We start from the raw sequence: 72,089 nt of genomic DNA on the forward strand, positions 1-72,089 counted from the left end.
ATGAGACAAGAAAGTACAAATACAACAAAGTACCATTTTATGCACCATTTAATCAACAAAATAATTGTTTTGAAAGATGAAACCCAATATTTGTGAGGCTGTGGGAAAATATATATGTTGGAAGTGGTGATCCTAATAACAGCAGCCAGCATTTACTGTGCCCGCCTTCCTCAGAACACTTCTGTAGAGTGTTTTCCCCACTTCATAACTGAGGCAACTGTGACTCAGAGAGGTAGGGTCACTCGCCCACACTCGCATAGCTAGTATAAGCAGAACCAGCCTTATAAAGCTTTGTTGAAGTCCAAACCCTGTGTTCTTAACCAAAACTCTACACTGCCTTCCACAGCAACACATAACAAGGGCAAGGAAAAACTTCTTACCCTCTGACTAATGTATTCCAAGCCCAGAAATTTAGCCTGAGAAAATAATTTCAAAGAAAAAAGTCTCTCTATCTATATCTATACCTATCTATGTGCACACGGATGTTTATTAATTCAACAAAAGGCTATTGATGGCTCATTATCTACAAGGAAAAAATTATAAGCAAATTACAATATATGAATGCAAACATTAAAATGATCAATGAAAGAATATAATCGAATATGGAAAAATATTTACGAAATAATGTTAAATGAACAAAAATTGACCACACTATTGGATATCATCTATGTAGAAACAATTGGTCACAGGATGAGATTCAAGAGCTAAATTTAGTCAGAAAGGTTATGTGATTTGGGATGGGGATTGGGGGAAATTTCTAATAAGAACGTTTCAGCGGGGACCTCTGCCGCTTGACTTTGGTGAAAGCAGGCTGTACATTTTCGTACCGATTGCCTATGAAAGCCAACTTTGCAAAAGTGGTCTACGAGCCCCAAGGTCGGTGGGTAAGAACTTTAGTCGCTGAGAGAAGACCTCCCTCCCCACTGCCCCGCCCGGCCGGCCATCCTCCCTCCAGTGACCTGATGCTTTTCTTACCCGGGTTCCTGGGAGCAGCCAGTGCTTTTTGGACGGGAAGTGAGGCGAGGGCAGAGCGCACAGGCGGGCAGGCGCAGGCGACCAGTGGAGTCGCGCTTGCCAAGTGCAGCTGCTGTGGAAGCTCGCTCAGCCCGGAGAAAGTAATCGTTTTCATTTACACAGTCACTACACTGATCCCTTTTTCGCCGGAGTTGAATCTCTGGGTGTCATGGGCTATGGGGGCTTTCGGCTTCCATTCACGCCACCTCTTCGCCATCCAAGCCCATCTAGCGGCCACGGCTGGCGCCCAGAGCACTGAGGCTGGGTTCCGGGGGTGGGACTGCGGGAGCAGGGTGGGAGTTGTGTGGCCGGGGGTGGGAGGCTGGGGACCTTTTTACAGCCTGTGTTCATTTGAATTTTTAGGCCCTCTCCAATTATGCCACTAACTATTTAAGAGATTGCAATACTAAAAAAGTTTTTAATCACTAATCCATTTTTGAAGGGACTTTTAAAAATTAATTTTCTTCCTGAATACTTCTCAGTGGATACAAACTTGTGAGCCCTGGCGTGCTCCTGGGGCGCTGGCGTTGTCGGTTTCTCTAACGCCGGTCTCACCAGGCTTTCTTCTCTGATGGTGAAATTGTTCTTGCTTTTTATAGGGAGCAGTTTGATGATAGTAGGCCACTAGATTTATGAAATATTTCCCCAACTCCTGGGTTAGGCAATTGGAATTTCTTTTGCTTTTTTTTTTTTTTGGAATTTTTTATTGGAAAACTCTGCAACAGGGCCGCCCGGTGGCGGAGCGGTTAAGTTCGCCCTCTGCTTCTGCGGCCTAGGGTTTCCCCCATTAGAATCCTGGGCGCTGACATGGCAGCGCTCGTCAGGTCACGAAGAGGCGGTGTCCCGCATAGCACAAGCAGAGGCGCTCACAACTAGAATATACAACCATGTGCTGGGGGGCTTTGGAGAGAAGAAGAAGAAAAAACGAGAAGATTGGCAACAGATGTTAGCTCACGGCCAGTCTTTAAAAAAAATGCTTTAAAAAAATAAAAAGACGGGGGCTGGCCCCATGGCCCAGTGGTTAAGTTCCCGCGCTCCACTGCAGGCGCCCCAGTGTTTCGTTGGTTCGAATCCTGGGCGAGGACATGGCACTGCTCATCAAACCACGCTGAGGCGACATCCCGCATGCCACAACTAGAAGGACCCACAACGAATGTATGTACAAGTATGTACTGGGGGGCTTTGGGGAGAAAAGGGAAAAAAAATAAAATCTTTAAAAGAAAAAAAAGACAACTCTGCCAGTAAGTGGACAGTTGTTCTCATTTGACCTCAATGGGTGCAACTTGATAGCTGGTGAGGACATTCTAATGTCCGAACGAAGCACAGAATGAAATGGACTGTGTGACTTGTCTAGGATGTTTTCAAGCTGCACATCTCATGTGTATGTGTGTGCGTGCATACGTGCGCAAAAGGGAGAGAGAAGGACCAATAATGCAGAGCCAAGCACACGTCTTACATGGAGCATTTGAGTGCCCTGCTGCACACCAGGCCCCTAGAGGAGAAGGTTATTCAGGTTTTTAATGGCTTTTGAGGTAACTTTTGTATATGGTATAAGGTTCTTTAGTATGTGGATATACAATTTTCCCCGCACCCTTTGTTGAAGAGACTGTCCTTTCCTTATTGAATGGTCTTGGCACCCTTGTTGAAAATCATTTGACTGTATATGCAATCCATGAACTACTTCTATAACTATTGTCAGATAAATTATGCCAATAAACTAAAAAAAGAAGAAAACTAAAACAAATCACACTTTGAAAACTTCAGATTCAAAGGAGAAGAGAGTTGGTCAAATTCATGCTCTAATCTTGCCTTGCTTTTTTTTTTTTTTTTTTTTGGTGAGGAAGATTCACCCTGAGCTAACATCCATTGCCAATCCTCCTCTTTTTTCGCTTGAGGAAGATTAGCCCTGAGCCAACATCCATGCCAATCTTCCTCTATTTCTCATGTGGGATGTCTCCATAGCATAGCTGATGAGGGGAGTATGTCCGTGCCTGGGATCCGAACCCGCAAACCTGGGCTGCCAAAACTGAGCACGTGGAACTCCAAATGCTTGGCCACGCGGCAGGCCCCTAGCCTTGCTTTTTAAAGTACGACACTGCCAGATTCCAGTGATATTGTGTGTTCGTAGACTGCTTACCATTCACCCAGAGAAAGGGAGATCGTTTTCTCTTTTAAAAAGGACAGCTTAAAACAGAAAGGAGAATCCGTTTAAATGGATGAAAAAAAAAATCCCTGGTTGATACCTAATGATTTTATCTGCCAAATTTTTATCCAGAAATATTGCATGATGATATATTAAATTAAATGCTGAATACATCAGAGTGCCCAAGAAATAGAGTTATTTTTCTTGATAACTTTCTGATGAAGTTTAACAAGAAACCCATTTTTTTGTGTATTTCCATCTTGTCTGTTGAAAATTTTATGAAAACGTTCATAATTCCATTTTCCTCTCAAATTTAAAGAGTTTAGCAGACTGAATTCAGTGTTTGATTAAATAATTATGTATACACCAAAGTGATATCACAGCCGCTTATCAGCTGTGTCATTATGCTCCGTTTATTTAACCTCTTTGTGTCTTAGTTTCCTCATCTGCAAAATAGCAATAATCATAATTCATGCGTACTGCTCAGCACAGTATTTGGCACATCCTAAGCTCTCAGAAAACTTTAGCTGTTACCATTACCCGCGTATATCATTGTTAATGCACTATTCTAGGTGCAGTGGGGGATCAAGAAAATAGGAGGTCCGCTTTGGCTGCCTGGGGTTCAGCGGTTCGGATCCTGAGTGCAGATCCTGGGAGTGGACCTACACACAGCTCATCAAGCCATGCTGTGGCAGACGTCCCACATATAAAATAGAGGAAAGATGGGCACAGATGTTAGCTCAGGGCCAATCTTCCTCAAAAAAAAAAAAAAAGAAAGAAAGAAAGAAAAAGAAAATAGGAGACCCAGCCAGAAACTTCAGGTGCTTGTTGTGCAGGTGAAGGATACAAGAATTGCATCTATGCAAACGTTTCGGTGGGATGCCATAAGTATGAAGGTTCTTGTCAAATTGGTGATCCATACCTCAGGCCCATGGGGATTTAGGGAAGGGAGGCAACAGCTGGGTAGGCGGGACTGAGAAAGGGAAGAGCAGCGAAAGGAGGGGGAAAACGCAAGAGAGAAGCAGGCAGCCCTGAATGATTCAGCGAGATGAGGAAGGGCACAGGAACAGCACGAGCAAGGGTGTAGGGTCAGAAATGAGCATGGCATGTTCTGGGGGCTCTCTGTGAGGCAGTGTCTCAGAGCCATCATTTTTCCTTGCTAGGGCAGCAGCTGGAAAAGACTAGGCAATTAGACTGAATGTGTGCTGACCCCTGGGACTTTCTCTAAATGCTTATACAAAGCACAACACAGTGAAAACAACAGGAAAAAAATTAAAATAAAAAAAAGACAAAAAAAAAAGACAAAGAGGAAAAAAAGACTTTCCTGGCATTTTGCTTTTTCCTACAATAAATATATAATCCTGATAACCTGAAGTTCCCTGCAAATGTGATTTTATTTAACTGAGATGTTGGTGTATAATATTATAAGGCTTATTTGTTATGTGGAAGAAGAAGTTACACTTATGCAGAGGTCCCTGAAATGTTGTGGGGCGCTATTAATATAGTTATTAAAAATACTATTTGAATTTTGCCTGTGGGTTGAGGCTTTTTCGTGGTTCCCAGGGCAGGAAATCATAAGAAAAAGTAGGGCGAGGTGAATGGACCTGGATTTCTGGCCTTGGCCTTGCTTGTTACTCTTGGACTGCGACCTCACGACTTGTGAAGATGACTTCCTCATCTTTTCATGTCCCACATGTTTACTATAGCTGTTAACTAGCCTCCTTACTTTCTGTTTGGAATAAATGGATTGAATATTCTCTTAAATAGAGTATTAAGAGGAGTTATGAGGCTATAGAATATGTTCACCTAATGGAAGAACAGATTCGGCCATGGGGATGCCTGAAGTCCAAGCTGCTGTGTTAAATAAACAGCAGAAGAACCATTGTAGCACCCTGCAATATTTCTGCCTGACTCCGAGGTTTTGACATGGTAAGTGGGCCCATGGAATCCATTGGACATCCTTGGAAATTCCTTCTGGTTAAAATAAAGAGATAGAACCATCCTGAGTGTTTTTGAGGTGCTGGGGCTGGGACTTAGGCCAAGGGCAGTGATAGTAAGACGTCTTCCCTGTGCTGACTTTCTCTCTTTCTTCATGAATATTTCAATCCTGGAGAGACCCCTTAAGGTGATCAGTTGAGTTAAATGAAAGTAGAGATGAGAAGAAAAGAGAAAGAGCAGCCCCATTGCTTTTTCTTGTGATGGGGACTATGGAAGGAGATATTAGGAGCTGATTTGTTTGTTAACCTGAGTTCTGTTTTTCCTTTCTTTTCTTTTGTAAAGCCAGGCTGGCCAGGACCTCCACCTTGTGCCCCACTGGCTACCTCCCATAGACACTACTCAGTTGCCAGTGTCCACTCACCCCCCCAGCTCCCCACTCCAGCAACAGCTCGGGGCCCAGCCACGGACATGGATTTCTTCCTCTTCTGGGTTGCCACAGCCTCCTCGTCCACTCCTGACTTCAAAAGATCTTTTGCTTCATTTCCTTGTCTCCCTCCTTCAGGGGGAACTGGTCAGAGACTATTCCTTGATCTCTACCCTAAATCAAGATTCTTGGGCCAAGAATAGAAAATCGTGTTCCAACTCTGTAGTTCTCAGAGAGGCCCTAGTTTGTCTGGGGGCTGTGCTTCAGAAGGGTCCAGGTGTATCAATTATGCTGCCCATGCCTGTATGCCGCCTCTTCAATCACTTGTGTCCTCTTGCTTGTGAAGCGCAACAGAGTGCGCTTTCAGAAGGAGTCTTTTGTATTCCTAGAGTCTAAAAATATTTGCATGTAAATGTTGGGAATCCAGTCTCCTTAAGGTCTACACTTTGCATGGGGAGGCATACAGACCCATGGGGTGCATTTGAAAATTAAATTTACACCATTGCACCTTGGGCCCCTGCCCCTCAGCGTTGCAGTGCCATCTGAGGAGGGGAGAATGTGACATTGATCAAGGCAAAGCATAAATAACCACATTTCAAAATGAATACTAATTGCATAATGACAGTTTCCAAACTATTAGCCTACTTTACAAAAAAAGTTAATTCAACACAAGCCCAGAGCTGGCTGTTGCTTATGTGTTGTGCTGCCAGTTGGCAGGCACAGCTTTGCAAGGGGATTGGGGGAAACGAGGGTTATTGTAGTGGAAGCACACTCGGCCTTTTGTGAGGAGGGTACAAACTGCATCACTCTCTCAAACCCCTGCTGTTCAGCGTTCAAGAGTGGACACCAGGATACTGCGTGCCTTCAGGGGAAGTTGCTTACTTTTCCTAGAGGTAAAATGGCCCAGTGCCGGGGCTTGGGGAGGAGCCTTGAGTTTGTAGCCCCTTGAAGCAAAGCGTTCTGGGCAGATGGAGGTGATAAGCACTGAGGAGCTGAACCTGGGCTGCTGTGCGCTGCCCGTAGCTGGGAAATCCTGGGCCTAGGGGAGGGCATGGACACACAGAGGCTGGCCGTCTCTGGGATGAACTATGCATGCTGCCTCGGGCAGGCCACTCCACTGCTCTGGGCCTGTGTCCCGTCATCTGGAAAGTGAAGGGAGTGGACTGGATGACTGTGAAAGCCCCTTCCAGTTCAGAGAGAATACCATGATCCCTTCCTCTAAGCTGAGCGTCCTCCAGAAAAAGAAAGGCACTTTGCTTGGGAGAGCGGCATAACATGATGGGACTAGTTCTCTGTCGTCGCCATCCTTTTACTGCAGGACTTAGGAAGGTTTGTCTCAATTGCCAAATTAACGTGATTTTGTGTGAAAATACCTCGAAGGAAAATGAAAAAGTGCCTGCTAAGAAGCGGAGCTGTCTGACACAAGGGTTCATTCTTTTCAGGAGAGCCTATTGTCTTGACTAATTGGAAGGAAGCATTAGGAAAGCCTCCGATGAATCCCCAAACAAAATAATTTCAAGCAGCATTCTTAGGAAGAATGGTACGTGATGAGGGTTATGTTATGATGTCATTCGCCTCCAGCAAGTGTCCCTTGGCTACGGGATTCAAATTAGACAAAGTTGGATTTACCAATCAGGAAATTCAGGGAGGGACTCTATTATTTCATATCATTATTTTACTTTCAGGTTTTCAGCAATTCCTAGAGTCACACCAGCACCAAATGACTGAGTGGGGAAACAGTATATCCATATGTGCTCAGAGCATGCCCACTTTTAGGTAGAACACTCCATGATCAGAATTCAGGCAAAGTCTGATTGTTCTTTTGAAAACAACTCAGATCAAATGCCATTCCCCTATTTTTTATACATTTATGGTAACTCTTCTCTTTAAAAAGTCACTTTTCACACCGATTTCAAGGGAGACCCTTGTCTACTCAGCTAAAGAATTATTTCTAGTCTTTTCCTGCCTTGCCTTTTTTTCCTAAGTATTTGTGGTCCAAATGATGGCTGGGATTTTGATTCTCAGGCACTTCCAAGTTAGATCTCCAAGGTTCTGACTAGATTTGTTTGAAACAAGATCCAAGTTACATAAACCTAGTTTTAAGCAAAAAAGCTTTATTTCCCCTAAAAGACTTCATATCTTCTCTGCTTAAGTTGGCCATGAAAGTTACTATAGTGAAAGCTCCCTTTCACATGTTCTTCGATGTGAAACAACTTTAGAAGGAAGGAGCACATCCGGAATTATTACTGTCAAATGCTGAAGGCCCTGGATTCCTCCTGAGATTGTGTTTTTAACTTTTCAGTGAAAACTGCCATCTATAAAGACCATCTCTCTCTTTTGGGGATAGCCAGTTTCTAACAACGCTTTATAAATCAAAATAATTTCCTTATATTAAAATAATTAGTGGCTGGTTCCGTGGCCGAGTGGTTAAGTTCGCACGCTCTGCTGCGGTGGCCCAGGGTTCGGATCCTGGTCACGGACGTGGCACCTCTCATCAGGCCACGTTGAGACGGCGTCCCACATCCCACAACTAGAAGGACATGCAACTAAGATATACAACTGTGTACGGGGGTGGGGGGCGGTTTGGGGAGATAAAGCAGGAAACAAAAAAAAAAGATTGGCAACAGTTGTTAGCCCAGGTGCCAATCTTAAAAAAAAAATTAATTTCTGATTTATGCCTTAGGGAGATTTGAAATGCACTCTAAGAGGAACACTTTTTGTGGGATTATTTTAAAAGACTCTCCCTTTTAGAACCTGGACTGAGGGGGACCTATTATCTGCAGCCATGTTTTGTGTATTTCCTCTGCCTCCATCCCACCACCTCTCCTTAAATCATCTGGCACCTGGAAGAAATACATATGATTTTTTAAATAGTATATATGTCTCTTGAAAACTCCATTCACTTATGGGAAAGGCTGTTCACATTTTTGCTTCTTCCAAGCAGCCTGAGATGAAAAAAATGTTCGATATTTGTGTATGTCAGACTGGATATGAGAGCTAACTGCAGGATTTGTGCAGTGGGCACTCTTTGACTTTGGGTCTTGGGTGGCAAGGCTGGATGGCGTCCTGGAACTTTTATTTATTTGTACAGCCCCTGTCATTTCAAGAGAACTTAGAGCATCGAGGAACCTGTTTAACACGAAGAAAAGGAGTCATCAATGGGAAATAAGAATGGCTGGATTTTAAAGTCACCCAGTGAGGATAGCAAGGGGAACACACAGGTGTATTCCTGGCTCTTCCTCACTCCCAACAGGGATGGGGGCCTCTGGGGTCGCAATAACCTCCTCGCTGCAGAAGTCCACATTATATATGACCACTTTGCTGGTGTTTGGCATCTATATATGTGAAGGGAGGGAAGAAAGGAATGAAAAATATTGGACAACACTGCAAAAATCATATGCTTTCCAAGGAAAATAGAACCTCCTTTCAAACTAGGAGCATATAGCTGCTGCCGCGATACCTTCTCCCACCCTCAACCCACCTCCTGTGAGAGGAAATTTGTGTCACTGTGAACCTTTATCTGAAGTCCTTGCTGCTGTCTCATAGCATGACTGCTTTCATAAAATTATCATACATTGGGGCTGGCCCCATAGCCGAGTGGTTAGGTTCACGCACTCCACTTCAGCGGCCCAGGGTTTCGCCAGTTCAGGTCCTGGGTGTGCACACGTCACTGCTTATCAGGCCTCGCTGAGGCGGCGTCCCACACAGCACAATCAGAAGGACCTACAACTAGAATATACAACTATGTCCTGGGGGCCTTGGGGTAGAAGAAGAAAAAGAAAAAAAAAAGATTGGGAAAGGTGCCAGTCTTAAAAAAAAAATTACCAAACATTACTAGAGATTGGTCAAAAGTAAAGGTTCTACTGAAAAGAAAGTTATGGTTTAAAAAATAGTGGACTTTCACGATCTCCTGGATGTTGAAGGTGACAAAATACACTGGAAGGTGTGATTGTCTGCTTCTGCGCTGGGGAAGCCACAATAATAGGCTCTCTTGGGCTGGTGGTGAGAAATGGAGACGAGGCCCTTTCTGATCTTAATGGAGCCCCCTCTTGTGTCTTCTTTGAACCAAAATGCTTCCCATTCCCCTATGACCTCCACAAAATGGAGGGCAGTGAACAGAATTTGGAGAGTACTGATGGATGTTTAGCTGCCACTTTCCCTTACAGCCCTGTGAGTACCTTCTTAGGACAGTCCATGGCTGTCAAGCTCCTTGGCATGAATGGAACATGGCCCCACCCGGAAACATACTATTTTCTACTAGAGATTCACCCCTTCCTATCTTGCACAACAGGGCCTGGTGGGGATGAGGACGGCAGCAGGGAGGTGTGGAAGGAGAATGTGTGGCCAGTGTAAACCTCTACGGGCACTTGGAGAACTCTGTGCTGTGTATGGCCCATTGACGGTGACCCAGGGCTATTACCTTATGAAAGGAGGCCCCTTAGACCTTCTGTTTGAATGGCATTCCCTAAGCAATTCCCATCCACATTCTACTTATCCCAACTGGCATCCAAAACCAATATATTGCTAATTTGCATCTTTATTGATAATACAATGTGCCTTACAAAAACAATAGGAACTGATTTTGTTCATTTATTCAGTTCATTTAACAGGTATTTGATGAATAACTCTTGATGTTGTGCCACGCACAATTCATATCTGGCAGAAAAATACTTTGGAAAAACTGTCACAAAGACCATACTTCAGAAAATGGGACCTGCGTAAGGACCGTTGATGACAGGGTCCCATGCCATACCTATAGGGGCCACAGGAAACGGAGGTGCAGGTGCTGGGGGTGGCACAGGCATCACGGGTGGCTCGGGTACCACAAGTGGTGGGGGTGGCCCTGGTGGCACTAGTGGCCATGGCACTAGAGGAACATATCTCCAAGCAGCCTCTAGAACAGGGACTACAGGATAGAGCCCATCAAAGGTGACTCCCACAGGGGGACCCATGGCGATGGGGACCAGATTTCTTAACTGCTGTGCCCTCTGGTGTCTTCTCCACTTGGCCCTTCTGTTCTGAAACCAAACCTTCAATCAGAGGGAAAAAGGGAATTGGTTTAGTATATAATAAACAGTTAATGTCATAGTAAAAAACGCATAACATGCAACTCTACCACTGAGATTTTAAACTGCAGCAGGAGAAGCTATTTCCTTATTCCTAAAACATCTTGGGAAAGTCAGCAGCACACCTCCTCCCTCAGCTAACTCTTAGTAAGCCAAGCCCAGTCCAGACATTGGCACATTCCTTTGTCTCTGTCCTCCCCATTTTTAGTCTTCCTTGATGTTTTTTTCCAGGTCTTGGATGCAGGTCTAACTGATGAATTGCACCAGGTCCCTGCTGTTAATGCTCATGCGTGATAACAGGGTAAAAAGACGCTGGATCATCAGCTGTCCAGCTGCCTCCATCCTCTTCTCACCAGGAATACTGTTACCCTGGTTGTGGGGGAGCTGAGCACGGTATAAAGGTGGGCCCGATTAAAGTCATACTGAGGAGAACCACCCCCTATTTGAAAAGCCCATCTTCAGTCTGAAGTAACCAATCCACAGGAACACGTTGCATTTTTAGACAAGATTTCCTCCGATGTTGCTTAAGTGATCACTCTTTGTCTGAAACCTCCTGAGAATTAAACAGGTGGTATATCAAGGGAGACTTGGTCATGGGGTCCCAGGGACTTTGTAGCTTGTCTTGCTGGGACTTGAGAGTTGCTGAAGCAGTGGACACTGCCTTGATATTTTAGCCTTTAGTATTAAGGAAAGTTTAGCCTAACTGAATCCAAATTCACTAAACTCAAAATCCTTTGCCCAGATAAGAGACTGGACATCCCATTGTCATCACTGGCAATTTTGCATGCTCCAGTCTGCCCTACCCTCTAAAGCTTCCTGGGCTCAGGACAAGGGCAGCTCATTTGGCTCTAGCTAGTTTCAGGATCCTGGACAGGAGCCACTGTCACCCAGCGTCTGGGGTGCCCTAGGTCCTGCCAGCTCCACTCCTTCACCAGGAGACCCCAATCCCATCACTCATTCCTAAGGCAGGAAGGTTCAATCACGCATTTTAGGAAGATGTTCAACAACAACGTGGGATAAGGGGGCACAAAAAAAAGCTCCTCCCTAAGTGTTTGCCAACTATTAACAAACAGATAAAAAAGCGGGCAGACTTTGCTGTCCTCTTAGTATACTAGTTAATGGGGTTTGTATTATATTTAATCCTTTTGGAAGTTCCCAAACTGCAAATTTTAAGTGAGACAAAGGGCCTTTTCTCTCTCCAGTCTTATGACTTGGGGTCCTTCTGCTGCATAAATATACAGTCTGAAGAAAATCTCCCTAAACATAACCAAAGCCAATATCTGGCAAATTTTGGTATGGGCTGATAATAGGTCCATATTCCTAGTACGTACTGGTTTCATAAAACAGGTCTACTATATTTCCAAACTGGAGAGGGGGAGCGCCTACTAAGTTTCTTGGGGAAATTCATGCTACAGAGTTTAGAAATATATGAGAACATTGCCTTTTCCCCTATTTGTGTTTTCTGGTTCATTTCCCCTTCAGAAATACATTGAGAAGACTATGTAAACCCAGGGAGGAGGAAAAGCAACTCAGCAAACCTTGTTTTTCTTTTCCTCTGAGCTTACCTTGCATGCCTGAGGAGGTGGAGGACCCGTTCTCCCCTCTACCTGAGACCAGGCCTGACTGTTGGTCCAGCCTATGGCATTAGGAGGCCAGCATTCAGTGGTCTGCTTTGCTGGGCTGCTTTTCTGCACATCACCCACAGATGTGCAGCACGTTTCCGTCACCGCACTCACGCATGCACTCTGCAGCAAAACTACTAAGCCATCTGAGACATATATATACAAATGTATTTTTTTGAGGGGGGTGAATACTTCTTTGAATTAACTATGGTTTTCTACAATCTGAAATAGTCACTTTCTGACTCCATGCCCTACAAACCAGTAATCACTGGCTGAGTAAATGAAAAAGTATTTTAAATTAACACAGGTCAGAACTTGGCCTGAAGTGAGACCATCCTCACAGCCAATCAAATTCCAGAAAACTGACTCTTTCAGAATAATACCACCGAAAAGGAACTAAAAATTCTTAGATGTTAAAAATTCCGCAAGGGACTATCCACTGATGCACTTGGTAGTTCCAAAAAGTTGAATTTATGCAGCATCTGCAACACATATATTTGACTGTATACAATTCTTCTCTAACATTACACCCCTTCTTAGGTCAGTGGCACTTTATTCAAAATTGTTCCTTCTCTTTTGTGGTTTCATTTTTCAGGACAATTTTCCAAAGCTTGCAAACTTTTCCCCATTACCATCATAAGTGCAATATTTTGGCTATGTTTTCAGGCTGACATCAAAGTCTTCCAAAGAATTAAAATTTCAGGTTGTACTCTCTACACTGCTTTACAAAACACTTAAATACAACGACACTTGGACTTTTAAGCTCCCCCCGTCAGTCTCAGTGTAACTAAACATACATTACTTACTCATGTACTGTGTTCTGTGTGTGAATTACTTCCTCCTCCCAATGCCTGAATATTTATAAATTCACTCATTTAGCCAAGAGTTTATGCCTGGCTTTAAATATTTTGAATAATTTAGTACAGTTGCACTGTTTTATAACCTAGCTCTTCAGTGAATTAATTTGAACACTCCCCAGGTGAGACTGAGCTCCAACATGATTCCACATAGAAACATTCCTTTAGGGAGGAGACTAACATCCTTCCTAAAGGATGCCAGTGTTAGAAGGAGGTGAACTTTATTTATTGGAAAAAAATGTCTCAGAGTGAGTGTGTGTGTGTGTGTGTGCGCGGTGAGGGGAGAAGTGTGTGTTCTCTGTTTTTTCCCTTTTAGGAAATCACATTTCCTCTGGTCATGGGCAACTTCCATAAGCTTGAACTTACTTATTCCATTTTCCACCCCTGAAGAGCCCATTGTTCAAAACTTATTTGCTAAACATGGAAAAGACAACAAAACACACCAACCTGAGAATGTCCAGGACAAAACCTAATGCCTGTTTAGCACGGCTGCCCTGCCAATTAGCCTTTTAAGATTTACTGACCTGCACTCGGCCTTCATTCAGATTCAGCCGTCCTGCAATCTCCTCTCTGAGGGGGGAAAATTGTAAATATTTAGTATTTGGAGTTGTGGATAAAATGAAATATATTATGCACATTATTTCTATCCTCCCTTCTAGGGCAGTTTTCTGCGGTACAACGTGGGGCTTGCTTTAGGGAGAGTTTGCCCATCAACAACTCTGTTAAATAAGATAGAAAAAGGCAATATATGTGAAAGTTCCTGGTAGGGGGTCTGTTTGTTGGATATGACTCAATCAATTTTTCTGTTTGTGGAACAGCAGAGAACAATCCTGGAAATCTTTTCTTGAGAGGTTCCTCGGTGAAAATAAATAAAAGGCCAAAACACCTTTAAAACGGTGTTTTGAAGCATATTTCTCTTTACTGTAAAAGGGGGAAGTGAACTCTCAAGGAGAAACTGCAAACCGCGTCGGCGAAGCGCTCAAGGGAAATTCGTTTTTGCCCTTTGGCGGGCGAAGGCTCAATCCAGCGGGACCAGAAAGGGCGTCCCCAACACTCGCACTGACTTGTTTTGGTCCCCGCTTTCCTGCCGGGCCAGAATAGGCCTGTTCCTTCGTCTACACTACGGGGATCTGGACCACAAAGGCTCCAAGTAAGGAAAGCGAGGGGAAGGGGTCGCTGGCTTTTAAACGCTCAAAAAACTGCCGCCTGAAAACAGTGCTCCAGGTTGCATGGCCGAGACTAGGGGGAGGCAGACGAGGCTCTCGCCTCGTGCGCAAAATTTAAAGTACGCGAAAGAGCTGAGTAATCATGATAAAAATTTTAATACACTATTCAAAATATAAAAATTAATGCAAAAAACCCATGATGAACAAATTATCAAAATTTTAAATTAATTTACGTTTTTATTAATTTAACTTAAATTAAATTAGTTAATTTAATTTTGGGATCAATCAGACCCTGCCTTATTTGCTTCACCCTAGTCCCACTCCTGTCTCACAGTCCCGCAGGCTCTGTAGGCATTGCCCCAACCCCAGAGAGCAAGAGCGGACCCCGGCGGCCTTGAGCCCCGCCGAAGTGGCATTTGGCTCAGGAGAGCAGGTAAAGGGTCCCGGGAAAGAGCCTAAGGCGCCCCGGGAGGAGCCCGAGCCCCTTGGAGAAAATTGGCCGCCTGCAGAGCGAGCCACTTACCGAGCGAGCACGTCGGGGTACGGAGTGCGATGGAAGATGAGCTCGAGCTCGTACAGCTGCAGCTGGGTGAAGACGGTGCGGTAGCGGCGCCGGTTCCTCTCCAGGATCTGTGGCCCCTCCGCCGGCGGGGGAGGCTCCTCCCGCTGCAGCGGCGGCTCCACGCGGCCGCCACGCCCTCCCTCAGGAGTTTCGCGGTCCAAGAGGCTGCGCCCTCTCGCACCAAGATCGCCTGCTGCGTCTGCCCCGTTCCCAGTTTCGGACAGCGTCTCCTCCTCGTCTCCTCGTGTTTTAATCACCCCGGTCAAGGTAGGCTTCACATCTGGGAAAGGAGGAAAGCAAAAGAGAGAGACCGGGGCGCTAGAGCCCACGGGGCTCGGGCTGGAGGGAGCGAAGGGCTGCGATAGAAGAGCAGCGGCGACGACAGCGCGGCGTCCCTTCCACCCACCCCTCCCAGGAAAACGTCCTCTCCAGGATTTGCCGAAGCGCTTGTCCCCGTCTAGGTACTGACCGCGCAGTTCTTCCTCCCTCTCGTGGGCTCCCAGGCTGCGGTAGCCGGCGTCATAGTGGCTGCACCCAGGACGAGGCTCCATGCTGTCGATGAATCCTCGCGCTTCCACAGTCTCTGTGCTGCGCTCGGTGGCGATCCCCGGCTGGGGTTGGAGCTGGAGCTGGCCCGGCGGGGGTGCTCTTCTGCCGCTGGCACCTCTTCCGGCGCGGAGTCTGAGCCTCGTGCACCTTATATAGGGGGTATGTTGCCCCCAGCAGGGTCAAAGCGTAGGCGCTCGCGTCGGTTAGACGCCCTCTGTTAGCGTTCACATTACCTCCGGTTGGTGTCGGTGGGACCTGATGGGGGCGCTGTCGTGACCAGGGCGTATGAGTAAAACAGGGCGAGTGTGTGCGACAGTGGTGCTTGTAGTGGGCATGCTTGTGTGGGGAACAGTGACTCCCACTTGTTGCTTAACTGACCATTTCCAACTCGGACTAAGTGTCTGATTGGAGGAAGGGGTTGTGCTGGATTGTGAAAACCGTTTTGGGGGCGGGGGACAAGACCTCACGCTAGCTCCTGGAGCTCGCGGGGAAGTTTTTGGAGAACGTTCCTCCGCCCCACGCTCGATGTTCCGCAGCCCGCGAGTGGTGTGGTGCCCCTTGCTTCCCCAGAGGAAAAGACGGAGAGATAGGGCAGCGGGAAGCGCGGAGCCCTCAGCAGCCCAAGCACGCTAAAGCGAAGTGGTTAGTCTATCCTAGATTCGGCTCTGAGCGCGACTACCCTCTCCTAGAAGTTGGCGACTAATGGATAGGACTGTCTGGCTCTGTTTCATTCGCGCCCAAAGTCCGCATATCGGGCTAGCGATTAAGACGAAATGATTAGTTTGGAGGCTGCGTGCACTGGGTTTTTGAAATCAGATCCCGCCGTGCATTCCTGGAGCGAGAGTTTGTGGTTGGGTTTGCAGAGCAGTCCGTGTGCTCAGATGCACGCTGCAAGAAACCCCACGTGCCTTTTGAGAAAACTCCAAGAACTTCAGATTTTTAGTAATGAGCCCACGTTAGAGTGCAAGTGTAGAGACTTGCCAAGTGCGTAGTGCATGCAAGAATGCCTGTGCTGCAAGGAGCCCTTCCTTCGGTTCCTGCCGCATGCAACATTTGCTCTGCTGGGTTGCTGCGCTTCTTTCTGCACCCTGCTCCGCAGGCGCCTAAAGCGCGCCTAATTCCCGGGCCAGTACTGCAGCAGGAGCCGAAAGCGCGCCTTATTCCCGGGCCAGTACTGCAGCAGGAGCCGAAAGCGCGCCTTATTCCCGGGCCAGTACTGTAGACCTGGGAAGAGTTCCCGCCTTCCCTGCTCCCACTGCCCCTCCTCCCCTTCCCCTTATCTAGAATTATCTTCGTGAGCCGTTTTCCCTCACTACTGTGTCGAATGAAAAAGGACCAGGCTACAGTGGAAGGCTCTATGGTTCTTCGTTCAAGAAGCGTTTGCAGGTGCTCCAGGATTTGTTAATGCCCTTCATATTCTAAGAATAACTTCTAATAATGGGCCCTCTGCTTGGCACCGTACATAATTTATCCTACTCTTACCTTTGCAACCACCATTATTATCATACCCATTTTCTACACAGAAAACTGAGCCCCAGGGAAGCCAGGCAACTTGCCCTCGGTCGTACAAGCTAGTTTGACTACAAAGTCTGTGCACTTTTCACCGTATTGCTGCTGTCTTATTTTAAAGGAGTAAATAACGGTGCGCTTTTGTCTGGATTCCTGGCGAACAATTTTGGCCTGGGATGAGTTACTGCACAAGAGATCCATACATGTTTAATCATGGAGTGCAGTAGCCTACTTAGTACATTGGTAACAGCTTAGGTGTGTTCTGTCACATTTTAGGATTCCATGGTTTACTCCAATGTTTTCTTTTTCTTTTTTTAAGACTGGCACCTGAGCTAACATCTGTAGCCAATCTTCTTTTTTTTCCTCTTCTCCCCAAAGCCCCCCAGTACATAGTCATATATTCTAGTTGTGGGTCCTTCTGGTTGTCCTATGTGGGACGCTGCCTTGGCATGGCTTGATGAGTGGTGCCATGTCTGCGCCCAGGATCCCAACTGGTGAAACTCCGGCCCCCAGGAGAACTTAACCACTTGGCCTCTGGGCGGCCCCTACTCCAATGTTTTCTGAACCTCAGCCATTCCTGTGCCCCCTGCAAGTTTTGCCATAAACGGGTACCAGCCATAGTAGTATTTACTTAACATGTTTACTTAAATTAATTCGCTTTTCGAAAACCTTAAATATGGAATTGAACCTCATCCTAGGCAAAATGAGCTATGAATTCAAGGGTTTCATATACCAGTTTTATGTGAAGTAGAGAGTGGCAATAATTGAGAGCAGGGACCCTTAAGCCAGACTGCTGGTGTCTGAATCCCGGTTTTGCTTGCCACTTGCTAGCTGGCTAACCTGGTGAGTTGCTTATTCTCCTTGTGCCTTAGTTTTCTCATTTGTAAAATGGGAATGACTAAAAGTACCTACTTCATGGGGTTGAGGATTAATTGAAATGCTCACAATAATTAACACTTAGCTGACGCTTTTATGTGCTAAGCACTGTTCAAGGTGCTTTCAGATGATGTTATTGAGTCACAGAGAGGTTAAGTAACTTGCCTAAAGGCACTCAGCTGGGAAGTGTTGGACCTTGGATTTAAACCTTCTTAGAATGATGCTTTGTAGAGAGAACATGTTCAATAGTGATAGCCATTATGATTTTTATTTTTTAAGATTTTTTAAAAAAATGTTTCCTTTTTCTCCCAAAGCCCGTCTGGTACACAGTTGTGTATTTTTGGATGTGGGTCCTTCTAGTTGTGGCATGTAGGATGCCGCCTCAGCATGGCTTGACGAGCGCTGCCATGTCCGCACCCAGGACTCGAGCCAGTGAAACCCTGGGCCGCCAAAGCAGAGCACACGAACTTAACCACTCGGCCACGGGGCTGGCCCCTATTGTGATTTTTTTTTAAAAAGTTAAATATACTAGTCATTTCTGTTATATTCACAATGTTATACAAACATCACATTGTCTAATTCTAGAACATTTTTCATCAATAAAGAAAGTCTGCACCCGTTAGTAGTCATTTCCCAGTCCCCACTCCTTGCAGTCCTGGTAAACAGTAATGTACTTTCTATCTCTATGGATTTTCCTGTTCTGGATATTTCATACAAATGGAATCATACAATACATGACCATTTGTGTCTGACTTTTTTCACTTAGCCTTGTGTTTTTGAGGTTCATGCATGTCGTAGCATGTGTCAGTATCTCATTCTTCTTTATGGCTGAGTAATATTCCATTGTGGAGATAGATAACATTTTGTTTACCCATTCATCAGTTGATGGGCATTTGAGTTGTTTCCAGCTTTTAGTGATTGTAAATAGTGCTGCTTTGATTGCTGTGAACATTCGTGTGCAAGTTTTGTTTGTGGCTCTGTTTTCAATTCTTTCGGGTATTTACTTAGGAGTAGAGTTACTGGATCATATGATGATTCTGTACTTCTCTTTTTGAGGAACTGCCAAACCCTTTACCACAGCAGCCACACCATTTTACATTCCCAACAGCCACATATGAGGGTTTCAGTTTACGTCCTTGCCAACACTTCTCTTTTTCTGTTTTGTTTTTATTATACCCCTCCTAATAGGTGTAAAGTAGTACCATTGTGGTTTTGATTTACATTTTTCTAATGACTGATGGTGCTGAGCATCTTTTAATTTGCTTGTGGCCATTTGTATATCTTCTTTGGAGAACTGTCTCTTTAAGTCTTTTGCCTATTTATTAATTGAATATTTGTCTTTTTGTTGTAGAGTTGTGAGACTTCGTTATATATTCTGGATACTAGATTCTTTATGATTTGCAAATATTTTCTTCCATTCTGTAAGTTTTCTTCTCACTTTCCGGATAGTGTCCCTTGATGTTTGCAATCACCAGCCTGCCCTCACGTAGCTTTGGGGTTCAAATGAACACTACCAGCTCAGTCTAATTTGTTCCTGGTGGCAAATCCGGATATGTGGCAAAAGCGAATCTAATCTTTTCTGGACGAGTCTACCTTTAACTGGGGCTTTAACAAGATTCTCACAGATAAATACCAGTCAAACATGCATAAATAATAAACCAAAGATAGAGATCGCCAAAGACTTATTGTCAGATGTGAACTACTATTTAAATACGTGTTTAACATGTTTAAATAAGTGACATGATATAAAAAACACAAGGAAGGAATAACCAAATATTTTAACAAAGCAAATAGAGTTTCCAGCAATGGAACTGAAAGATTAATGTAATTTTTTTCTTTTTTTATTGTGGTAAAACACACATAATGTAAAATTTACCATCTTAACCATTTTAAAATGTCCAATTCAGTGGCATTTAGTACATTCAGAATCCTGTGCAATCATCACCACTGTCTAGTTCCAGAACATTTTTATCACTCCAAAATGTAACTTGTACCCATTAAGCACTCACGCCCCATTCCCACCTTCCCCAGCTCTTCGTAACCACGAATCTACTTTCTGTCTCTATAAATTTGCCTATTCTGGGCATGTCCTATAAATGGAATCATACAATATGTGGCCTTTTGTCGCTGGCTTCTTTCACTTAGCTTAACGTTGTCTAAGTTCATCCACGTCGTAGCATGAATGAGTACTTCATTCCTCTTACTTGGAGGCATTAGATACTAGCCTCCAGGAGCAAAGTGCCAGGATAATCTGGAGCTGATGTCCCATACAGAGGCTCGAGCTGCCCTTGCTGTGGCTTTGGCACTACCACACCAAGATGGCACGCTTACCTGCTTTCCCGTTGCTGAAGGCCGGCTGGCTGATGCAGGCTCAGACTCCCATGAGGAGTCCCTCTGCCAGGCAGTAATCCCCATTGGACCTTTATTCTGGTCTGTGAACTGAGGCAATCTCTAGATGGATTTTAAGGATCTTTTCAGTCGAGAGAACTGTAATATTATGGACGTTTCATGCCCATAGATTACTGCTGCAAGTGAGGGTCACCTGTTCCAGATGTGGCCAGCAGTGAGGGTGGAGTGGAGGAGCTTTCTGTTCGTTGAGGGCTGCAGGAGCCTCGTATGAATGGGCATTCATAGCACTGTGTGCTTTCTAATTATTCCTTCTCCCTACAACGAGACTCTAGCTAGGGATTGACAGCTTTTTCAGTCCTTGGCCTAAAGGCCCTACAGACCACCCTTGATAATCCACCACGGAAAGACTGATAGGAAGAGTGAGGTGGCTTTTGATGAAACGCCAGTGAGGTGATGTCTGTTTTTCTTTTTTTAATATTATAAATAAATTATTCATTCATGTCAGAAGCCAAAACTTTGGCTTTTTTAAAAAATAGGCATTACTTCTTAGACATGGAAGGGGCACATGGACAGAGGCTTCTCATACCTACATTTGAGAGAATCACAGTTCTCTGTCATTCCTTCGGACTCTTGAGGCTGTGTCTACACTGACAAAGTGAGCAGAAACCTCACCAAGGCTATTTGCATATCTAGTCCTAGCCTTGAGAGAGCACCAGAGGGAAGGAAAGACAGCCTGGAGATACCTGTTACTGCTGGTGATGTTTTTTTGAGGAAGATTAGCCCTGAGCTAACATCTGCCACCAATCCTCCTCTTTTGTTTTTTGCTGAGGAAGACTGGCCCTGAGCTAACATCCATGCCCATTTTCCTCTACTTTATATGTGGGACGCCCGCCACAGCATGCACGGCTTGACAAGTGGTGCATAGGTCTGCACCCGGGATCCGAACTGGCGAACCCCAGGCCGCCAAAGCAGAACGTGCGAACTTAACTGCTGTGCCACGGGCTGGCCCCTGTTATTTCTGGTGATTTTATGTGTCAATAAAAGTGGTTGATTTTTGCATTTCCTATCCTATCCTGGAACAAACGAACCTTTCAAGTTTGTTCCATGAAATTGAATCATTTGCGCATGAAATGCCATTCCAGAGGCTGGGCCATTCTCCTGTAACCAGGAATGAAGGATAAAATTCCATGATTTTTCTTTAAATTCTGCCTTATTTTTTGGCTATTGTGCCTAGAAAGCTTGGAGAATGACTGCTGTCAGTGTGTTGCTGCATGGATCGGACGCTAACCCCAAGGATTTCTTGACGCCACCTAAGGGCACCCTGGGCTCACGCCTCCAAAGGCCGGCTCCCTACCGCTGCCTTCTCTCAGGGATCCTTCAGAGGGAGCGGTTCATGACCTTCTTGATCCCTGCTATGATCTGGGAAAGTAATCCACTTGCCATCTACCTTTAAGGTGAAAGAAAAATCCAATGTGCTAATTACCACTGGCTTTCAGCTATTTCAAGTTCTAACTCAGTTCCCACCACCCCTTATAGGAAGTGCTTGATTTCTCAATTACATTGTAAACTCTTTTTTTTTTTTTTTTGAGACGAAGATTGGCACTGAGCTAAGATCTGTTGCGAAGCTTCCTCTTTTTCCTTGAGGAAGATTGTCCGTGAGCTAACATCTGTGCTAATCTTCTATTTTTCGTATGTGGGACACTGCTACAGCATGGCGTGATGAGCAGTGTGTAGGTCCATGCCCAGGATCTGAACCTGCGAACCCTGGGCGGATGGAGCAGAGTGTGCAAATTTTTTTTAAAAGATTTTATTTTTCTTCCTTTTTCTCCCCAAAGCCCCCTGGTACATAGTTGTATATTCTTAGTTGTGGGTCCTTCCAGTTGTGACATGTGGGACGCTGCTGCAGCGTGGCTCGATGAGTGGTGCCATGTCTGCTCCCAGGACTCGAACCAACGAAACACTGGGCCACCTGCAGCGGAGCACATGAACTTAACCACTTGGCCACAGGGCCGGCCCGAGAGCATGCGAATTTAACCACTGCACCACTAGGCCGGCCCCTGTAAATTCTTTCTATACTTCATACACTTCTTAGTGTTCCCCAAAGCAGGGCTATGTATATAGTGGGCATTCAGTAAGGATTTGTTGATTGGTTGGCAAATGTGGAGACTAGCGGTAGGGGTGGCTAGCCTTGCCCAAGGCCAAGACTCTGCAGACTTTTACCAGCTGAGTTTGTCCAGTGTTGCCTCTATTCTCTCATTTTCCTCCCAGCTCAGCTGGTGTTCCCAAAAGACAAACCCCGAGGTGGCAGAGTTTTTCCTCGGAAAGGCCTGGGATTTACTTGATGGTCTTAGACGTTGTTTGAGAAACCAGTCAGCATCACACTCTCCTCTCTGTCTGAAGCGCTGTCTAGAGAGGCCTTTGGAGTTCCTGTCTACTTTAAAAAGGCTCTTCTGTCTTGTCCCTTTGTCCTTCTTCACTGTTATCCTCCTCTTCCTCCCTACCGTGTGTGTGTGTATGTGTATTCCAACTCAGCGTCAAGTACTGTGTACAAGGGCCACAGAGGTGAACAAGACATGGAGGGAAAGAAAATATATAAGAGATTTTAATATAAAGCGGAATAAGGCAAATGCCACAAGAGAGGAGCAAAGCAATCTTGCAGAAGTTCAAAGGAAGGAGAGGTCACATTCAGTACAAATCTGGAAACATAGGGAAGAGGTGAAATTTAAGATGAATCTTTAAGTGTGCCTGGGAGTTCTTTTTTACTTTTAAAAATAAATACCCTTTTCTTTCTAAGTACAAAAGTAATGAGTGATTGCTGTGATAAATTTGGAAAGTATGAAGAAGCCAAAAATAATATAAAATAAAATAAGCTCACTCATATCATCCAGAGGTGATAAGGACAACTTTCATTTTTTCTATACTTTTTACAAGTACCATATTCCGTTTAACTATCTGATGGTTGTCTAACATGATAGCACAAAGTATTTTCTACACTTTAAAATGTTTAAAGCTTTGAATAAATGATGGCATAATAGTCTGTTATTCATTCATCCGTTCTTTTATTCAATCATTCCATCAATATTTGTTGCCAACTGTACACACCATTGTATTTCAGTGTCAGGCAAAGTGCCTGACAATTATTAGATGCTCAATAAATATTTGTTGAATCAATCAATGAATTGATAGGTTTCAGGAACTAGGCTAGATTTGTAACAAGTTCTTAAACCGTTTCTCCCAACATTAAATATTTGACATTTTCCTTTCGCCCCCTATTTTATAACCAGTGAATTTTTGTACATGAATTATCGGTGGGAAGAATTTCAATGGGTAGAGTTCAGGGACGGCGTGCAGAGTCTAGGCAGATAGCTCAAAACGAAGATGACACAGGGAGAGCAGATTTGTGGGCCAGCAAAGAGTTCAGTCTGGCTGGAGATGAGCTAGGGGAGATGGGAGCCAAGGCTGAAAAGTATTAATAGTTCTTCACATTTGTATAGCAATTTCTAACTTAAGGAGTGCTTTTATGAACATTAATTTACAGAATCCTTGCAGCATTACTATGTCCGCTTTGCGAATGAGAAAACTGAGAATCAGAGAGTTTGAGTTGCCCAAGTTTGCACTCAAGCTAGGGAGTGGAGGTCGAATTGGGTTTTGAAATATATATTTAGGAGTTTGAGTTTTATCTTGAGGGCAATGGGGAGTCATTGGAGCGTTTTATCATCATCATCATCATTATTATTATTAGTTGTAGTCATAGTAGTAACGTTAATTGGTATAGCTTTTACTTCTGAAATAGTTTGACTCACAGGAAACTGCAAAAATAGCAGTACAGAGAGTTCCTGTGTACCTTTCATCCGGCTTTTCCCAAAGATAATAATCATAGTACTTTGTCCAAACCAGAAAATTGATATTGGTATAATACTATTAACTCAGGCTTTCTCAGTCTTGGCACTATTGTCATTTTGAACTGAATAAATCTTTGTTGTGGGGGGCTGTAGGATGTTTAGCAGCATCCCTGACTTCTTCCCACTAGATGCCAGTAGCAAAGCCCCCTCAGTTTTCACAACCAAAAATATCTCCAGACATTGGTAATGGAGGGCAGGACGATATCGCCTGTGATTGGGAAACACTGCTTTAACTCAAGTACAGAACTTAATCGGATTCAGTGTGTGTGCGTGTGTGTGTAGTTCTATGACATTTTATCACTTGGATAGATCTGTGTGACCATCATGACAATCAGGATACAGCGCTGTTCCATCACCCCAAAGAAAGTCCCTGGTATTACCCCTTCACAGTGCCCTAACTCCTGGCGCCCACTGATCTATTATCCAGCTCTGTAATTTGTCACTTTGAGAATGTCATGTGAATGGAATCATATGTGTATAACATTTGAAACTGGCTTTTTTCCCCCTTCACTCAGCATAATTCCCTTAAGATCTATTTCAGGTTGCTGCTTATATCAATAGTTTGTTCCTTTTTATTTCTTAGTGATGTCTCTTAACCATTCCCCTGTTATGGACATTTGGGCTGTTTTTAGTTTTTGGTTATTATGATTAAGCTGCTGTGAGCATTCATGTACAGGTTTTTGTGTGAACATCAGTTTCATTTCTTTGCTACAAATCCCCAAGCATGCGATTTCTGGGTCTAATGGTAGTTAAATGTTTACTTTTAAAATAAACTGCCAATTTTCTGGTTGGCTGTACAATTTTCCATTCCTACCAATATCAATAATAGAATCTCTTTGCATCCTCACCAACATTTGATGTTGTCACTTTTTTTTCTTAGCCTTCTGATAGGTGTGCAGTGATATCTCATTGTGGATAGCTCATTAAGAAAACTTGCGTTTTTAATGGCTCATGATGTTGAACATCTTTTCACGTGCTTATTTGCCGTCTGTATATCTTCCTCGGTGCATGTCTGTGCATGTCTTTTGCCCATATTATAAACGGATTGTTGGTTATTACTGTTGAGTTTTGAGAGTTCTTTATATATATTCTAGACTCTGTGTCAGTTATGTGGTTTGCAGATATTTTCTCCTAGCCTTGTACCTTGCCTTTTCATCCTGTTAGCAGAGTTTTTGGAAGAGCAAAAGCTTTTTTAAAATTTATTTTATTTTGTTTTTTTCCAATTTTATTGAGATATAATTGATATACAGACCTGTATAAGATTAAGGTGTACTGCATAGTGACTTGCACATATAAGTGTGAAATGATTACCACAATATATTTAGTTAACATCCATCTCATATGGTTACAAAATTTTTTTCCTTATGATAAGAACTGTCAGGATCTACTCTCTTAGAAACTTTCAAATACACCGTCCAGCAGTGTTAAATAGTCATCATGCTGTACATTTTATCCCCAGTAATTATTGATCCTATAACTGGAAGTTTGTACCTTTTGACCCCCTGCATTCTATTAAAAATTTTTAATTTTGGGGCTGACCCAGTGGCGAAGTGGTTAAGTTTGCATTCTCCCTTGGCGGCCTGGAGTTCGCCAGTTGAGATCCCAGGTGTGGACCTATGAACCGCTTATCAAGCCTTTCCATGGCAGGCATCCCAAGTATAAAACAGAGGAAGATGAGCACAGATGTTAGCTCAGGGCCAATCTTCCTCAGCAAAAAGAGGAAAATTGGCAGCGGATGTTAGCTCAGGGCCAATCTTCCTAAAACAAAAAAAAAAAATTGAAATTTTGATGAGGTTCAGTTCATTAATTTTTCCCTTTATGGATCATGTCATGTCTGAGAACTCTTTGCCTCGCCCCAGATCCTGAAGACGTTTTCCTGTTTTTTTTTCCTAAAAGTTTTATAGTTTTATGATGTGCATTTAAGTCTGTGATCCATTTTGAGTTTTAATTATATATATATACTTTATATAAAAATATTTAATTTTTATATAAGGTTTAAGTCAAAGTTCATCATCTTGCCTATGAATGTCCAATTATTCCAGCACGGTTTAAATTCTTTTACACCTTTGTCAAAAATCAGTCAGACATATTTGTGTGGGTCTGCTTCTGGATTCTCTATTCTGTTTCTCTTCTTTATATGTTTGTCCCTCTGCTACTATCACACAGTCTTGATTACTAGAGCCATGTCTTGAAGTCAAGTGGATTGATTCTTCCCACTGTGTTCTTTTGCGAAATTGTTTGGCCCACTTTAGTTCCCTTGCCTTTCCATATAAATTTTAGAATAATCTTGTCTATTTTACAAAACATCTTGTGGGGATCTTGATAGGGATTGCATTAAACCTCTGTATCAGTTTGTGGAGAATTGGCCTCTTTACTATGTTGAATCTTCCAATTCATGAGCGCTCTATGTCTCTCACTGGAGGGTTTGAAGTAAGAAGTAACATGATTTGATACGTGTTTCCTGAAAAACCACAGGGCTGATGTATGGAAAAAGAGTTCTTGAAGGTGGACCCCGTAGCAAGAGGGAGCTCGATAGGAGGCAGCTGCAGTCAGTTAGGTGAGAGGTGATGATGGCTTGGACTGGGTGGTGGAGGCGGAGAGAACAACCTGGCTTTGAGGTTTACTTATTTATTTATTTTTAAACTTTATTGCTTTTCACAAAGTTTATTAAAAATGTGTTTTAATTAATGCAAAATTGGACATTATGTGATAATATATACTTTTTAAATTATTTTATTGAGGTCATATTATCTTGTGTAAATTTCAAGTGTACATTATTATTTATCAGTTTTGTATAGATTGCATCGTGTTCACCACCAATAATCTAGTTTTTATCTGTCACCATACATGTGTGCTCCTTACCCCTTTCGCCCTGCCCTCACCCCTTTGGCCTCTGGTAACCGCTAATCTGTTCTCCCTATCTATGTGTTTGTTTATCCTCCACATGTGAGTGAAATCATACGATATTTGTCTTTGTCTGGCTTATTGAGGTTTATTTTTGAGGTGGAAGTAATGGAATTTACCGATGGACTGAATACAGAGATTAAGAGGGAAGTGTCAAGGATGATTCCTGGGTTTCTGGCTTGAGCCAGAAGATGACACCACTTGGTGAGAGGAATATGGGAAGGACCAAGTTTTGGGGAGAGAGAATGAATTCGATTGTGGATGTTGTGAGTTTGGGGTTTCACTGGGCCTTCCAGATGTCTATTATATCTAATAGGCAGTTGAATATAGAGTCAGAAGCTAAGGGGAAAATTAGTGCTCTAGGTATTGACATCTCTACTCAAACTTACCCTTTTTATTATTTGCATTAAAACTGGATAATCTTGGCACTCAAGGGTGGAAACTGAACTTCTATGGCTCCAACACTTTGCAAAGGGTTACTGTCCCCATCCCTTAGCTCGTAGGTGGGGGTGTAAGGGGAAGGGGATTTGTAAGCTGGGTTTCGAGGGTTGGGCGGTAATTATATGATTGCTGATGCAAAAGAACATGAAGAAGGTGTACAGATGATGAACTCAGAGTATATGTGCACCCTTTTAAAATCTATTGCTGAAGTATTTACATTGTATGTGCTTGATGGACAGGTAGAGCAAGTTTTTATTCTTGGGAGAACAATAGAAATGCCTGACCCAGAGCTCTATTTTTTTTTTTTAATTTTTACTCTTTTTTTTTCTTCTTTTAAAGATTGGCACCTGGGCTAACAACTGTTGCCAATCTTCCTTTTTTTCCCCCAAAGATTGGCACCTGGGCTAACAACTGTTGCCAATGTTTTTTTTTTTTTTTCTGCTTTATCTCCCCAAACCCCCCTTTACACAGTTGTATATCTTAGTTGCACGTCCTTCTAGTTGTGGGATGTGGGATGCCGCCTCAACGTGGCCTGACGAGTGGTGCCGTGTCCGTGCCCAGGATCCAAACCCTAGGCCGCCACAGCTGAGCGCGCAAACTTAACCACTCGGCCACGGAGCCAGCCCCCAGAGCTCTATTTATACTTTTGGCCATGGTGGTGTCTTGGGGGAGGCAGGATGGAAATGAAAACTGTAACTCATTTTAGCTGTGTTCTTATTTACCCCAAAGGGAGAGATTTAGGAATTACCCTCTTATTCCAATGAGTTGGGTACAGTGTCCCGCTGAGGAGGAGTCAGGGCCATGGGCTGAAGTCTATGCATGGGACTTTTATAATATGTTCTCTGGTATATTCCGAGTGCACATTTGTCCAGCTGGAGCCAGTTCAGAATGCTACTAACTCTGAGGGACTTCTCCAATAGTGACAGGGGACCTATTGAGCCTACTAGGAGAAGATGGAAAGCTGTATGTGTTCCCTGGAGCACATTCTGCCTACCTATCGGCGCCAGTGGGAGGGGTAGCCTCCATCTCGGGGCTGTAATTTCTCTTATTACTGTCTCCTTATTACTTGTCTCTTATGACTGTCTCCACTCCACGTCTGTTCAGTATGGTAGTCTTGCTGGGAGGTTAGCAAGAAACATCTTCTCTTCCCATTCACCAGTGTTTGACCCATCCCATGAAAGAAATTGTTTCCTAAGCTAACTAGGCAATTCATTTATTTTAAGCATTGTGCTCTGCGATCCAGGAATCCCCTAGTGCTAATCCAAATAAATTATCTGGTCAGCTTAACCAGGTTGGAGATTTTTATAGGATGGATAAAATGGAAAAGAAAAAGGTTTGCTTCAATGCTTTACTGAAAGTTATCACCGTATCTCTGGGCTGATGGGAGACCCAGCCCTGAAGCCCTGCTCGTGTTTCTACAAGGCAGGGAGCATTTGACCCTAGCCCCCCAGTAAGAGTGTGCCCCCTTTCCTTCTTCCTGGCTTCAGAGTATGTATGCGCTGATGTCCTTCTGTACGGGCAGGCTAGGCCGACTCCTAGGAAGTCAAGGATGCTGGAACAGTGGTCTGCCCCCAGAAAGCATTCTCTCCCAGACAGGTCTGCCTCAGTGACTGAGATTTCCATTGTTGCAGTACTCCTCTGGGAGTGGGAGTCCCCAAATATGGGTCACATGAGGGGCTCCTTCATGGACTTTTGCCATTTCAAATACCATCAATATTATTATTTACTAAATGTTTTATTTTAAATTGATTCCAAAGGCAATGACCTTTTAACTGCAGCCTTGTCCTAACCCATAATATCCATGGGATCACAGGTTGGATGTGCTAGTTATACTCTTATGCCAAGGCTGGCTTGCCAAGCGGCAGCAGTGGGCTTAGCCTGAGGGTACAAAGGTCGAGCCTTCTCCCTTTTCACAGTGCCAGGCGCAGGGGCCCCTGGAATGTCCATCCCTAAGCAAGGTTCGCTGTGGAGCCTCTATTTCACATTCCACTCGGGAAGAATGCATTTGGCAGGAATTTTTGCCTTTGTGACACATCTCCAGTTCTTCCGAGACCAAAATTTATACCATCTGTATGAACCTTTGTGACCCCAATTGGGTTGGCAAATGTTTCAACTGGCAATTTTTCACTCTGCTGGGTTGCTACAAGTCTCCTGAAGTGGGTGTGCAAAGCTCGCAAGTCACCTCCATGGGAGCTCTACTTGGGTACATATGGGGTCCTGGTTGGCTTTTCTTCCCTAAGGAGTCGATTGTGAATGGGAATCAGACCTCCTTGGGATGAGACACACGGCCATGTGGCTACCCTCAGAGACGAACTGGTGACCAGTAGCATAAGGCAATAGTGAAATACCAGCAGTCGTGCCCTGATTGTAACAACAATCAGGCGGTTACAAGTGTGATATTTTTCCCTCCAACACCTTTCCCTCCGGGTCAGCTGAGTTAGGGGATCTCTGAGCAGAATCTGGTATCAGGAGATGGGAACCTGGATTTGACCTCTGAGCAGCACAATAATTTGGTACACATGTTCCCACTTCACTCAGGGCACCTTTCCCCCGTGGTTTCCTAAAGGCTCCCCTTGGTCTTTGATACCTGCCCTGTGTCCTGTCCTCTCAAAGCCCCATTCATGAAAGCCCATTAGTCCAATAAACACTTAGCACTATCATAGTAAAGGGTGCTAAATTTATATATTTGCAATGGAACCAAGGGCCATCTGGAGATAAGGCTTTTTTTCCTTAAAAAAAGACAAAACAAAACAATGGGACAGCCCTGTGGTGTTGTGGTTAAGTTTGGGGTACTCTGCTTTGGTGGCTCTGGTTTGCTGGTTCAGATCCTAGGCGTGGACTTACACCACTCGTTGGCCATGCTGTGGCATCATCCCACATACAAAAAATAGAGGAAGATTGGCACAGATGTTAGCTCAGGGTGGGTCTTCCTCAGCAAAAAAAAAAAAAGAAAAAAAAAGTGGTATGAGAGCAGTTTTGGATGGTGCATTGAGTAACTTCCAAAAAAATCAACAGTGCAATGACCAACTCATCTTCTTGTTTTCTATTTGACCACATTTTCTGGTCTCAGTTTCTTCCCTGAATTATGGCTTTTGGTATCTCCCTATAGAAGGCAGTATAGTACACTAGATATGTGTGGGGGCTCTGAATTAAACTAGATTTTGAATCCCAGCTCCATCACCTACTGTCCAGATGAACAGCTAAGTTCCCTTAACCTCTTTGAGCCTCAGGTTCCTTATCTGTGAAGTGGGGATGATGATGGTCTCTACCTAATTGGTAGAGTGTTGTTTTGACGATTAAATCATCACTTAAGATAGTGCCTGGCACACAGTGCTCACATCATGTTATCTTTAACAACAACAAGAACAACAAAAAATTTTGTTCTTCTTGGGATTTTGATACCTCATTTAGTGCTCATTGCTGATGCTGCCATCCACTTGCTGTTTCAGCTTCTCAAGGTTACAAACTGAACACATCTCCTTTTGGAAGGAACTCTGTCCTGACCCTGTACTTCCACCTTCCGTCTGCGTCCAGACACTGAGTTTCACTGGGCTGGACGATAGGCAAGTTTTCCTGAGCAGGGGAAGGGAGGGTTAGGAAAGGTGGAGCTGGCTGCAGTTGGAGAGGTAATCTGCCCGGTCACCCTAGCACTGATCCGGGCTCTGGGGCTCCCTCTGCTGGCCAGTCAAGCTTCTGTCCTAAGACTGGCCTTGTGCTTGAGTTCCAACTATATACTCAATTACAAGGCTAGAGTGAAAAGAGCAGACAAGTGGGAAAATATCACGCATAATTATGAAAACGTACAAATATACGGACGCGTACTGAGGGCTTCTGGGATGCCAGATGTTGAGCTAGGAAGAGGAGCTGCAGAGACAAAGATGGCCTGATCTTCGGCAGAGGAGACAGGTGCATGAGCAGACAAAATGATGGGGGTCCTAGGAACTTGCCAGAAGTCTGTGGTGGCACAGGAGGCGGATGAGCAGAGGGAAGTACTGGACAAATTTACTGGCGGCAGCAGAGGAAGGTCTGGAAAAAGGCAAGGCTTTGCAGAGGGCGGTGACTCTGAGGCAAGTTTATGTTTATTAACAGTGCATTGCTTTCGGGCATAAAAGAATATTCACGCTGTGGATCTTAAGGGCATACTTGTTGTTTCAAGTTAATTGTAAGTTAATCAGAAGGTATAAAGTGTAGAATATGGAACATTTTAGTACAGAAGCAAGTTCATTCCTAAAGGTTGACTTTGGCAGTATTTTAACTATTTGCTTTCCTGTACTTTTAAAAAAGTGATTTTAACTGAGACAAAGAATAATTTGGTGTTACAGAGTTGAATGTGTGATAGGCATTTGCCAGCTTCATCTGGTGGTTACTTCATATATCCTTTATAAAACAACACAGGGGCCGGCCCAGTGGTGCAGCAGATAAGTTCGCACGTTCTGCTTCGGCTGCCCGGGGTTCGCCGGTTCAGATCCCTGGTGCGGACATGGCACCGCTTAGCAAGCCATGCTGTGGTAGGCATCCCATGTATAAAGTAGGAGAAGATGGGCACAGATGTTAGCTCAGGGCCAGTCTTCCTCAGCAAAAAGAGGAGGATTGGCAGCAGTTAGCTCAGGGCTAATCTTCCTCAAAAAAAAAAAAACAACACAAACTTACAAAAAATGTATTTATGTACTCATTTATTTATTCATAACACACAGTGCCAGAGTTGTGTGAAGCACAAGGGACCCAATGACAACAAAGTACAGGCTCCTTAAGGAAAGAGGCACACCTCCTGCTTTTCAGGAGTTGATAGTCTAGAACATTGCACCACACAGCTTCACCATTTTGGGTGAACAAAGACATTGGTTTGTCTCACTGGAGGGCCATCTCTACAGATCCTGGTAGGGTGGCAACTCAGTCTGGGCTGGGGAGTGGGGGTTGGGGCAGAGGCAGACCAGCCTGGGGCTCACAATTTGATGGACAATTCCACAAGTTCATTCACAGGGACAACTGGGGTAAAATGGAGTGGCTTAAATCAAACTTTTTTGTCTTTTTAAAGATTGGCACCTGAGCTAACAACTGTTGCCAATCTTCTTCTTCTTCTTTTTTTTGGTTTTTCTCCCTGAATCCCCCCAGTAGATAGTTGTATATTTTAGTTGTGGGTCCTTCTAGTTGTGGCATGTGGGACGCCACCTCAACATGGCCTGAAGAGTGGTGCCATGTCCGCGCCCAGGATCCGAACTGTGGAAACCATGGGTGGCCGAAGCCGAGCGCGCGAACTTAACCACTCGGCCACGGGGCCGGCCCTTAAATCAAACTTCTTTTTTTTTTTTATTGAGTTATTGATAGGTTACAATCTTGTGAAATTTCAGTTGTACATTAATGTTTGTCAGTCATGTTGTAGGTGCACCACTTCACCCTTTGTGCCCACCCCCCATCCCACCTTTCCCCTGGTATCCACTAAACTGTTCTTAGTCCATAATTTTAAATTCCTCATATGAGTGGAGTCATACACAGATTATCCTTCTCTCACTGGCTTATTTCACTTAACATAATTCTCTCAAGGTCCATCCATGTTATTGCAAATGGAATGATTTTGTTCTGTTTTGCAGCTGAGTAGTATTCCATTGTATATATGTACCACATCTTCTTTATCCATTCGTCTGTTGCTGGCACTTAGGTTGCTTCCACGTCTTGGCTATTGTAAACAGTGCTGCAATAAACATTGGGGTGCATAGGACTTTTGGGATTGCTGACTTCAAGCTCTTTGGATAAATACCCAGTAGTGGGATGGCTGGATCGTATGGTAGTTCTATTTTTAATTTTTTGAGGAATCTCCATACTGTTTTCCATAGTGGCTGCACCAGTTTGCATTCCCACCAGCAGTGTATGAGGGTCCTTTTTCTCCGCAACCTCTCCAACATTTGTTGCTATTAGTTTTAGATATTTTTGTCATTCTAACGGGTGTAAGGTGATATCTTAGTGTAGTTTTGATTTGCATTTCCCTGATGATCAGCGATGATGAGCATCTTTTCATGTGCCTATTGGCCATCAGTATATCTTCTTTGGAGAAATGTCTGTTCATGTCTCCAGCCCATTTTTTGATTGGGTTGTTTGATGTTTTGTGGTTGACTTGCGAGTGTTCTTTATATATTATGGATATTAAGCCTTTGACAGATATATGACTTGCAAATATTTTTTCTCAGTTAGTGGGTTGTTTTTTTGTTTCAATCCTGTTTTCATTTGCCTTGAAGAAGCTCTTTAATCTGATGAAGTCCCATTTGTTTATTCTTTCTATTGTTTCACTTCTCTGAGAAGGCATGGTGTCCGAAAAGATCCTTTTAATACTGATGTGAAAGAGTGTACTGCCTACGTTTTCTTCCAGAAGCCTTATGGTTTCAGGTCTCACCTTTAGGTCTTTGATCCATTTTGAGTTTATTTTGGTGAATGGTGAAAAAGAATGGTCAATTTTCATTCTTTTACATGTGGCTTTCCAGTTTTCCCAGCACCATTTGTTGAAAAGACTTTCTTTTCTCCATTGTATGCCCTCAGCTCCTTTGTCAAAGATAAGCTGTCCATAGATGTGTGGTTTTATTTCTGGGCTTTCAATTCTGTTCCATTGATCTGTGCACCTGTTTTTGTACCAGTACCATGCTGTTTTGATTACTGTAGCTTTGTAGTATGTTTTGAAGTCAGGGATTGTGATGCCTCCCGTTTTGTTCTTTTTTCTCAGGATTGCTTTAGAAATTCGGGGTCTTTTGTTGCCCCATATGAATTTTAGGATTCTTTGTTCTAATTCTGTAAAGAATGTCATTGGGATTCTGATTGGGATGGCGTTGAATCTGTAGATTGCTTTAGGTAGAACAGACATTTTAACTATGTTTATTCTTCCAATCCATGTACATGGCATGTCTTTCCATCTCCTTATGTCGTCATCCAATTCTCTCAGAAAGGCCTTGTAATTTTCATTATATAGGTCCTTCACTTCCTTAGTTAAATTTACCCCAAGGTATTTTATTCTTTTTGTTGCGATTGTGAATGGTATGGTATTCTTGAGTTCTTTTTCTGTTGGTTCATTACTGGAGTATAGAAATGCTACTGATCTATGCTAATTGATGTTATACCCTGCAACTTTGCTGTAGTTGTTGATTACTTCTAACAGTTTTCCAATGGATTCTTTGGGGTTTTCTATATATAAGATCATGTCGTCTGCAAACAGCGAGAGTTTCACTTCTTCCCTCCCTATTTGGATTCCTTTTATTCCTTTTTCTTGCCTGATTGCTCTGGCCAGGACCTCCAGTGCTATGTTAAATAAGAGTGGTGATAGAGGGCATCCTTGTCTCATTCCTGTTTTCAGGGGGATGGGGTTCAGTTTTTGCCCATTGAGTATGATGTGGGCTATGGGTTTGTCGTATATGGCCTTTATTATGTTGAGGTGGTTTCCTTCTATGCCCATTTTGTTCAGAGTTTTTATCATAAATGGCTGTTGGATCTTGTCAAATGCCTTCTCTGCATCTATTGAGATGATCATGTGGTTTTTATTCCTCAGTTTGTTGATGTGGTGTATCACGTTGATTGATTTGTGTATGTTGAACCATCCCTGTGTCCCTGGTATGAATCCCACCTGATCATGATGTATGATTCTTTTGATGAATGGCTGAATTCTGGTTGCCAAAATTTTGTTTAGAATTTTTGCATCTATGTTCATCAGTGATATTGGCCTGTAGTTCTCTTTTTTTGTGGTGTCCTTGTCAGGTTTTGGTATCAGCGTGATGTTGGCCTCATAGAATGTGTTAGGAAGTGTTCCATCTTCCCTAATTTTTTGGAATAGCTTGAAAAGGATAGGTATTAAATCCTCTCTGAAAGTTTGGTAGAATTCCCCAGGAAAGCCATCTGGTCCTGGGGTTTTATTCTTTGGGATGTTTTTGATTGCTGTTTCAATCTCTTTCCTTGTGATTGGTCTGTTCAAATTGTCTGCCTCTTCTTGAGTGAGCTTTGGGAGACTGTAGGAGTCCAAGAATTTATCCATTTCCTCTAGGTTATCCATTCTGTTGGCATATAGTTTTTTGTAGTATTCTCTTATAATCTGTTGTATTTCTGCAGAGTCTGTTGTTATTTATCCTTGCTCATTTCTGATTTTGTTTATTTGAGCTTTCTCTCTTTTTTTCTTTGTAAGTCTGGCTAGTGGTTTGTCAATTTTATTTATCTTCTCAAAAAACCAGCTCTTTGTCTCATTGATCCTTTCTACTGCCTTTTTCGTTTCAATAGTATTTATTTCTGCTCTGATTTTTATTATTTCTCTCCTTCTGCTGACTTTGGGCTTCATTTGTTCTTTTTTCTCTAGTTCAGTTAGGTGTGCTTTAAGGTTGCTTGTTTGGGATTTTTCTTGTTTGTTAAGATGTGCCTGTATTGCGATGAATTTTCCTCTTAACACAGCTTTTGCTGTATCCCATATGAGTTGGTATGGCATGCTATCATTTTCATTTGTTTCCAGGTATTTTTTTATTTCTTCTTTAATTTCTTCAATGATCCATTGCTTGTTCAGTAGTGTGTTGTTTAGTCTCCACATCTTTGTGCCTTTCTCAGCTTTTTTCTTGTAATTAACTTCTAGCCTTATAGCACTATGATCTGAGAAGATGCTTGTTATTATTTCAATTTTTTTAAATTTGTAGAGGCTTGCCTTATTTCCCAACATATGGTCTATCCTAGAGAATGTTCCATGTGCACTTGAGAAGAATGTGTATTCAGCTCTTTCAGGGTGAAGTGATCTATATATGTCTATTAAGTCCAATTGTTTTAGTTTTTCATTTAGCTGCACTATTTCCTTGTTGATTTTCTGTCTGGATGATCTGTCCATTGATGTGAGTGGGGTGTTGGGGTCCCCTACTATTATTGTGTTGTTTTTAACATCTTCCTTTAGGTCTGTTAATAGTTGCTTTATGAATCTTGGTGCTCCTGTGTTGGGTGCATAGATATCTATAAGCGTTATTTCTTCTTGATGAAGTGTCCCTTTGATCATTATATATTGTCCCTCTGTGTCTCTCTTTACCTGTCTTATTTTGAAATCCACTTGGTCTGATAGGAGAATTGCAACACCTGCCTTTTTTTCCTTGCTATTTGCTTGAAGTATTGTCCTCCACCCCTTCACCCTGAGTCTGTGTTTGTCCTTGGGGCTGAGGTGTGTTTCCTGGAGGCAACAAATTGTTGGATCTTGTTCTTTAATCCATTTTGCCACTCTGTGTCTTTTTATTGGAGAGTTCAATCCATTCACATTGAGAGTGATTATTGATGCATGTGGACTTAGTGCTGTTAATCTGTCGTTCATTATCTTGTTTTCCTGCATTTCTTTTCCTGTTTGCTTTAGACTACCCATTTAATACTGCAATTTCTTATGCTGGGTTTCTTAGATTTTTCCTTATTTATGATTTGTGACTCTGTTCTGTACTTTATTTTAGTGTCTACCTTGAAGTTTCTATTTAGAATCTCATGTATAATATAGTCTATTCTCTGGTGGTCTCTTATGTACTTGACCAATACTGATTTAGACCCTTTGCTCTTCCCCTCCTAAATAATTATTTTCATTTTTTATTCCAACTTGTCTTATTAATTGGTAGTTAGAGTGCTAAGATTGTCCTTGTTTTGGTAGTTTCCTTACCTTTACCCTAATGCTATAATTGAATATTTGCTATCCTGTTCTGGTTCTATCCATCGGTCGCCCTAGTCTGTGGATTGTGTCCCCTTTCTCCCTTTTTTCTTTTTTCAGGTATGGGAGAGCCTTCTTGAGGATTTCTTGTAATGGAGGGCTGTTAGTTACAAATTCCCTTAACTTTTGTTTGTCTGGAAAAGATTTAATTTCTCCCTCATATGTGAAGGAAATTCTTGCTGGATAGAGTATTCTTGGCTGAAGATTTTTATCCTTTAAAGCTTTGAATATGTCACTCCATTCTCTCCTAGCTTGAAAGGCTTCTGTAGAGAAATCCGCTGACAGTCTGATAGGGGCTCCTTTATAGGTTATTCTTTTTTTTTCTTACTTCCCTGAGTATTCTTTCCTTATCTTTCCTTTTTGCCAACTTTACTACTATGTGCCTTGCCGTAGGTCTTTTTACATTGACAAATCTAGGAGATCTAAAACCCTCCTCTACACACATTTCTCCATCGATCCCTAGATTTTGGAAGTTCTCTTAAATAATTTTGTTAAGCACACTTTCTGCTCCATTTTCCTTTTCCATATTCTCAGGAATTCCTATGATCCTTATGTTCTTACTCCTCATTGAATCCATTATCTCTCAGAGATTTTCCTCATTTTTTTAAATTCTTAGTTCTCTTTCTTCCTCTGTCTGGCGCCATTCAGCCTGTCTATCTTCAATTATGCTAATTTTCTCCTCTATGTTGTCTACACGGGCATTCAGAGCATCTGTATTCTGTTTTATCTGGTCCATTGTGTTTTTCATCTCAAGTAATTCTGTTTGATTCTTCTTTATGATTTCAATCTCTTTTGTGAAGTAACTCCAGAACTCGGCTTGTTTCTCTATCTTTCCCTCTACCTCATTGAGTTTTTTGATTATAGCTGCTCTGAACTCATTATCACTTAGTTTACCTAATTCCAAGTCCTCAGGACTTAATTCTGTGTTTGTACTGTTTTCTTTCTGGTCTGGGGCTTTTATAAATTGCTGGATGGTAGAGGAGCGGTTTTTTTCTCATGGTGGTAGAATTCAGTTGCAGTTACAGCCTGTCGCCACTAGATGGGGGTTGAGAGCGGCGTGTTAGCTCTCCGCCTTGGGGCAAGATGGCTGCGCCCACTGGCTTTGCTGGGGGGGGAGGGGCTGTTACTCACACGTGCCGGTCTGAGTTCAGATCAGTTCTGTTCTCTGGTCTCCCAAGGCCCTTGATTTATAGGGTCCCTGCGGACGGAAGCTTTCCCCCCGTCAGCGGGTCTCCACTGAATCAGTGGCAGGAGTCCTGGCTGATCCCCCCGTCGCGCGGCCCCTGCCCTGCTCCTTCCCGACCCACGCCGCAGCGATCGCAGACTCTAGGGGAGGGAGCGATGTTCTCTCCTACCGTTCCAGCGCCTCCGAAGGTGTAAGCAAGGTTTATGATCTCCGCCTTCTTGGTATTGTAGGTCTCTAACGAGATGGCATTATGTTTATTCTCTGAAATTCAGTTCTTCCAATCTTTTGTTGTATTTTGGAGGGGAGAGAATCCCGGGTCAGCTCACCCCGCCATTTTGCTCCGCCCCCTCTAAATCAAACTTCTTAAAAGGCATCTGAAATCCACATCTGTAGTTGTTGAATCAATAAATGGATAAGTCTACAAGTTTTTAAATTGGTGATTTTAGATCTGTATTGATAATCAATTTCTCCTAAAATAGATGATGGACACTAGATGTTTTAAAAGAACATTGTTCTAGGAAATGAATGTTCCCTTTGACAGACCTTAATCCCATGACACCATCAGTTCCGACAGAAGTCTTAACCACTGGGATTGCTCTATTGTACCCAGCCTTCCTCTCTGCGTTTTTTTTGGAAGATTAGCCACGAGCTAACATCTTGCTGCCAATCCTCCTCTTTTTTTTTGCTGAGGAAGATTGGTCCTGAGCTAACATCTGTGCCCATCTTCCTCTACTTTATATGTGGGACGCCTACCACAGCATGGCTTGCCAAGCAGTGCCATGTCCACACCCAGGATCGGAACCGGCGAACCCTGGCTGCCGAAGCAGAATGTGTGCACTTAACCACTGCACCACCAGGCCAGCTCTTCTCTCTGCTTTTCAATCAAGGAAATTTCTACTTTCTGAGGGAGGAAGAAGGACAACTACAAAAGGGTCAGCAATCTGCTTTACAATTGTATTACTTAACCTTTTTGTAGGTTGTGATAACGGGATTTGTTGAGTTTCCTAGTGGTGACGTTTTCCTTCACTCCATCTGCCTTTCTACCTTCCAGCCAGCACCTTTCTAGAGTCCAGTTTTCAGCCCTGAAATTCAAACCTTCCCCTCCCCCTCCCCAACAAAACCCAGGCCCCCTGTTCCCTTGCCTAGCTGGATGCTAACCACGTCCCTTTAGGCACTCACGGTGTGATTTCAGGAGAGTGATAAAGGCTCTTGAGGGCACCCACATTCTCTTCCACCAGCTTTGAGGCCTGAAGTTCTAATCTGAGTCTAATCCTATAGTTTAAGGCATGGATTTCTGTCAACATTCAAATCTCTGTTGAGAGGTGCCACATTCTGCTATCATGACTATCATCATTATCAATTTCTTATGCTGTGACATTCTGCTAGGGTGATTATCATCATTATCCGTCTTATTCCTGAGTGGGAATGAGTGCTTTGGGCAAAACTGTTGGAAGAAGGTGAAAGAGAGAAAGAGGGCTCCAGATGTCTGGAGAAGAGAAAGGGGTGTAGGGGGATAGAAAGGACTCTGACAATAAGGCCAAAGGTGGCCAGGGATGCAGGCAGAAGACAAGCTGAATTCTGAAGACAGCACAGTTTTGCGAAGGCCGGAACTACGCTTCTCTTTTCTGTCCCATCGGGAATCTGCAAAGGGACCTGAAGACACCTGGGACTCTCACCCCCAACACACCTTCCTCCTCAATGCCTGGAAATACCCGAGTTAGAAAAAATAATTTTAGCACGCCCTCAGGTGGCCAAACGGAATACTGCGGCAGTGGCTTTTGATGGAAGTTGGCGCTGTGGACAAACATCTCGGAATCTGCGCTGGTGCTTGGCAAGTTGGTAGGCACCCGGCAGGGCAACTTGTGCAGAGATGGCACTCTTCCCTTTAGGGTGCCAATTCGCAAGCTGATTGGCGTAGCAGCCCTGGAATAATCTCGCCAGGTTTATTTTGGACTCTCTGCATCGCCTCCTCACAGTGCTGCGTGGCATAGGTCTAATTTTGAAATTAAAGTGAACTTCAATTATTTCTTAGATTTAAGTATTATTATGCGCTCCTTAAATTAAGTGGAGCCAGCTTTACAGGAGGAGAGGATGATTTGTGTATGGACTTTCCATCTAAAGCAGACTAGAGCGAGAAGGATGGATAGCCACGGATATTTTAATTTTTTTTACTTTGGGATAATTTCAGATTTACAGAAAAGTTGCAAAAATAGTACAAATAATTTCCATATACTCTTCACCCAGATTCTCCCAAAGTTAGCATTTTACCACATTCACTTTGTCATACTCCAATTATAAATATGTATTTTTTCTGATCTGTTTGAGAATGTTACAGGATGCTCCTTTATCCTTATATACCTCATTGTACATTTTCTAAAAACAAGGACATTAGCTTATATAACCACATAAAATGATCAAAACCAGAAAATTAATACAATGCTGTTTCTGATATTCAAACTTGGTTCAAAGTTGCAAATTGTCCTACCAACGTCCTTTATAGAAAACAAAAACAGGATCCAATCCAGCATCACTCATTGCATTGCATTTAGTTGCGTCTCTTTAGTGTTTATTATGAAATGGTTCCTCAGTCTTTCTTTGTGTTTAACGACCCTGACAGAAATTACAAGCCAATTATTTTGTCGATGAACTTAGCTGAATTTCTATTTTTTGCTTTAAAGACTGGTACCTGAGCTAACGTATGTTGCTGTGCGTCGTCGTTTTTGTTTTTCCTTTCTTCTCTCCAAAGCATATTCTAGTTATTGGTTCTTTTAGATCGTGCTATGTGGGATGCCCCCTTTAGTGGGGTGCGAGCACTGCTTCCGCGCCAGAATCCAAACCAGCAAAAATGCGGCCCGCACAGACGCTTGAAAGAAAATCTCAGCGCGCGGCCGCGGGGCGGCTCCCGTCTGATGTTTCTTTAAGATGAGATTCAGGTTATGCATTTAGGGTGGAAACATTACAGAAGTGATAACACCAGGAACTTTGGGCTGAGACAAACTGGCATTTTTCAGGCAAGTATTTTGATACGTGAGAATCTTGATTATCAAGTGCCCAGGTTTTTTTTTTTTTTTTTTTTCTTTTTCTAATCCTCCCTTGAGAATCAGAAGCCACGGCTCCTGGGTTTTAGTCTCAGCTGTAGTTTAGTGTCAGCTGTGTGACACTAGGGAACAGCCAGGTGATCCCTTTCCTGGCTGCCTGACCTGTGAAATGGTGGTCACCACGAGAGGAGAGTGCTTTGGAAGCTTCGGCTGGAGAAAGGGTTAGAGGGCGTGAGTTCGGCACTCAGATCTGCGCCGCAACTGACTGAACGAAGTCCATGTTTCTCTATGGTCTGTTTCGCGACTACGGTCGGACTTAACATGTTTCCACATAATTCTTGGCTTTGGCCGGGAGACTCACAAGTACTGGAGAGTACAGAGCCATTTATATATAGTCGTTTATAATGGAAGTGTAGATTTGAAACCAATCGCCAATATGAGCCACTGCTACCAAGCTTTCATCTTCCCCTGGGTGGCTGGAGAAGTTCTATAGTGCAAGATATTTCTGGTTAGAAATGTGGAGACATGGTCTTTAAAGTAACAGCAACAGTCATTACTTTCTAAGCTTTGGTGTGTGACATATTTTTTCTTTCTTGTTGAATTTTGTTAGCTGTTTGGGATCCCGTAAGATTGAATTCCATTAACATTTATTTCCAAAGCATTTTCTGAGCTGTGACTGGTGCTACAGAGCTGCAGTGACCGTCCCCTAAAGATGCAGAGTGCTTCTGGCCACGGACCTTTTAAATGGCGTCACAGCCTGATGGACTGTTTGATTTCTCATAAATGTGCTCCCTGGCACTACATTTATAATCTTGAACTTGTAATTTTCTGATGTTGTGCAATGTTTAATCAGGTGCAACTGTCATAACAAGGCCATGTGATTTTCCAGCCCTTGTACAAATGTTATCTTATTTGTATCTTATCACATTATATGTCAAAACCCACGGCACACTGGTTGGCACGGAACAGGTACTCAACAAATTTATCAAATAAATAAACATATTTAATATGAATAATGTTTATTATTGGTAAATAAATTTACTAAATATATAAACTCAATCCTTTATCAGGGTAGTATTCATTGCCTGTTCAGCAGAAATCTCTTTTAATCTGCTGTGGTTTTATTCTAGTCTTTGATTGATGCAGAAAGTTCCTTTCTAGATTGATATAATAAAAGCCTCTATTTAAAGCCATACTGCTCTTACTTCTGTTCCTGGAGCTTGTCAAGCTTATCCCTGCCACAGGACCTTTGTACTTGCTTTTCTCTGCTTGGAGTGCACTTTCCCCAGATCTTCCTGTGGCTGACTACTTCTCATCATTCGAGGTTCAGCCTAAGAATAATTTCTTCACGGAGACCTTCTCTGGCTGTATTAGTTTCCCATGGCTGCCATAACAACTTACCACAGTTGATTTAAAACAATAGAAAATTATTCCCATAGTTCTGGAGGCTCAAAGTCCAAAATCTAGGTATTGGCAGGGCTGTGCTCCCTCTGAAGGCTCTAGGGAGAATGCTTCCTTTCCTCTTCCAGTTTTTGGTGGCTCCAGGTGTTCCTTGGCTTATGGCAGCATCGCTCCAATCTCTGCCTCCGTCTTCAGATGGGTCTTCACATGGCCTTCCTCTCTGTCTGTGCTTTCTCCTTTCCATCTCTTATATGGAGGCTTGTCATTGGATTTAGAGCCCTCCTTAATCCGGGACTGGATTGACATCTTTACCTAATTCCAAATAAGGTCACATTCTGAGGTTCTGGGTGGACACATCTTTTTGGGGCCACCATTCAATCTACTATACTTGCTTTTCAATGTAAGTCAACCATCTAGTCACTTCCTAGGACATCACCCTGCTTGAACCATTATCTAAAAGTATCTTGTTTATTTACTCTTCTTATTTATTGTTTTTCTCCCTTAGACTATAAGCTCCATGAGGGCAGGCACCTCGTTTGTCTTATACACTGTTATATCTCCAATGCCCAGCACATGGCAGACTTTCAGTAAATATTTATGCACTCTGGTCAGGAAAAACAAGTGCAAATGTCCTGAGGCAGGGACAAGCTTAACATGTTCCAGGAACAGAAATAAGACTAGTATGGCTGGACACATCCTTTTCACATGGATCCTCACCTTTTCTGTGGCTCCCTAGCAGATTCTTTACCTGTTGGAGCTGGAAACTCAGAAAGTTCTCTTTTGCTGGCCTCTCAAGGTTAGTCTCATTTGGCATCCTTGTCGTTTCCCCACAGAGCCTATTTCACAACTGTAGCAGTTTCCTCAAGGAAACCCCGTGACCTCTCCCATCATTTTCAGCACATGATCTCATAACCAAATAGAAAATAGAGGCCAGAAAGAGAGAATTTCTTACCCGGCATTGCGAGGCAATTCAGCTAGCAAAGGGATGTACGAAAGTTCCTGATTCCCAGGGCTTGGAGTTTGCAGGATGGGAAGTGGCAGAAATGAGGCTGGAGAGGTAGGCAGGGGCCAGATCAAGTAGGCACATAAACTGGGTTCGCTCTTCCTATCAAAAGTGTACAGGGCACAGGCAAAGTTAGGCAGATGCAGTACCTGCCTTCTGGCAGTTTTATCTGAAATTTGTCTCCTGGGAGGTTTCACATTGTAAGACTAAGGCTGATCTTGATTAATAACACTCTTTTCTGTTTTTATTTGACCTACAGATATGTGCGAATCAACAGTGCAGTTTAATGAGTATTTGTTGTGTATCTAGTAAGAACCAGGTGCTTCCCCAATGTGTTACCTTAAATCAGCACAAATTTACTTTGAAGTCTCATGCATGCTCTTTAAGAAAATCATGAGAATTTTGCATTTTACTGTATAGTATTTCTGTGTTTGTTTTGATGCACATATAATTTTTTCCCCTCTCTTCCCCCTCTTCGGGTAAAATTAATGGTCATGGGGGATTCCTATGCATCTTGTGGCTTCTTGCATCCCAAGTTCACTTCCTCCAGTTCTAGAAGCGCTTTCCTGCCCTTACAAAAGCATCTCTCTTACACAGATGAGCCACCTGTAGTCCAGAGATGTCCTGAAACTGAGTCAATGTCATAGACCTACTATGTGGAGAGCCAAGATTTGAATTCAGCTCTCCCAAGGATTGCTTCCAATGCATCACAGCCATTCAGGTTCTGGGGACTTCTATAGAAAACATAAGACACAACCCCAGACTTCCACAGGATTACAGCGTAACTGAAGAGGTGAGGTAGGATACATGAAAAGATAGCTACTCGTACAGGATTGTTTATATGTGGTCCAGCTAATCAGTAGTAGTGGGTTGAGAAAACTGTTTTAATTGTCACCATAAACTATTTGGGGGGAAACAACCCCCAATTTTCAGAAATCACTGAGATGATGGAAAAGTATGACCAGTATCTTGTTGGGTAAAATGTTTTGAGTTGGCAAAGCAGTGCTTCACTTCAGGCAATTGGTTTTCAATGGCCCATATGCTTGGGCCCTTCCTCCAGCCTGAGGCAGTACTGGGTCACTGCTATGTCGAATTGAGTTTCTTACCCTTCCTTCTCCTCCCAGGGTCAAAGCATGCCATAGCATTTTGTGGTGTCTGGATAGGTCCTTTGTGATCCAGAAAGACACCAAATTAAAGGCAGCAAATCCTCAACAGCTTTATCTTGGCAGCCACTAAGAGATGCCACTGAGCTGGGGGGAAGATGCATTTACCTTGGTGCCTTTCTTTGATTTCCAAGCCTGGCTGCCACCTGGTGGACTATCTGAGGGCCTCTTCAGAGCACTGCAGAAAGATGGCGGTGATGGCCCAGGTCCAGGGTTTGGCAGGGAGACATGGGCATTTCTGGCCTCTCACAGCTATGATCTTCTTTTTGCTAAGCCTGTATGCCCCCTTTTGGCATGCCTGGGATGCTTGAGAAGTCATTTAGCTTTGACTGGCAAGGGCTTGCCATTTCTGGATTTAAATAGATTTAAATAGAGTCTAAGAGGGGCAGTTGCATTCCTCCACTTTCTAGAGCTATATTTTTCTCTCACAGGTTAAAAAAAATGCACATGAAAAAGCCCCAACTTCATTATGCTTCGGTCACAGCAGGGAATTTATAGCAAGAGCCCAGCTGTTTGCAGCTCATGCCAAAGTTTTTTGATCCTAACGTAATTGAGCTCACATTTTTGAATCGGGAAATAATATTCAGAGGAGCCGACTTCGGAGTTTTTAGGTTTCCAGGCCAAGCAGTGGGTTCCTGAATCTATTTTGGGCTCTTCTTCCTTCGTACCTTTTCCTCTTCACCCTCAGAGCTCTTTGCTCCTTTCCTGGAACTAGGCCTGTGGCTGTGCAAATCTCTTTCTGTGCACACGCTATTCTAACTATCTTTTTGATGGAAAAAACTCCTCACGATTTTACACCTTAACTCTAGCCCTCACTGCTTAAAACTCCTTCTATTAATTGGGCTTCCATACATTCAAACAATACTAAGTCTAACTCTCATTTCCTGGGCATGGGGCTGGATGCTGTGCTGAGGGCTTTATGTTCATTATCTCTTTTGATCCTCCCAGCAACATTCTGAGGAAAGCGCTGTTATTGCTCCCTTTTTACAGCTGAGGTATCTGAGGCTTAGAGAGGTGAACTCACTTCTCAAGGTCACACAAAGGTGGAGTTGGGCTTCAAGTCCAGGTCATTTGGTTTCAGAGAAAGTAGTTTAAACCCTATTGCTGCATTGAACTGAGCACCTGGAACTGCCTGCTAGGTTTGATGGAGGATGATAAGGGCAAAAAAGACATTGTTCTTGCCCCGACAGAGCCTGAGTTGAAGTCGGAGAAAGCACTAAACACAGTAATGTGAAGAGCCAGCACCTCGCTTCTGCCAGCCTCATGGGGTTCTTGTGAAGGTCACATGAAATGACATGTAAAAGCCCTTGGTTCAAGGTGGAGTGGCATATGGATGCTGCGTGTTGGTATTAGACCAGAACAGCGCAGGCCTGAGCCAGTTACCTGCGTGTCTGGGAGGGCAGGTATAGGAGGGCGGTGCCGTGCAAACTTCACATCAGAGACGTAGAGAATCTGTTGTTGAATGTGGAACTTCTGCTACATCCTGGTTAGTCTGGCATGTCACACTTCTCGTTTGCCCGGGAAGATAATAATGATCGTAGCCAGCACCTATATAGCTCTTATTACGTAGCAGGCACTGGTCTCAGTGCTTTACAAATATTAACTCACTTAATTTTATTTGAAGGATTATATATTAGCCTCACAATTCTAGATTCCTCACTCAGTGCCCCCTTCTCCGTCAGTAACTAATGATTCTACTTCCTAATATTTTTTACACCCACCCCCTCTTCTCTGTCTGCGCCGTCTTTGCCACTGTTGTAGTTTGGGTTTAAGTCATCTCTTCCCTGGAGGGTCATAGCCACAGCCTTCTCCAGCGTTGCCGCTACTGCTCTCAACCCCGCCACCTCCTTGAGAGAAAAGAGGGTTTCTGTTTGTTGTTGCTATTCTTACCGTTTTGGTTCTTAGTTTCTCTGTTATTCCATTGTGCTTAATTGAGCCATTTCTCTTCTTTTAAACCTCTAATCCAGTTTAGTCTTTAAGACTTGCCTTGCTGCTGTTACTGATCATATGGAAGGGGTTTATTAACGTCGAGGAGGGAAGAATATAGATGGAAACTCTCACTGTGCTGTGGATTATTTCCCCTGTGGTCGCTTAGCAGTGATTCCTGGGTTCCCTAGGCCTCTTCGAAGTCCTCTGCACACAAAGGAGGCTCAGGGCTGCGTTCAGCCCTCACTGGGCATCCTGGCGGGATCTGGGGCAGTTGCCATTTCTGTCCACGTGTTAGCCCATCCCTGCTGCTCTGCAAAGGGGAGATGGGGCATGAGGAAGTGATGCCTGCTTTGGATGAGACTCAGCTTTTTCTCAAGAAGAGCCCGGTGAGTAATGAATCAGACCCTGAACATCCTGGAACACTAAACTCAATGCCACTGTTACCTCCCCCCAATTCACAGTCATTTCCAGGTAATGGCTCAGTCTAGGTCTGGCCCCCCAAACCATCCAAATGAGGGGGGGGCAACCGTCTTCAGCACCCAGAGTACAATTTTGCTGAGAAGATTTATTTTCACGTTGATTTGGAACATAAATACTGTAAATATCCTCCACCCTGTTAGCCTCTTTTTTTCCAGAGCTATAGTTAATGGGCTAACTTTCTGGCCTGCCTCTTTATCAAGTTGATAGAACTGTTTAATGAAACCCACGGAGATTGGACAATTTAGTCTAACGGTCAGTTGCAACCCTCGATGTAAGTAATTTCCAGCAATACTGTATGCGTCAAATGTCCAACCTGCCAGTGGTTATCAATATCCATTATGCTTTTGGTTGGCTTGAACCATTAATAACCTGTCAGATTAAGCAATTAGGCTGTCTCTACTTGCCAGAGGAAATTGTTTTCCCCTAACTGATGATATTGGTTTTGTGGTTGTGCAGATAAGTACTTGGTCAAAATGTTTGGCGCATTCCTAGCTGAGGAGTGAGTCTTTTTGATAGATAAGGAGCAAGAACTGAAATTCTAGGGACTGAGAGGAACCTGCAGACAATCTCTGAGAAAATGCCATTCCAGTGCACTTTATAAAAGTAGCTTAATTATCACTGGTGCTCTGTTGTGAGGGATTTCATTTGATGTGTCACCCAGGTGGGACCACATGTCTCCATGGTGCCCCAGCTAAGACAGCGTTCAAGTTTGATTGGAAATGTGAACTATGTTGGATTCTTTAGAAAGCACATCAGGGGCACTCTTGGGGATTTGCCGTTTTGTACACTTTCAAAAGCAAGATGAAGAAGAGAAAGGAGAGGGGAAAAGTTCAGTGGAAGCCATTAACGCTCCTCTACACTGTTTGTTTCTGGTCTCTCCTGAGGTTTTTGGTTTTGTGATTTTCCATTTCCATTTTCATGTGAGGCTACAGGAGCATGCGTTACTTCCTACCTTTCTGTCTTTGCAGACCCTAGTCACCCCACCTGCTGTGCCCTCCTCTCCCCCTTTACCAGCTTACATACAACCAGGGAGACCTTCCAGAGTAACTCTACCCATTCTGATCATGCGTTTACTCAAAGTCTTCTTATTCTTATGACATCATTTCACAATTATTGATGCATTGCTTTTATGATGTTTTAAAAATTTGATTTTTCTATTTTTATTTTTCCTAATTACAACAGCAATTTGAGTGTGACTCAGAAAACAGAAAACACATTTAAGTGCAAAGGAGAAATCCAGAAATCACCCATAATCCTACTACCCAAAGATAACCATTTGGTATGTGTCGTTCATTCATTCATTCAATAAGGGTTTATTGAGTGAGGATTTATTGGCTCTCTTGTAAGCTTTGGAGATATACTAGTTAGCAAAACACTGACTGTCCTTGTCTCCATGGAGCTCAGAGCCTAATGAGGGTTTTCCCATCATCACAAATTAAACATGCAGTTACAAATTGTGTTAAATGCTATGAAGAAGAGGCACGCTGTGCTGTGAGAGTGTGTGGGAAGGGGACCGATCCTGGTCTAGACCTCAAGGAAGGCTTTCCTAAGGAAGTGGCATTTGAGTTGAAATCTGAAAGATGATTAGGAAGTAGTTAGGCCAAGGAGGTTTGAATGGTGGAGAAGTGGGGAGGGGAAGGAGGAGTGAGAAGGGAAGATCCCTCCAAGCTGAGGTGATAGCATGTGGGAAAAGCAAAAGCTCAGTGACTAGAGGGAGTATGAGGTGTTCTGGGACAGGGCTGGGCAAACCATGATTTGCTGGTGCCTTTCCTGTTTTTGAGAAAGTTTTATCTGAAGACAGCCATGCCCATTCGTTTACGTATTGTCTGTGGTTGCTTTTGTGCTACACCTGCAGAGTCGAATAGTTGCAGCATTGAATAGTTCCCACACATGCCGTGTGGCACCTCGTAAAGCCTAAAATATTTACTGTCTGTCCCTTTACAGAAAAAGTTTGCTGACTCCTGTTCTGGGACCTAAAAGAAGGCTAGGGTGACAGGAAAGGAGGAATGTGGGGGATAATGAGGCTGAATCTAAGGCAAGGACTAGACAGGCCATGCAGGTTAAGGGTTTCAGAACTTCATTCTAAGAACAATGGGAAAGCACTGAATGGTTTTAAGCAGGAGCTTGAAAAGGCCCATCCTTCCAATATATACTGGTTTTTAATCTTTTTGTTTTTAATTTGGTAACTCATCTTGTATATTTTCTCATTCTTCGGTCATATAATCTTTAATGGTGTGCCTACTCTGCCATCATATGGCTGGTTGAAATTATATGTACTCAGCAGTGAACATGCTGTGCGTGTTGTCACTAATTTCCTTATGACAACTTATTGGAAATGAAATTGTTAGGTCAATGGGTATGTATATTTTAAAGGCTTTTGCTTCTCTGGTGTTTCCATTCCTCCAGAAGTGGTGTTTACAATCACCAGCAAGGTATGAGAGTACCTAGTTCCCCCACTCTAGTGAAACATTTAATATGTCTGCCAATTTATGCAAGAAAAACTGTATTTTATTGTTGCTTTGATGTGCATTTCTGTGATTATTGGATTCGGTAATATTTATTTCCCATATGCATTTCTTCTGTTGGCAAACGCTTAGTCATATAATTCGTCTATTATTCTATTAGGATATTTATCTTTTATTATTGATTTTTTATGAGCTTATTATAGATTGAGTATATTAACTCTTTGAAAGCCATATTGTAAATATTTTTTTCCCAGCTTGTCTTTCACCTTTACATTTTCTTTATGGAATTTTGGACAGAATTTGTAAATATTTATTTAGTCAATAAATCAATTTTTTCCTTTGGATTTTCTGCCTTTGGGGTTATGCTTGGAAAGACTTTCTCCATGCTGAGATTGTATAACATGCACGTGTATTTTCTACCAGTTTTAAACTAGTTTTTTTTGTATTTTAATCTTTAATCCATCTGGTCTTTATTTTGGTAGTGGCATGAGATAGAGATTTAACAGATTTTTTTAAAGAGGGGAAATCTCTTTTTAGGGGAGAAGAAGAAATATCTCTTAGAAAAATTGGAAACCTTTTGATTAAACACCCCAAACAGTGTATCTGGAGGAAGAATGGTTCTTTGGGTGAGAGGCAGGCATTTGAGACATTCCAATACCAATAAGGTTACTTATTTCAGAACAGAATTATCATGGATTTTTTTTTAAAAAATCACTCTCCCACTCCAAAGTTGATATCCCCAAACCACTTCCACCTCCAAACTCCTACTAGCCTAAAGCCTCAATCCTCAATATTACATCAAGAAGTGCTCTCTAAAATGACTTTTTTTGTGTGTGGAAGTGTTCATGTCTTCGTTTGGTCTTTTATCTTATGTCCAAACGAGGCATGCCTTTCCAAATAAAACTATCTGTGGCTTTAATGTTTCCCTTGCTTCTCTTTATTCTTTGTCTTCTAAATGTAGAGGACTCATTGTTTTATTTACTTCGCAAACACTTATGTAATACTTACTATGTCCTGGGCACTGTTTTAACTGCTTTAAAAATATTGACTCATTTATTTCTCATAACAGCCCTATGTTATAAGTGAAGCTATTATCCTTGCTTTAAGTATGAGAAAATTGAGGAACACTGAGATTCAGTGACTTGTTCAAGGTCACACAGGAAGCAAGTCACCACCATATTCTGTTGTCTTAAATAACAGAGTAGGGAAGGATTATTTTGGGAGATGGAAAGTTCCCTCTGTGGGGCACAAACAAATACCACTACAGGAAGAAACTGAAATCTGGACTCATAGACATCATTATTACATCACAAAACATGAATTATGAAGTTTAGAGTCTATTGCCCTCACATAAACCTTTTAAATTGTGGGTTTTTTGTTTTTTTGTTTTTTGCTGAGGAAGATATTCCTTTAGCTAGCATCTGTTGCCAATCCTCTTTTTTTGCTTGAGGAAGGTTAGCCCTGAGCTAACATCTCTGCCAATCTTCTTCCACTTTATATGTGGGTTGCTGACACAGCATGGCTGACGAGTGGTGTAGGTATGCACCTGGGATCTGAACCTGTGAACCTTGGCCGCCGAAGCAGAGTGCGCTGCACTTAACCACTATGCCATGGAGCTGGCCCCAAATTATGTTTTACCTCGACTTTAATTGTCCTATCAGTATCTATGCATGTATTGCCTTGTATTGTATGTGTGCTTTTATTGTAAGCCATCTAAAATCTCTTTAGATGTAGGCGGGGTACAAATTAGATTAAAAAGTCTGAAATGTGCTCAATGCGTTTCAACTAAAATAGTCTTAAGACAAAAGAAGTTAGTTTGTAACCTTAAAACAAAGTACAGTAATTTCTACAAATGTTAATGGGAGTTCTACCAGAGCCATTAAAAGCTGGAAACAACTAAATAGTCAGCAAGAGGTGAGTGGCTAAACAAAATCACGTGTGTCAATGAGATGGAATGGACCATGGCTATTAAAAATGACAAATATGGGGACTATATTGATATATGGACATTTGTACTTGAAGTAATATTAAATGAAAAAGGCAGAGGATAAATAATAGGTACGAACTTATAAATATGCAATAATATATGAATATTTGTGACTTTAGGAGGGATATAATTTTGATTGATGTCTGTAGCCAAATATAGTGTTATTAGGGGTTTGGGGATAGAGTATTTATCATAATTAAAAATAATAAATCTAAAAAACACATTTTTGCAGATATGAAAGAGTTACCTCCCTGGTAGTCATTGTCGTACTTTGGGCCTAGGAAGGGGTCTCAAGGATATTTCTGGGCGCGCTGGAAGGGCATCTGCTCTCTGACATTTTCCCATGAGGGCTTGCAGTTCTCTGTATTCAGGAAGCACATGTTGAGCTTCTGTTTGGAAAGGATCCAGTTCAGTATTTTGTCATCATCAGCTGGGAACGAAGAGGCCAATTTAGTGGGAAGCTTGGCAAGAATTCTGGGGGAAAAGCAAAGTAGCAGAAGTGGCTCCAAGGGGAGCTGTGCAGTTAGAAATGAAGTCCAGACTGAGGCGTGGCAGCCTCCATCCAGTTTTGGCAGGTGCGGGGAATATGATCCAGGAGTGTCATATTCTTCCCACTACAGAAGTGCAGGGAAGCTATAGCATAACCTCAGGTGTAGATCAGGTAAATCCAGGGGGTTCTCTTAGACTAAGCATGGATTGTTAGAACCAGGGCTTGGCCTATGGGAAATGGTGCTGACAGCAAGTGAGGCATGTAGCTGGAACCCACAAACTGACTGGAATACAAGGCAAGGCTTTCCCCAGCACTGGGCACCAAGGCTCTGGAGGAGCTTTGGAGGAGGAGAATGGAGGTGCTCTGAATGCTCAGTAGAAGTACGCAGAAGGGGGCCAGAGAAAAGCTTGTTCTCCCTTCCAGAGGTGTTTGGTGGCTGTGGTGGTTTTAATGATAGGTGCCCAAATTCTTTGACACTTTTCTCTTCAAGTGGTGGAGCTTAGTTCCTTTCCCCTTGAATGTGGGCTGGTCTTAGTGGCTTGCTTCTAATGAACAGAAATGATGGAATATCCCTTCCAAGAGTAGGTTATAAAAAGATTGTGGCTTCCATCCTGGGGAGTCTCTCTCAGTCCACTTGCTCTAGGGGAGTCCAGCTGCCATGTCCTGTGAGCAGCCCTATGGAGAGGCCCTTGTGGTGAGGAACTGAAGCCTCCTTCCAGAAGACTTGAGTGTGAGCTTCTCCATCTCCCTCAGATGACTATAGCCTTGGCCTACAACTGCAGTCTCCTGAGAGACCCTGAGCTGGAACCATCCAATTAAGCTGCTCCAGGATTCTTGACCCTCAGAAACTGATATGTTTGATGTTTAAGTGACTAAGGGTTTGGGTCATTTGCTATGCAGCAGTAGATAATGATTAATACAGTGGTGGCCTAGTACCTCATTATATTGTGAAAATATCTGGCATCTGTCCTAGTGCTGGGGAACAGCCAAGATGGTATGGGGCTGTATAAAGGTAGTTGAATGCTTAGTCTAAACATCTGAGATGGGGCAGCCACTGACAATGCTGAATGGTAGGTGCTCAGTGAGATATTGTTCTGTGTATTGAGGAGAGAGTCTATTTCCCTTCTCTGTGTGGGGAAGTGGTGCAGGAAACATAGCAGCCCATTGGTCCCACAGCGCCAGGGGCAATAACTGTAAAGTGTGGTACATCATGCTCAAAGTCAAGTGAAGGACTGTGGTTGGGGCTGGAAGGAACAGAGGGAGAGTCATTGAGCCAAAAAGGCAAGTCCAGAACAGGTTGTTAAATGAGGGAGCCTAAGGAAGTTGAATCTGGAGGCAAAGCTGAGCTAAAGCACCAGGAATTCTACTGTGAAGGACAGAGTGGTTCAGCAAGCAGTGGGGTGGATTTGCCTGGATTTCTTCCAGATGTGGGGGCAGATGACAGTGGCACACACCAGGAGCAGGGCTCTTACATTTCTGACTCAAGCTTTTGTGGATGAGCTAGATCCACTTGGGCCAGGACAGGTTGGGAATGGAACTTGGCTCTTCCTTCAATGACTTGAAGAGTGTTGGGAGTGGTTGTTGAGTCTGGATTGATAATCCATTTCTATTTCTTGCCTCATCTTCGAACATTGTTCATTTACTGGACTTAGGAGGGGTGAGGATCCATAATAAGATCTCCATTGGATGCATTATCTCCTGCGACATTAGAAATATGTCACACGTAGATAGGCTAGCCTTGGTTCTGGCTGCTGTTGAGGCTCTGATGGGCCTTCCTGGGAAGCTTACATCTGGATATGTTGAATATCTCTAGAGGGCCTAGCAGCTGGTGCTAAAATGTATGTTCAAGTGTCTGCTAATTCTATCAACTGAATGCTGTATGGCCCTCTCAGCAGAATGACATTTCACAGCTTCCAGCTGCCATAAATCATTGACTTCAAGAGCCTTAGGGTTCAGTACCTAATCCATCAGGCTAGCCAGGCACTTGAGGCACTTTAAGACTTTGAATAGAAATAGACCCAAAGACATGCTGTCCCCAAAAGCCATTCCATTCCAGAATGATTAAATGTCTGTGCTCCCAGCGGTTTTCTATGATAGTTTAGAAGATTGGCACAAATATACCCAAACAATTTTTGTGTGTGTGTGTTCAGGCAGCAAATTCTTGATGGAGATGAATTTGTGCCATTGCAACTTTCTGCGGGTATCTTTCAGATGTAAACTCTTCGTCTTAGCTGAGCTGTCATTTGGGCATTAAATTCCCCCAGAGGAAGGATTTGGAGCTCTGAGGTCAAAAGCCCACATTTGAAAATAACTGTACTTTGTGCTTTAGTCGAGTTTGCCAGCAAGGAGATGCAGAGCAAACTAGGAGAGGTGAGCCAATTGGCACCTTTAGCTCATCTGGCTCTTGGTTCCGTTCCTAGCTAAGCTCCTCAGGGACATTCTTAGCTATGAAACAACTCCGTATTCCTTCTGGTACAGTTGAACAGTGCAGCCAATCTCTGAAATGAAAATTAGTTTGTAAATTGTCTCTAAGGTTAAAGTTCAATTAGATATACTGGCTAAGTGGATTTGTAGAGTCAGCTTACCAGCTTATATGGCATGGCAAAGATGGCTAATTAATCATCAAGAAATTAATATTCCCTATCTTTATGGAGTTGTCACTGGGATTATATTTCTGAGCTCCCCTTGCATCTAGGTGGTGCCAAGTGACTAATACTTACTGATAGAATGTGAGCGAAAGTGGTTTGTGTCAATTTTGGAAGCAGATGTTCATTATACACCCTCTCTTTGTATTTCTTGACACAGACAATCGCAGTGACCTTGGAATTAAGTGTGTTGGAGATGGAAGAGCCACAAGATGTAATGAACCTGGGTCCCTGTATTTCCATCTGAAAAGTCACCTGCTGACCAGGAGTACCCACATTGGACTGTTGGGTAAGCAAGGGGTACATTTCTATTGTGTTAAGCCACTAGGTTTATTTGTTATAGCAGCTAGCATTACCATAACCACCATACATGGATTTTGAGATTATTGGGTAAAATGTGCTTTGTAGGGTTATGATTAGATAAGCTGTGTCCTTGGCTAAACTGAATTTTTGAACCGAATGGCAATAAACTGTATAAAACTCTATCCTGAATATTTTACTGCTACCGCTTCACCCTAGTTCATTCATTCATTCCACAAAAATGTATTGAGGGCTTACAGTGTGCTAGGTACTGTACTAGGTAGGCACTGGGGATGCAATAGTGATCAAAACAGTCATGGTCCCTACTCTCATGAACCTTAAAGTCTATAGGGGAGTGATGATGTGTTCCTGAACTAAGGCATTGGAAGGCGCCTGGAGGGGAGGGGATGGATTAGAACACTGATTCTCAAAGCTTGATCTAATCACCTGGGAAGCTTATAAAAAGTATAAATTTCAGATCCTGTCCCTACAAAATCTAAGTCAGTAAGACTGGAGTGGAATCCAAGCAATTGCTTTTTTTTAAAGATTGGCACCTGAGCTAACAACTGTTGCCAATCTTTTTTGTTTTTTCTCCCCAACCCCCCCCCCCACCAGTACATAGTTGTATATTTTAGTTGTGGGTCCTTCTAGTTGTGACACGTGGGATGCCACTTCAGCGTGGCCTGATGAGCAGTGCCACGTCGGCGCTCAGGATCCGAACCGGTGCAACCCGGGGCCACCAAACTGGAGAGCGAGAACTTAACCACTCGGCCACGAGGCCGGCCCCAGCAATTGCGTTTTTAACAATCTGGTGCACAATAACTTTTGAGAACTATTGGATGAGAGAGAGAGAGAGAGAGAGATTGATTTAGAAGGCAGAGGTGACAGGACTTTAATGACTGTGACCGCTTGGAAACGGTAGGTAAAGGAGAGGGAACATTTGAAGATGACTCCCAGGTTTCTGGCACAAACTAGTGAGTTGGGGTGGTGGTATGTGCTTGAGATGGCAACACAGGAAGAGGAGCAGTTTTCTCTTGAGGTGGAGATGTTAAGTTTGGCTCTGGACTTGATGAGTTTGAAGTGCCTATGCACTGTCTAGGTGGAGATGCAGTATGTTTGGCGTGTATGGTGGGAGTAGAGAGTGAGATTATTTGAAGGATAAGAGACCAGCAGAATTGAGCCTGGCAGCTAGTTAGGTCTGAAATGAAACGCAGTCCATGCTTTCAAGTTCACAGTCAAGTGATACTGCATAAGACTGATCTCAAGGAGTACTGGGCGCTCAGTGTTATTCCATCTCTCTATTGTACACACAACATTTTGAGATGCTGAATACAACTGAAACAATGAGGTGAATTTAACAAAAAATATTTGACCCTGGGCCTTTAAACCCAGACACGAAAACAGCGCTTTTCCTATTCATTTCTTCAGGTCCTGTCTTCTCTCCCCATTGTCGTCCCTGCCACTCCACTCTCATATGACTGACCCTCTGCTTTCTGGCATTGGGCTCCTTTTTAAAAATATCTCTATTCAGCTGCGTAGGTTTTGGTGATTTTTCCTGAATTTTCTTATATTAAAAGACACAGCTCACCACGTAGTTCTCTGCTCTGCCTGCTCCTTGGAGAATGGCGTCTCTTCATGTTTTGGGTGACAGGTCTACCAGCAAAGGTTTCCTTTGACCTCTGCAAAGGAGATGGAAGCAGGCAGAGATGGTTTATGTGAAAGCGCTCCACACATGTAGGCTATTATTCTGACTTGTTTCACAAGCAAATCAAAGTTCCAAATGATGCTGCAAAGGGACTTATAAGGCCCAAAGTGGTCAGAATTCTCTCCTTTCAGTTCTTGATGCCTTTTTGTCATCGGTGTGAACATTGTCCTGAAAAGCAAATAGCTACTATCTCATGAGTATCAGTCAACTCAGAGCTGTGGAAAAGCTTGAAGAAAACCAACAGAGAAATCTCCAAAGAAAAGGACAATTCAGTGATTTCCTGTTGAGAGCCAAGTTCAAATTTGTAATTTTCCTGTTTGGCCTCGCTTTCAGTTAAAATTACTTCATACCTAAAATATCAAAGTTTGAACATAATTATCTGGGCAAATCTAAATTCGCTTTATCCAGCATTTTAAGCATGGAGGCTGTCTCTTTGAAAGCACCCAGTCAGAGTTTGGGGTGCCTTCTGTTTGGGGTCAACTTTGAGCTCCAATGAGTGATTTCAGTCAAAGAATACTATTAGGCTTAGGGAGAAGGGAACCAACTTTTCTTAAACTCATTATGTACTTGGTACTATATTATGAACTGTGCATATTTGTTATTTTATTTAACTCTCGCAACAATCTTCTTACCTCCAACCTGTAGATGACAAAACTGAAACTCAGAGAGGTGAAGAAATATGCCTAAGGGCACACAGCTTATAAGGAGCAAACTAGGTATTTGGACCCAGGTCTATTGACTTCAGGGCCTGTGTGCAATTTACATTAGATTAGTGCCTCCAAGATTCAGTGAATTGTAATTTAGGTACCACCTCTACTATCTTACTGGATTTTTTTCTTTTAATAATAATCTTTTGAAAATTTTTTTACTATTTTAGCTTTTCCTTAAGCAAAGATATCTTGGAAATCATGGGTTTCGATGTGTGTATGTATACATACATTATTGATCTGGATGCCATCTCAAAAGAACTCCTGTACTACCAGTGGAACACATTTGGAAGCATTGTAGTGTACCATCAGTGGAGGAGTAAAGGGAAGTCAGGTAGCTGCTTGAGTCACTCTGCATCTCCATCAACCTTCCCCAAAGCAACCCCAGATTAAAAAAAATCAATACATACAGAGAAAATGTCAGCTAAGTATGTGAATAAAGCCTCCAGGCTGATGGTAACAATTTGCAGTAAAGAAGAAAATGAATACATATTATAATCCAGTGCTTCCCAAGGTTTTCCATGTCACAGGACACAAAATGATATTTGTAGGGCACAGTGAGGTTGATGGGTGAGGCCGGTGTCAGCCCCAGGCTCCACCCAGCTGCCCTGAGGGTGGATGAGTTCATTATGACACTTTTGTGGCACATCAAGTTACCGCAATTTATAGGGTTGGAAAGTTCTGTTATAATCTACCATTGGAATAATAAACTGACTTATAGGAGGGAAAACAATCCACGTTAATAAAATCCAGTTAAGTACTGTGCATATGTCCTTGTGTGTGTGTGTGCACATGTGCATGGGTGTTGCTAATTATGTCCTTGTTTTCGTTTCATTTCTGCTGATTGGTCCTTGTCAGTTGATCACATCACTCAGCACTCAGGTAAATGCAACTTTAGGATGCATCTCAGAGCCCTTCTTTGGGCTGGCCCCATGGCTGAGTGGTTAAGTTCGCATGCTCCGCTTCGGCAGCCCAGGGTTTCGCCAGTTCGAATCCTGGGCCTGGACATGGCACCACTCATCAAGCCATGCTGAGGCAGCGTCCCACATGCCACAACTAGAAGGACCCACAACTAAAAATACACAACTAAGAAAGAGTCCCTCTTTTCTTTTATTGGAGAAATTATGTAATTGCCACACTATCCCATTCAGGATCTTAAGATTATTCATTTAAATATATGCATGATAATGCAATATGAAGTGATCTCAGTAGTTAAAATAAATTACTAGCAAAAGGTGCTTGTGACTAGCATACACTGACATTATTACCTAAGTAGTCTCTGCTCTCACTCCATTCCCTAAGTGTCCCTGCAGAAGCCCAAATGCCACTGCCAATGTATGTGCTTATTCGGGTTTTGCTTATGCCTTTTTCCTGGTTTGGATCTCTGGAGATAAGTTTTCACCTCAGAATTCAAGATGTATAGACATATGCCTCATACTCTAGGCTGCCAGTTGACTTCCGTTTAGGATCTCTTTCCTGTGTAGAACATTAACTACCATGACCTCCTACCCTAACCCATCTTGCTCTGTCTTGTAGACATCCATGATCTGGACACTCCTAATCGGCTCATTATTACAACTCAGGACACAATTGGCCATGGCTCAGTTTACTGTTGCAGCAGTACCAACCTGACAAGGGCAATGACCTTGGACTAGATCTAAACTCTGGTTGATATATGCCCTAGAAGGGTGTAGTTGTGAGTGGGAAGCAAATACAGTCAGCAGGCCCAGGTACGGTCCACACAAAGTGTTGGTTGTGGGAAAGAATGTATCTCAAACATATACCTTCAGTTCAGACCTTTCTTTTCTGAGATCTATCCTTGTACCTGTTTACTTGGAGTCCCACAGTTACCTCAAGCTCAACATATTCCAAGTTGTACTTGTGATAGACGTCTGCCCCAGCCTGTTTCCCTTCTAGTGCCCTCTACATCACTGAAAGGCCTCGTGATCTATCGAGTTGCTCCAACCAGAAACCCGGTGGTGCTGGTAGCATTATTTTTGATCTCTCTCCCCTCCCACCTACCTTAAACCCCTCCCTAAGTCCTGTCAGTTTTACCTTTTAGATGATCTCTCAAATATTTCCCTTTCTTTCCATCCTGACTGATGTCACTCTAGACCAAAACACCAGCATCTCTCACCTGGATGACTGCATTAGCCTACTAACTGGCCCCTCTACCTCTATGCTTGCCTCTTTTCAATCCATTTTTCTTATAGCAGCCATAGGAAATCAAACTATGTTTTCACCGTCCCCCTGCCCCTTCAGATTAAAACCCTGCAATAGCTTCCATTGGCCGTAGGATAACCATTCATTCCTATGGTCTGCAAGGGCCTGAATGGTCTGCTCTGGTCCATGCCTACATCTTTAGCCACGTTTCATAGCACTTTTTCCTCTACTCGGGGTTGGTGTAAAGTTTCCTGCCCAGTTTTCAGTAAATGAGACTGGAGCTCTAGCTTAATTAGATTTTTAATTAAGAAGTCTATAAAATGCAACATGAGTTGCAAGTCAACACAGAAATCTGTGTCATCTTAAGATGATTGATGCAGCTAATGGGGGGGGTGGTACAGACCGATGCTGGGTTGACTGTTTTATTAAATTATTTGCCGAGAATAATGATTACTAGAAGCCAAGTGACGCTCTTTACTACCTGACGTTCAAATTGAGCTCTTATCTTTTTTTTTTCCAAGCGTGTGAACAGTTAGTTTTGTTCTCACCACATACTGGTGAGGTTGGTAGAGCAGGTATTTGCATTCTTTGCTCACAGATAAAGTAACTGAAACCCAGAGTAGTAAGATGAATGTCACATAGCAAGTCAGGGACCCATCTCAGTCCAAAAGCACTGAGAAATAATAATAATAAAAAATAATAATAACAGATACAACTTATAAAGCCCTTACTCTGTGCTAAACACTGTGCTCAGGTAAGTGCTTTTCATGTATTATCCTTTTTAATCCTCTCAACACTTCTGTGAGGTAGAGAATATTACTACATTTATTTTAGCAGGTGAGGAAACTGAAGCCTAGAAATGTCACTCAGATGGTCAATGCTGCTTTCACAACGTATCTTGAATCTAGCTGGTTTTCAGGTCACTTCTAGTCACCTACTGCTTTTGTTCTGCTGGGGCCCTAGTGCTATAAGACGCAGAGGGGACACTACAGACAAATGCATGTTCTTCACTAATTGCTGGGGGTTTGGTCCCCAAATTCATGTACCATATGACTCTGGGAAAGCTGGCCTGAAACATTCATGGGCCTTGAGAGCTCTTCTCTCGCTTTAGCATGAAGCCCCCACTGGAGACAGGCTACTCTAGGCCTCTTTTTCCATCCAAAGGCCTCCTGGACCCATCCATTTAACCTTCTGGTTCCTACATTCCAAAAAGGGGGAAAGGAAGAAAGAGAGAGAGAGAGATTCTTCTGAAGGTTAAAAGCAGAGCAAATGTAAGCCACTGACTCCTTTCTTCCTTTCTCTTGGACCCTACCCTCTTCCTCTTGGCCTTCCAAAGATCTCCAGCAGGAGGATCGTCTAGGCCCAGTCTTCCTATACCAATCACACGAGACTTAAAAGAACAGGTAAATACTAAGACCCTTCACTCTTCTCACCAGAGAGCTTTGCATTTGGGAAGCCTGCTAAAATAGATTTTTGTGGTGCTGAGAATACCTTGATCCACACGAGGGATTCTTCTCCTTGGTGAGGGTAAAAGTAGCCTCAAGTGCCCAAGGAATTAAGATGTTTGACCTACAGTCTGCACTGGGCATGCAAGACAGCAGGCGGCAACACGTCAGTTTCTAAGCTGCAAATCAGAAGCAGAAGCCCCAGTCCTTGGGTGGGTCTGACATCAGCAAAGCAGGACTTCCTTTATAGATGGTTGGAATGTTAGATTCCGAGGAACAGAATTGAGACTAAGACATTGATTTCTCAGTGTGACATTGCTAATGCCCAGGATATTGATGAGGGAAGCTCTTTAATTAAGTCCTTCTTGCTCATAGTCAGGATTGTTCCTTTAAATAGGAGTGGGAGTGAGTCTGCAGGTACAAAGTAGAGAGGGTGCGAAGCAGGAAGGGTCCAATAATGCTATCAGGATAAGCTCTTAGCTGGTGCCTTCTCACTGTCTCTTCTAACTAGAAGTTGTCAGTTATTTCACATCCTCATGGCTAGGCCAGGGCTTTGCCTCCTACCTGGAATATCCTCTGGCAGAGATTCTCAAAGTGTTGTCCCAGGACCTTCAGCATCAGTATTACTTGGAAGCTGGCTAGAAATGCAAATTCTTGGGTGCAACCCGAGACCTAGTGAGTGAGAAACTCTGGGGTAGGGTCCCACCAACCTGTGCTGTGACACGCCTTCCAGGGGATTCTGAGCCCCTCAAGTTTGAAAACCACTGCTCTGTGGTGTTCTGCTGGCCTAGCCATGCCTTCTCACTACCATCAGTCCATCTGTCCCAGAATACTTATGTGCTGCAAGCTCTAATTTTTAGTGACTGCATAGGTCTTGTCTCTTTTCATCCCCTCTCTGGTGACCCTGGCTCTGTGGCTCTCCAGAGTGGCAAAATAATACTCACCCCCTTGCCTGATGCTAGTACAACCAGTTTAGTGTGCAAACAAGGAGCCCAAATCTTCTATGCCTACGCAAAGCCCAATCACAAGTATAGCATAACGCTTGAGGGCTCTGGCTTTGGGGGCAGGCATATCTGGGTTAATATTCAGGCTCTACCTCTTAACCAGCTCTGCGTCTTGGACTCTGTAAACCTCCATTTCCTTATCTAAAAGATGGAGATAACATAACCTCACAGGGTTGTCTTAGGGACTGAAAGAGATAATGCACATAAAGTGCTCAGGACCTGGCATTTAGCAAGTGTTCCATAACGGCATGCTTGTTATTGGACTCCTGCTTCTCCGCTTTTCACCTGTCATGGCCTTGTGTCGTCATATTATAATATTGACGAGTTGGTTTTTCTCATTTGTTTTACCACTGAAAATATTTTGTTTCCTCCCTTGGAGAAGACAGATGGCACACACACCACTGAGCATCACTGTGAAGGTCCAGAGGCACTAGAGCAGAGTGGCTAAAAGTGTGGGCTCTAGAACTACATAGCTTTAATTTGAATCCTGCCTCATTAATTTGGATTCCGCCTCATTAGCTGTGTGATCCTGCACAAGTTATTCACCATTCTGAGCTTCAGTTTTCCCATTTGTAAACTGGAGATACTAGTAGTGCCTGTCTTAGTGTAGGGATTAAATGAATTAATATATGTAAAGTGCTTGGAACAGAGCCTGACTCATTTTATTTTGAAACTGTTGGAAAGCATTGCGTGGACAGAGTTTACAGAAGAAGGGAATGTCATGGGAGTAGGGGGCACTTGTATAAACATGACCTAGAACCCAGCTCCAGTATCTAAGGACCATCCTGAGGGAGCACCGGAATGAATCACAGGTGTGTTTTGGCATTGTGGACATAGAGCTTGCTGGTTAGCATGGCCCAAGTGTACTTTGCTTTGATAAAATGTATATAAAAACCAGTAAAGAAATAACAAACATCTGTCAAGAGACTTTCAGCTTAATGCTAGAGCCTGTGGAAATACAGATGAAGAGGAGGAAATGCTCTCTACCCTTGGGGAAACTACAGTCTGGCTGGACAGATGAAATTAGCAGCGTGAAACATTACAAAAGAGTATGAGAGAGTATTAAGTGCTAAATGATGCAGCAGAGATGACAAGTGCTGCAAGAATCCAGAGCTGGGGGAGGGGAGGGAGGCTAGAGAGAAGAAAGGATTTTTAAAGGTGATGTTTTGAGTGGGGCTTTTAAGGATGGGGAAGATCTGGCTGGGAAGAGGGAATGGTAAGTAAGAGATGCTTATCACATTGCATAAGGACTCATTAAGGATTCTTTTAAGTAGTTGATACTCTTAGGACATTTAATATGGGACTCAATTTACAAAGTTCTGTTTACATGCAAACATTTTTTCTTTTTGAGGAAGATTAGCTCTGAGCTAACATCTGCTGCCAATCTTCCTCTTTTTGCTGAGGAAGACTGGCCCTGAGCTAGCATCCGTGCCCATCTTCCTCTACTTTATATATGGGACACCTGCCACAGCATGGCTTACTGAGTGGTGCCATGTCTGCACCCGGGATCCGAACCGGTGAACCCCAGGCCGCCGAAGCAGAACGTGCGAACTTAACCGCTGTGCCACTGGGCCGGCCCCTACATGCAAACATTTTGAGTCACACTGGACTGGGAGAAAAAGATCTTGGATCTTGCTTTATCCTGCCACTAAGAAGTTGTGTCCACTTGTTCAAATGTCCTATTTTCTAGACTTCCGTTTCCTCATCTGTAAAGTGAGGAGGCTGAACTCAATGACTTTGAAGATCCATTTCTGCTCTGAATATAGCCACACTAACTGCTAATGTTTATGGAGTGTTTCCTCTGGACCAGGCACTGTCAGCTCTGTATACTTACTGATGCACTTAACGACCCTTATGATGTGGATACTCTGGTATCACCTCTTTTAATGCATAAGGGAACCAAAGCACAGGAAGGCTAAGTAACATGTTCAAGTTTGTCATGCAAGGGGGTCACGGACATGTACCAGTAGTACCACATGATACACATACACTGTAGGGTTTCTGTGCGGGCAGTATTTACAAACTAAGAAGTAGCAGAGTGCTTGCAGTCCCCTGAACTCTCATCCTCCCACGGCACAGGCCAGGCATGGATGTTCTCTATGCGTAGATATTCTGTGGGGCAAGGTTCCAGCAGGGTTGGGGTCTGTCTGGGCTGGCACACCAGACTTGGGACAGAGAGCACTCTAAGTGCAAGAGTGAGACCTGTCCCTAACTCACATTACGTATTTATAGGCTGGCCTCAGAGGAGTTACGGAACACCTAGTTATCTTAAGGAACAAGAAATACCTCAAAGGATCTCCCAGCCTAGTGACTACACCAGGGAACAGGCATATGGAGCACAAGGATCTGCATACTGAAGGCCCTGGGAACAGCCTTGTGCACCGGGGATGGTGACATTTGCCAGAGGCCTTGTCTTTCTGCTGTTAGGTTCAGTGCACCTGAGCCAGCTTTTGGTCAAACTACCAAGAAGGGGGAGGAAATGAGCCACGAGGGTCATCAGGATATGCCTCCTGTCAAGGACATCCAGCAGAGTTGGAGTCAAGCTCAAGCAGTGTGGCACCAGAGCCTGCTCTCTTAGCGAGTGAACTAGGCAGCATCAGTTCTCATACTTCTGCTAAATATAGTGGTGGTTTTATAACATAAGGAAAGCGAGTTAACTTTGGAGCCAGTAAAGCCTGAAGTTGAATTCTGGCTCTTCCACTTACCGGATGTGAGGCTTTGGATAAGTTATTTAACTTCTCTGAGCCTCAGTTTCCCTATCTGCATAATGAGAAAAAATAACCCCTACTTCCCAGGTGCACTCTGAGGATTGAGACAGGCCATGTACAGTTCCTAGTACTGTGCCTGGCATATAGAAGTGCTCAGAAAAGGGGGGCTGCTGTTCTCATCGGTGGTGCTGTTCCTATTAGTGGCTCGCCTTCCAGAAATGTTCAGTTCTGAGATAATCCACAAGATGTCCCCCTCTCAATAGAAAGTTCTATAGCATGGCAAAGTGTATAAATATGTACATCTGAGGAACTGAGTTCTTGAAAAATGACTTTCACGTCCATGCCTGCCTGTGCAAAAACATATATTGAACCATGTGCCCAGGAGGAAATCATAGTTGGCTTTGCAACCGATGCACATATGGCTCTCGAGGCAGTTCTAAGGCAAGCCTGTCGCTTTCCAGGCTGTGTGTGGGTGGTGACTACATCCCTACGGTACAGCCCAAGCATGATGCAGTGGAAGGAGTTTGAGGATCTGTAATCATGTTCCTTACACAAGTCTTGAGGGAAGTATGTGGCTCTTGAGTGTGTGTGTGTGTGTGTGTGTGTGTGTGACATGCATGAGCATGTGCCCATGTGCATAGTAGGGGCAGAGAGAGGTTGGAGACATAGCCTTCCTCCAGAAATTTTGCATCAGACATGGGAGCATCCTTTCACTTTCTGCTATTCTGTGGATTTTATTTTTGGTCGGTCCCTGTGGTACAGGACAAGAGTTCAGGAAGATACTCTGCTGGTTGTGCGGGACAGATAATACTAGACCTAGAATAATTACATGTATTCAGGACGATGGAACAATAAGAAATCTAAGTGTGGAGGCTGCCTTTGCAGCAGGAGCAATATAGCTGGGGAGTCATTTATTTTTTTTAACCACTTGAAAAATCGTTTCCTCCCGGTCAACACAGGGAGAAAGAAAACAGAACAGCTGTTTTTGGTTCTTTCTTCCCTCCGATTCAACTCATTTGCATACAGAATAAAGGGCCTACAGCCTGGTAAATATTTTGCCCATTAGTCTGTTGTACATGGGCTTGTGTCTCCTAAGGATAATTTCCTTTGTTGTTTCTGAATGGAGGACGACAGTGTCTCGGCTGCTATTGCTGCATCGCATCGCTTTGTTCCCGAAAGAGAAAGTGGCCTTTTTGTTGCAAACTCTCCAGTATTCTGGATGTTTTAGGCATAGCTCATGCTCCTGTTTGCAGCAGAGCAGGTCTGAGTTGGGACTGCTGTAAGATCTTTCTACCCCAAAGAAACTCAGAAATTAGGACTCACAAGAAAGGTCTTCAGCACTGTCTAAGCACTCCTCTCTCCCCAGGCACGCAGTGCCCTTGTACTGCCTTCACCCTGCCCCGGTTACTTTATCTAGACGGGTCCTTTCTGGACAACACTCCGAGATCCAGAGTTTTCTCAGATTGCCTTCCTTTGCCCGAGTGTCTGTTCCTTGGTGTCTTTTCCTCTGTTTCCCAAGGTTGTTCTTGGCTTCATGCTTTACAAACTGGACTTTGCAAATCCTGGATGTACATGGCAATGTGGCAGGGGATATATATACCCTCCTCCTGGACTGTCACTTTTCCTGGGTGGCAACTAACTTGGGTATATTCTGGAGTAACTATTGCCCATCGAGTGCTTCCTGTGTACCAGGCTCTGTGCTTGATACATATTAATTAGGTTAATCTTCACAACAAGCTTAAGAGGTATATTACTGTGCCTAACTCAATTATATGTGTGGGGATTCTGAGGCATGGGGAGATTGAATGACTTGTTCAAGGTCAAAGAGCTGGGTAAGTGGCAGTCTGACTGAGTCCGTGCTCTTAGCTATAATATTGTATTTGTTGTCAAGGACACATTGGGCTGTGCCTTCCAGACCTAGGAAATTTTCTCTGCCATTAGGGTAAAGTGCAGCTCTTCTACTTAATGGATTTATAGTTCGACCTGGACCTTTGAGTGAGGTAGCCTTCATTTAAAGGAATAATTCGGATATTGCGTTTGGGGGCCAGTGGCAGGTCAGTGGAGGAGAAAGCTTGCAATGAGTGTACCTCTTTATGTCCTCACATTAAATCAGACCAGAAGTTAGTCATCTTCTCTGTCTACTCATAAAATCAGGGATATAAATGGGTATAGCAGGTATGAGTTTTAGTACACATCACTAAGGGCAATGTCATGGACCAAACTGTGTCCTCCCCAAATTCATATGTTGAACCCGTAACCCTCAACGTTGCTGTATTTGGACATGGGGCCTATAGGGAAGGAATTAAGGTTAAAGGAGATCATAAGGGTGAGACCCTGATAACATAGGATTAGTGGATTAGTGTCCTTACAAGAAGAGACACCAGAGAGTGCTCTTGTGCACACGTGTGTGTGTGTGCCTGCATGTGTGCGTGTGCAAATGCATGCTTTCTCTCTCCCTCTCCCTCGCCCCTTTCCCACCCTCCCCTCTTTTCAAGCCTGTGCTCATAGGGAGATGGAGGTCAGTCTACAAGCCAAGAGAAGGTCTCAGAGTTAAACCTCCCTTTCTGGTAGCTTGATTTTGGACTTCCAGCCTCCAGAACGGTGAGAAATAAATTTCTGTTGTTTAAGCCCCCCAGCCTGTGATATTTTGTTATAGAGGCCCTAGTAAACTTAATACAGACAAGATATGTTCTGTTCTTTTATTTCTAAAAATTAAGTGTAGTCTTCTCAGAGCCCCCAACATGTTGTATGGGCAGGAAATGAAATCTCAGTTATTTGGGGGTTTCCTACATTCCTCCACAAGATCATTGAAGAGTCCTGGGCTTTTGTTGCACCAGAAAATCAGATGAGGGTCAGGTCCTTAGTTCTTAGTGGTTTCATCTTTACTGTTTCTCCTTGGGCTCCCAGAGGTTGTCATCACACGTAGGTTCCTGTTAACTGTGTTTGGGCACCAAGAGGGCCCGGAGGATCTGCTCATTGAGGTCTGCGCTTTTGACTGCTGACCTGTCGGGGGCACTGTGTCCACAAGTGGTGCACTGGCTTTGCCACTTAGTTCTCCGACCTTTCCCAGTCTTAGCAGGAGCGAGTGTGAGCTCTGTGTCAGGCTCAGTGGCTTCCCTCTTCCCAACTCAAAGCCCTTCTCTCCATGGGACGATCCAGCATAATCCCTTTCACTGATGCTTTAGGCCAGAGGTCGTAAGGGTGCAGATATTTTGTTTGTGGGTTATATGGTCTCTGCAAATAATCATCTCAGCTGGAAAGCAGCCATACACAACATGTAAGGGAATGGATCTGCTGTGTTCCAACAAAACTTCATTTATGGACACTGAAATTTGAATTTAACACAATTTTCACGTGTCACAAATATTCTTTTTTTGATTTTTTTCCCAACCATTTAAAAAAATATAAAAATCATTCTTAGTTCACAGACTGTACAAAAATAGGCAGCGGGCTGGATTTGGCCTGTGGGCCAGAGGTTGTTGATCTCTGCTTTCGACTTTTGCTCTCAAAGTGTGGGTGGATGGACCAGCAGCGTTGGCGTTTCTTCCAGATTGTTAGAAATACAGAACCTCGGGCCTCACCACAGACCTACCTGATAGGAATTGAATTTTAATAAGATCCTCAGGTGATGCACATTAAAGTTTGAGATGTACCAACTTAGAAATCTAGTGCTGGCTTCTTTTTTCCAGATACTGGGGAGGGGAGGGCAGGTGGTAATATTAGTTATCAGTTTGTTCTTCTGAATCCCATCCATTGCTTTGTCAACATTGACCTTCCTACCTGATTTCCACTGTTGCCCTTTCCTGAATGGGGCAGCACTTAATAATGTGAGTTACAGCCAGCTTTCCATTAGTCATGCTAATCCACAGTTCATTAGCACTTGACCTCAGAATGAATCATTTGATGTTTTTGGCAGATCTACTTTCCATGTTCTAGTTCACCTCTTTCAATGTTAAAATTCCCACTTGCTGAATTGAGCAACAGCTGAGTATTAGGGGAGAAGTGGCCTTGGGGCATTCTTGGAAACAAAAATGGCCTGGAATTAAAATTTTGTTGTGGTTAATTCCTACAACATATGCAAATTCAGTAATGCAATGCATGGACCACTACTATGGAAAATATCAACAAGACTGGCCGAATTTTTTCTAGAACTGCACGTGTTTTATGTACTGTATTAGTTTTTGTTTTGTAGGATTTTTTATTGTGTTTTTCTCAGACTAATATTAAAATGAGTTTGTATTCCATGAGCACACATCCGTGGGTGTAGGGAGCTCAGAGGCATGGGCAGAGGGGTGGGGTGAAGTCTCCCTGAGATTAAAATTCTCCTGTAAGTGATCCACGAGATGATGTGCAACGGCCTTGTGAGGTGAGAGTGTCTAGATCATTAAGACACGTGGTACCTGCCTTGGGTTCTTTACCATCACACTCTCTCCTAGGTTTCCTTGGTGAATTGTAGACCAACTGTCTCATCACTAATTATCAGTGATTCCTGCCCTGGATTCCGAGGAGCCCAGGATTGGGGAAGCAGGAAACAGACTCCTGTGTTTCTCTTCTTTCCAAATCTTGTGGTCATTAAAGTTTGATTTCCATTAATGCATGAGTGTCACCACCCCGATGAAAATGCAACTCTTCTGTGTGTGTTTTGATTACCTTGTCAGGGGCCAGGCAGGGAGAGGTTGAACAGCGGTGCTGCTCCTGCACTCTGTAATTTCTGCTTCCATTACTTGTCACATCTGTCAGTTTCAGGAACATTCATATCTATGGAGCCATTATTTTTAGTACTTTAATTATCTTGGAAGTCTAAGGACACGATTAATGTATCATGTTGGTCACATTGATGGGTTGCAAAGACAGTAGGTAGCCCTGCAAGGGGTTTGGGCTTAGGGAGTGGCTTCCCAGAGTGCTTGGGCACGTGGCAGATTAAGTGGTAAATTCCCTTGGCTATTAGACGGCCTCTGGAGAAAATCCCTAGTGCTTGCTTTGGTCTTCAAAAATGCTTTAAGACTTTCTTATCGTCTCCTGCTCCTCAGTCTATTTAGTCTACGCACTACCCAACCTGACACTTGACTTGATCTTCCTCGCCAGTGTCCTGTGTGCCATCTCATCTCCTGATAGATCGGAATAACAATAGCAGGTAACATTTATTGAGTGTTTACTCTGTGCCAGGCATCTTACAAACACTATTTCATTTAGTCCTCTCACAACAACTCTACACGGTTGTTATTATTATCCCTAATTTGCAGATGAGGAAACTGAAGAATAGCGAGTGACTTGCTCAAGGCCACGTGAGTTGTATGTTCTGGAGCTGGGATTTTGGCCCTGACTCCAGTGCATATGCTCTTCGCTACTGTGTTATACTGCACTCCACTCAAATAACAATAGCTAATAATTACCTGGTGCCTTCCTTTTGGCAGAGCACAGAGCTAAGCTCTTCATGTGTATTAACTCACTTACTAATCCTCTTAACAATTCTGTAAAGTAGGTTTTATTATTATCCCTGATTTTCAGAAAAAGAAAGTGGGACACGGAGATATTAAATAACTTACCTAGTCATACCATTAAAGAATGATAGATAGAAACAACCTTTGGACGCAAAGCAGTCTTATCGAGTCTACATTCTTAACCACTCTCCTCTGCTGTTTTCCACATGCCTGCTGGAGCAAGGCAGAGGATGTCAAGAGTAAAGTTTATTCATTTGGGAGATAGTTAGGTGGAAGAGGGAGCCATTATTCATGTTCTGCTGACTGTTACCGTGTGGGAATGTAAGCACAGTGTCCTCGAGCTGCCAGTTTTTAAAAGAGAATCCCCAAATCTGGATTTTTACATGAAATGTCCTTATTTTAAATATTGGCAACAAATTCCAATTTTTAAAAAAGCACTATGCTAGAGTACAAAAACATCTGTTGATAGGAAGCATGAAATTATAGGTAAGGATATTTAATTCACATACGAAATATTTATTGAGTGCTTCTTATGAACACTGCTAATTATAGATACTATTGTTAAACAAAAGCCTATGGACTCTTCATTTTCTGTGTTAATTCTCAGTGTTGTTAATAAGAAACTAACTCTATCCCTGATTTCATTGGTAGCAAATCAGTTAAAATGATGGTCTATGTATATTTTAGCGTTGAATTCCTCAGTGAAGTTATAAGACTGTTGGAAGAAAAATGTAGACGTTCAGAGTTTAATATACTAAGGATGCATGTTAAATTCTCTTATCTTTTTTCCAAATATGGCTAGTTGTATGTAGAAATAGTCACCTATGTAGGCCTTGATTGCAGTGAACAAAACACACGTGTATACTACCCACGCACACACACATGCACACAACACATCTGTGAGCCACATCTCATCTATGGGCTCCAGTTTGCAACCTCTGTCTTGGAGAACATACCTTTTTTTCCTTCTCTGTGGTTCCTAGCCCATCATCAGGTTTAAGGCAGGCACTGACTGAACACATATTGACTTTGTGTGTTCTTGTTCTGGCCTAGACATGTCTCAAACCTGATGCCCACTCTGAGGCCATCTCTGTCAGTTTCCACTAAGAGACGTCTCTTGCTGTGTTTCAGTGTAGGCATCCAGTTCTTTTTCCTTCACAGGTCATTTCCAAATCAGTTGGAAGGGGCTTCCAACCTATCCAAAGCAGAAACTGTTTCCATATAACATTTCTCAGAAAAGCGGGTGCGGGTGGAAGAATGGGCCAGCTCAGTAGATTTCAACCCTGGCTGTACGTTAGAATCACCTAGAGATCTTTTTAAAATGCTGATTCTAGAGCTCCAGCCTCAGAAATTTTGATTTAAATGGTCTGTCGTGGGACCCTGGGCATCAGTATGTTTTAAAAAAGCTCCCTAGGCATTCTAATCTGCAGCCAGGGTTGAAAACTGGTCCAGCTAATGAATATGTGTTTGTCAGCAGGTCCCAAATGTGTACTGTGGGTCTTGATCAACTGCTTTCTCCTTCACTAAAATCAGAGACTTTTGTAAGGTAAAGAGTCATACTAGGGAAATCATATCTTTATGTATTGTTTTCTTGTGAACCAGAACTTCTATTGTTTCTAGTTCTTCTGTGGTGGCTGGGTAAATAGGCAAGAACACAGGCTAAAAGGGTGTATTTGATGTTGAAGAGGGTGTGGCAGGTGGCTTCTGAGATGGCTCCCAACCTCCTGGTATTCACAAGCTTGTGTAGCCCTCTCCCCTTTTATGTGGCCTGGACCTAGTGACTTCTTTCAAATAAATAGATACAACAAAAGTGATGAGATGTCACTTC

General features: G+C 43.2%; 1 protein-coding gene across 1 annotated transcript; it reads right to left on the reverse strand.

Annotated features, from left to right (window-relative positions):
* Positions 1–10,038: 10,038 nt before the first annotated feature.
* On the reverse strand, positions 10,039–16,424 carry ESX1 (ESX homeobox 1). Its single transcript, XM_008511169.2, has 4 exons — positions 15,262–16,424; positions 14,754–15,072; positions 13,589–13,634; positions 10,039–10,549 (listed from the first exon to the last, which is right to left on the reverse strand). Exons 1-4 carry the CDS (start codon positions 15,341–15,343, stop codon positions 10,220–10,222), a joined length of 777 nt encoding a protein of 258 aa, XP_008509391.2. The 5' UTR covers positions 15,344–16,424; the 3' UTR covers positions 10,039–10,219.
* Between the last annotated feature and the right edge of the window lie 55,665 nt (positions 16,425–72,089).

The sequence above is a fragment of the Equus przewalskii genome, chromosome X (assembly GCF_037783145.1).
Source record: "Equus przewalskii isolate Varuska chromosome X, EquPr2, whole genome shotgun sequence".
Lineage (NCBI taxonomy): Eukaryota > Metazoa > Chordata > Mammalia > Perissodactyla > Equidae > Equus > Equus przewalskii.

Excerpts from the sequence above, each read along its gene's own strand:
- ESX1 (XM_008511169.2), bottom strand. The coding sequence starts at position 15,343 with ATGGAGCCTCGTCCTGGGTGCAGCCACTATGACGCCGGCTACCGCAGC. Across the intron at positions 15,073-15,261 it reads GAGGGAGGAAGAACTGCGCG|ATGTGAAGCCTACCTTGACC; the intron begins GTCAGTACCTAG and ends CTCCTTTCCCAG. Across the intron at positions 13,635-14,753 it reads TACCCCGACGTGCTCGCTCG|AGAGGAGATTGCAGGACGGC; the intron begins GTAAGTGGCTCG and ends TTCCCCCCTCAG.